At 36.6% G+C, this 72089-nt stretch overlaps 2 protein-coding genes across 2 annotated transcripts; one reads left to right on the forward strand and one right to left on the reverse strand.

Moving 5' to 3' along the window:
* The first annotated feature begins 4840 nt into the window (after positions 1–4840).
* Positions 4841–7087, forward strand: LOC121316576 (POU domain, class 3, transcription factor 2). Its single transcript, XM_041251618.1, has one exon. It carries the CDS (start codon positions 4941–4943, stop codon positions 6072–6074), a length of 1134 nt encoding a protein of 377 aa, XP_041107552.1. The 5' UTR covers positions 4841–4940; the 3' UTR covers positions 6075–7087.
* A 21644-nt stretch (positions 7088–28731) lies between these two features.
* LOC121317370 (F-box/LRR-repeat protein 4-like) lies at positions 28732–60577 on the reverse strand. Its single transcript, XM_041253227.1, has 8 exons — positions 60502–60577; positions 57509–58081; positions 56003–56348; positions 45040–45284; positions 39571–39784; positions 33865–33936; positions 31348–31660; positions 28732–30671 (listed from the first exon to the last, which is right to left on the reverse strand). Exons 2-8 carry the CDS (start codon positions 58009–58011, stop codon positions 30508–30510), a joined length of 1857 nt encoding a protein of 618 aa, XP_041109161.1. The 5' UTR covers positions 58012–58081; positions 60502–60577; the 3' UTR covers positions 28732–30507.
* Positions 60578–72089: the final 11512 nt, after the last annotated feature.

Consider the following 72089-nt stretch of genomic DNA (forward strand, 5'->3'; position numbering starts at 1 on the left):
CAAACATTAATAACAACGACATCAAAAACAACAACACATTATTGTATTTGGCGATTTCGAGGGTGTAAGTCTTAGAATCAAAATGACCACATCCCCAATGTCTACATATTTAGGCAGTCAGAAAGAAAGGTAATGTGTAATTGGTAAAATAAACCGAGAAGCCATACGCGAACAAAGTTACAAATCTCCACGTTTTAAAAGTGTTTAAATGTTTGATTATTCGTGGTTTAAACCGTGCTATGTCTTCATAAAATGCAATTAATTGGTTTTTTGCATAACCGTGTACTTGTATGGAAATCTAGAAGGGAGAAATGGCTTGATGTATGTGGAGACAGTTATCTAATTAGGGCATAAGAAATTGAATCTTTACAGCATGCAGGTCATATAATTACTGTTAATTTACCGCTTAGATTCTGTCATTAATTTTTATTCTTTTAAATGTAGTTTGGCAGGGGGATTGTGAACCATATCAATAGATCGTACAGTATGAGAACACATAGGTCTATGGAATGAATTACAGCAGCCCTAAATAACAAGATTCGCATCATGTATGCATTATTAAACCATGTAATTGAAGGACCCCTAGTTTGCATATTAGACTATTAAAATAATGTGTTTTGCTTTTCTTTCAACACGTAGTGTTAAATTATTTGCTGCTATTTAGTAATTCTGTTCATTATAACCTAATTACTACAGATGTTCTCTTAATTTGGGAGATTTTTACAACCAGTTATCATTATTATGCAACTAACTATGTTGAAAAGTTTTCTTCATTCAAGTTGTATGGGTTTTGGAGAGAAAATATAATTAAAACAATTACGTAATTAATTACTATCAGGCTCATTCAGTTATAAGTGTTTTCTAGAAAGAATGAAAGCAAACAATTACGATTTTAGCAATTGTATTGTCCTTTTAAAGAACAAAAAAAAAAAAAAAAAAAAAAATTATATGTGTGATTGTCTCTGTGACTGCAAATTCAGGCCCCATTCAATAAAAACCAACATAACTCAGTAATGCCTAACAACCTCTGTACAGTATCAGTTAATTTGTTTTATTATTGTGGTCATACATTCCAAAGCAGTATTTAAAAACTTTTAAACTTTATAGTATATGGGTAGTTTATCATTTCATACTGAGAATTTGGGGGGTTACATTATATGAAATAACCTCCGTGGTAAATAACCATAAGCGGTGCTTCATATTTTGAACCTATTTGTTTTATATTGAACCCAGTAGAATACCATGCTTTTCAGTATTCTGGGAAGGAATGTATCTGTATATAACCTAAATAAAATAAGCGTTCTAGAGAACGATATTTTTAAGATGGTATATTCCCTTACAATATATTGTGCAATAATAATTACATTTTTAGTTTTATTAGTTTTCAATAATGACGACCACTTTAATTCGCAATAGCGTCGTGTAAAGTATATTTCGACTGAATTTCAGCTAGCTGTAGTATTTGTTTATCCGTAACCCTGCTTTCCTACAATGCCCCTGCTTTTGCCGATGCTTTGTCCGTATTAGCAAGGCGTTTTAAAAGAGCCTTTCGATATATAAGAAGAGCAAAGAGAGCGCTGACGTGGTCCTGTTGTTTCCCTTCAGCTCCTCACTATAGCAACCAGCAGCAGCTTTGAAAAAATGCACCTTCTTAGGATAACGTCACATCCTTCTCAGTGCCAGAAACGCGGCAGCTGTTGCGTTTTATAGTCACATATCCCCAGATAAGCAGCTATACTATTTCATCGTTAGGTACAATTTGACCGTTTAATTGTATTTTAATAATAATAATAATAATAATAATAATAATAATAAGAAATAAGATATTATAATAGGGTGTACATAATATCCGAGGAGATGGTAAGTCGGGTGTACTTTAACTATTAATCCATACAGAATGCCTCGATCTTATTAAATAAATAAATAAATAAAAATTAAAATAGGTTTGAAAACGTCAAAGTAGAGCTCAGGTAGCTAAAATGTACTCAGCGGAGTAAGGCGGAGATCAACTCTTCCATATTGACTCTCTTTTAATTTGGCATTTTGGAAACCGTAAGGCACCCTTGTGGGAAAGTAAACCAGAGTTACCACTACATACCGAGGTTCCACTAAACTATAAAGTCCCACGAATTGCAAAAAGGTAGACTACATTACATGTATTTGTCACTGTAGCCTGTCAGTAAAAATATCTTAAACATGCATCCCAGTTGTTTGAATGCCCAACCACTCTTAAGAAAGCTCATTCCTGTGAAAGCCAACGATAGTTACTGAGCTGTGTTAGAGTCGTTACTACTCAGTTGCTTGAATGCCATTCTACTCTTCACTCCAGTCTGTAAAACCCTATTTCCAAATATCAGCACATTACAACGGCGTATGTCTCAGTAGGCAACAACTTATGACATGTAGACTGTTGTGAACTGTACCTACTTTCATTTTAGTAGAGATGTTTTCATATATATTATTATTATTATTATTATTATTATTATTATTATTATTATTATTATTATTATTATTATTATTATTAGGTTAGTTTCAATAATACGCAATTCCTCAACCTTAATGGTAGTTACATTAGTTAAACATTTAAACATGTTTGGTTTATATATATATATATATATATATATATATATATATATATATATATATATATATATAATATATAATATATATATATATATATATATATATAGGGATATATTTCAGGGAATATAACTGTATGGTCTATCATTGCAGAATCTCAAGCTGACAAAAGAATTAAAAAAAAAAAGAAATCCTTCCGGTTCAATAGAGTAATTGCAGAAGTGATGTCAGGCATAATGACCAGAATTATAAACAGGAATGTTTGACATTTATCAATACATTCCCATTTACAGATGATATGCTATCCATACTCATTTATGTCATTCTAATGCCTAAAAATGCTTAATCTGAGAGCTACTTGAAAAACAGACAACAATTATGATTACCTGTAGTTTTATGTTTTTGTAGGCTATTGTTGTAACTTAGATAACCTACATTAAAAAAAAAAATCACAAATTAACTTTACAACATTTTACAAGATCGCACACAAAATTGATTTCTGCATTGCTTTCTGTGCATTCAAACACAGCTGTAGGCCTATGCCTAGTGCATACTTTAACTTAATGTATTATTTCCAGTAAAGGTGTGCTATATAAATGGGTGCTTTATTCATTAGATTTAAAAGCAGTATTCTCCCAAAAGTTTAATTTCAAAATTAAAACCAATAAATGTGAAATATTAAACAAAACGAAATAACATGTATGAAAAACAACACGAAAAAATGCACAATTAATAGTAAGAAAATAGTGTTTAGAAACTACAAAACTATATTGAATTTGGAAATGGAGAAAAATATTAACATTATCAAACCCACGTAGTCTACTGCGTTGTTCACTTTTATGAATCAATTTTTATTTATTTATTTATTTATTTATTTATTATTTTTAAGTTTTCAGTATAGTACAACAGTACATGAGATACAATGTTACATTACCCTCGACACAACATTTACGCTAAAGAAAAAGTCTGCAGACATGAAGATTAAACACATAAGCAAATGTGCCTTTGTACCCCAATTGCAATTAACTGATAATATTTCTGGATGTGCCTAAGCAGGTGCCTACCAGAACCCTTTCACCTTTTCAGCGCATCTGATCTCTTTCATGATGGCTATGGTTATGTAACTAGTCTCTCAAATAAACAAGTGATCTGGGTTTTAAAATAGGCAGGAACAGTATTGCAATCTGATGGTGTAAAACAAATGCATTGCCTAATACCTGTTCGGAAAGTTCTACCGCTTTCAGTTGTATTCGGTCAGAGGTTGTGAGGCACAATTTGAATCTAAATTGCGTGTTGAACATGAACAACATTTCGCTACTTAGGTAATGAAATAAGTATATTAGTGTCATCTTAAAACGATAAATCATGACACGATCAAAGAAACAACGTATATTAGCATCCATATAACTTCCGAATCACTGATGAAATAAACACGTGCTCAGCTGTACATTTATTTAACATCAGACATTTAAATGTCGAATTACGTAAACGTCCAGAGTAGTCGGACAGGTAGCCGAAGGAATGTATTTTTTGGACCACGTTATAAAGCATACGCTGATCTCACTCACATTGGGTGCCTCTGCGTAAAGGTCGTAAAATCTTTTGCGTAAAGTGACCTTTACCTCTTGCCCAGTAGCCTAACTTTCGTTAACGTTTCTTTTTAAACTCTACACAGACACGTCGTTCTTTGTGTTGTTTTCTTGTATTATTATTATTATTATTATTATTATTATTATTATTATTATTATTATTATTATTATTATTAATATTATCATCGGCGAGCAATACACAGCTCAATTCGGCTCCGTATATTTGTGCTATCACGGAGGGAACACCAAGCATCCCACCGACATTTATTGTCGTCTGTGTGCAACTTCAATACAAGGAAATCAATGTTATTCCGTCGTCTTCTTAAGTGGTTCAGTGTAAAATATTAAACATAAAATAAAATAAAAAAATAGCTCTTTTTAAAATTAGTTTCCAATTGACCATACTTGTCTTTAAAGTTTTACATTCCCTGAAAAAAAAAAACCCTGCTTTGATTCTCTTGTTAAGCCCTTAAACTCGAGCTTCTCGACTTGTGTTTCTGAGATTCTGCAGCACTTGCTCTTCTGTGAGAGTGAATGGAGAAGATTTGTAAAGAATTCTCGGCAGCCAATCGACGGAGGTGGTGGCTTTGGTTGATAGGGGCAACCACGTCTATTAAACAGCTTTGAGCCAATAGAAGGCAAGATGGGGAGGAGCTCAGGTGCGCGCCGTTGCGTCCAGTTGGGCAAGAGCCTGGGAGACGCCTGTGGCAAAAAGTAACTGTCAAATGCACGGCTCCTTTAACAAGAGCGATCAGTCCGGCTCTGAGAGTCATGGCGACCACAGCGTCTAATCATTACAATATTCTCACCTCCAGCTCCTCGATCGTGCACTCGGAGCCCGGGAGCATGCAGCAAGGGACGGTATACAGAGATGCACAGACACTATTGCAAAGCGATTACACCCTGCAGAGCAATGGGCATCCTCTCAGCCACGCTCACCAGTGGATAACAGCTCTGTCACACGGCGATGGGGCTCCCTGGTCCACCAGCCCCCTGAGCCAGCAGGATATCAAACCCACAGTGCAAACCGTCAGGGACGAGCTGCACAATTCAGGCGGTTTACAGCATCAGGCAAGACCGCCTCATCTGGTGCACCAGCCGCATGGAAACCATCATGATGCAAGAGCATGGAGGACTACCACAGCAGCTCACATCCCTAGCATGGCAACATCTAACGGACAGAGCTTAATCTACTCACAACCCGGGTTCAGTGTTAATGATATGATTCCGGGCACAGGTCAAGGAATGCACCACCACGGTCTAAGAGATTCCCACGAAGAACATCACAGCCCGCATCTCAGTGACCACGGGCACCCACAGCAGCATCAACACCAACAGCATCAGAGCCACCACGACCATTCGGATGAGGACACCCCAACCTCGGACGACTTAGAACAGTTCGCCAAGCAGTTCAAGCAGAGGAGAATCAAGCTGGGGTTTACCCAGGCGGACGTTGGACTAGCCTTAGGTACGCTTTATGGTAATGTATTTTCACAGACCACGATCTGCAGGTTCGAGGCCCTGCAGCTCAGCTTCAAAAACATGTGTAAACTCAAGCCTCTGTTGAACAAGTGGTTGGAGGAAGCCGATTCCACTTCTGGGAGCCCCACCAGCCTAGATAAGATAGCAGCGCAGGGGAGAAAGAGAAAAAAGCGGACCTCTATCGAGGTAAGCGTGAAGGGGGCTTTGGAGAGCCATTTCTTAAAGTGCCCAAAGCCCGCAGCCCCGGAAATCACTTCACTAGCGGACAGTCTTCAGCTGGAGAAGGAGGTCGTCAGGGTTTGGTTTTGTAACAGAAGACAGAAGGAGAAAAGGATGACTCCTCCCGGGGGATCTCTCCCCGGAACCGAGGATGTTTATGGGGACACCCCGCCACACCATGGGGTTCAAACTCCTGTACAATGAACAAACAAGAACCCCTCTTAAACTTTTTTTTTTTTTTCATTATTATTGTGTCTGTTTATTTCTCTTATAATAACAAACAGCTAAGCACTGGACTATCCAAAGCGGTAGCAGGTGTTATGATATGTTTTTGACCTGTACAAGGGGAGCACCCAGGCAATGCAGTGAGTATAAAAAAATAAATGAATAAATATCAGGCGCTGAGATAAATGGTTTGTTTCAGAAAAGAGAGACAATAATAATAATATATAATAATAATAATAATAATAATAATAATAATAATAATAATACGTCCTGTAAAGATATGCCCAGCACTGTGACATGACAATGTTTAATGTGCAGCCCCATTGTGGAAAGAACCCCGTAAAACAGTTCTGTACCGCAGGGCAAACTAAGGTTTACATTTCTTAATTTTGTACACTAGAATTCATTGTAATGCTTTGTGCAGGGTATTTAAATCCACGTTCTATGTGCAGAGAATATTGTCAGACAGACTGTGTATGAACAAATAAAACGCCATGTTTACTACACCAACTGGAGCGAATGGAGTTAAATAGCATCAAATCGTCTAAGTATGTATTGACTTTACTTGGCTGGCTAACGTTTTTTTGTCTCGAGTGACTCCTCTCTTTACTAGTATGCTAATCGGAGATGTGTTCAAATGGAATACATATAGTCTTAATACTGTATGCAGGTACAAGTGCAATTGTAATAGCCTATGCATGTCATTACAGATATATGGCATAGCCATGGGCAAGACCTTAAATATTCAAAATACTGTTTTTACACATTGCTTACAACATGTTCGCTACTTACACCTTAAAATAAGTATAAAAATAAATAAATAAATAAAACACATATTTTAAACTGCACCCACCCGAAAGAATAAGCTCACTTATCGGGTATACTTAGGTCATTGGCACTTTTCATGTTTGGTGAAATATTTAAGTCATAGCTCAATTTCTTTGCACACTGGGGCACTTTTATTTTAAATGATTTTTTAGGACTAAACAGGGTTAGCTATTCATTTTTTAATTTTTTTTTTTTTTTTTTTTTTTTTTTTTTTATCTGAAATGATTTGACATCATTTTCTATTAGGTTTTAATAAATTCCATTTCAAGTTGTTTGTATCCCGAATAGTGGTTGTTTTTGTAGGATGCCATATGTAGCCAATCAGCTACAGTCCCTTTCTGGAGCATCTCATTTCTGTTTCTTGAGAAATAATATTGAAAGTAGTGTCTTTTCTAGATATGGTTCTGTCAGTTCAGTAAAATGCTGCATGGGCATTATCTTTGCAGATTTAAATCTAAAGTTTACAGCAAACAGTGAAACAATATTGATACTGTACGCAGAAAGGGTTAAAACATAAAAACAGAAAAAGGGCACCGTACAATAATATATTTTTGCTATTATTATTTAAATATGTATATGCCTATGTTTTGAATTAATTTCTTAACAGATAGTGAAGAGGTATTTAAATATCATTTTATTTAGGTCCGAAAGTTAAAAGTCATCAGGTTTTTTTGTTTGTATATTGAAATCCAGGCTTGCATATGTTATTATTATTGTAAATTATGAGTTCGGTTATGAGTACATACATAGTAGTTTTATAAATGTATTGTACATATCCAATTATTATTATTATTATTATTATTATTATTATTATTATTATTATTATTATTATTATTATTATTATTAAGTTTTGTTTTCTGCAGCCGTGTTATTCTTTTTAATGTGAGGTTCTATGATCGTCAGTCATGCATTACTGAGAAGGTAATAAGCACTAAGCTGTACTGTGTTATAATGATTGTAATTTATTGGAAAATAGCTTTTAGTGTTAAAATCAGGGCCGTAATATTATTAAGGGAATGAACCCTAGAATATGATGTTGGTATAGGGATAGAAAAAAATAATATGATACGTGTTATTCTAATGCTTAATTTATAAACTTTAATTAGCGAGATTACCATTCACACCACTATTGTATATATGTGTATATTTGTCTTTTAAATTCGGAACGGAGTATGAATGGGTTGTTCTTTGTACATTTTTTTTTTAAATTAATAAGCTGCCCAGGGAAATATTTTCATATAATTTTAAAGTGACCTGCCTCAATGTAATTTATTTATTTGGTAACAAAACAAACAAACAAAAAAAAAGTTGTGGGAACAATTCTTCCCTCTGTAGCTTTAAAAGATTAAAACAGAATCAATGTGGGATGTGGTATTTTCTTTTTTATGTTTATTTTTTGTTTGTTTAAATTCTCTTTCAAAACTTTGTTTTGGTACATTTGGATGTGCTTGTGGGAAAATAAAACAGCGCAGAGTTCATTCTATATTTATGTTAAAATATTTTTTATTGCTTACATAAAAAATGAATTGCACAAAATTGAAAACGCCGGTCTGTTCTTGTCATTGGAATCCATTTCGCTTTTTATTATCACGAAGAATCTGGGTAAAAATATAAAACTGTTATTCTGCTCACCTATGAATGGTATATGGAGTTTATTTGCAATTATTTTCAAATCTCACTTTGTTTAAATGTACTTTTTTTTCTATGGTTTCAATAGTTTAGTTCAAATATAGAGCCACAAAAATCATACGAGTTCACAACAACACAGAGCCCGTACTAAATCCACAATAGCTATTGCCTATATTTTTTTATTGATATATGCTTACTCGTCTTTGCTTTCAAATTTGGACATGTGGTTATACAATTTGGGCACATTGTATGCCTCCCCTGGTGCATTTTTGCAGTATTAATCATTGATGCAACCCCATTTTATGCTCTTCGTTTGAGTAATTTCATGTGGACGGTTTATTATTCCGTGCTTGTTTTTGTGTAAAATTAATTTCGATTTTTTTTTTTTTTTTTTTTTTTTTTTTTTTTTTTCTATCTCTATATTCTCACTCGATTTGAGCTCGCTAATTCCGTACTTGTAGGGTGTGTATCTAATTACATTGAAACAGTTTAAACCTGTAAAATAATTAATGCGCTGCTTCCTTTGTTTTCTTAAATTCCCTTCAGATATATTACATTGAATTACTTTGTGTAGTCTCAAAACATTGTTATGTTTTTTTTGTTTTTTTTGTTTTGTTTTTTTATCAGATGTATTCATAATTTGTTATTCTAATAATTTTTACGTTTAGTCGACATTACAAGCGTCCCAAACAGATTCAGTTAAATTGTCTTATCAGTAATCTGAAAGTGACAGAAAGAAGAATAGTTTTGTGTCCGTAGACAGGCTGATGGGTCATGTTTAAGTAAGGTATAGATCTGAAAGTGATGGTCGTTAAGCTCAAGCCCTCCATTTAAAACAGGAAGCATCTGCCCTCTGCTGGCCATTACTGGCCATTACTCTGGACCTCGTGCTGGCTTTAGTTTGGTAGACACAATTTATCATCAAACATTCGGGTAAATCAATCGTTTTCCAGTAAATACTCCCAGACATTTTCAAGGCAAACAAACTGCATCGGATCCTAAGCCAAGATTTGAATAAATTCAAGACCTAGAAGGGCAATATATATATATATATATATATATATATATATATATATATATATATATATATATATATATATATATATATATATATATATATATATATATGCATGCACTAGTTAATAGCTTATTAAGGGCACACGACTGCGTTTTGAACTATAGTGATAGTGATAATAAACATATTGACATATGTTGCCACTTTGGCGTTTATATTGAGCACATTTTATTCACTTTTATGAAAGATGGATATTTAAAGTTTTCCAGATGTCTCATAGACTCTAACATATGTAGATGGTTGTACTAAGTGTAGCAATTGTAATTAATACGAATATTAAAACTTTGTATATGGTTTATTACAGACCATATTCTCAAATGATCTCGATCTAGGCCTATTTATTCTGAAAAAAATTAAAATAAAATAAAAAAATAAATCTTTACACTAGTTCAGAATTAAAATGTTACATTATTGACGTAAGGAAACTTTTAAAAACATATCCCAAAGTCTATGGTTTAATCTGGCATTCAACTCAATTTTAGAATTCTTTTTTTTTTTTTTTTTTTCTCAACTAACTTTTTTTAAATGAAATTATCAATGGTTTAATTAACAACCAAGAACTCAACAAACACACATTATACATTGTAATTACTACAATGTAAGGGTGCATCTTTGCTCTTCACAACTTCTAAATAGCTGAGAATACACCTCTGAATTTGAAAACAAATTCATGTGATAATTATAGAATAAAGCGAAACTGCGCTGCACAGGTTAATCCACACATTGTATACAAGGATATGCTTTAAAATTTAAAAGTGTCCTGTGATTCTTTAAGACATTCTTATGAGCGTTAATCGTTTTCATGGGCTTTAAATACAAAATGGCATACTTCTTTAAGATGTCAACGAATTACATTTCTACATTAGTATCTTTAATCCATATACACTTGGTATATACAGTGTCTGACGGTTAGAAATACATGGAAGTTGTGACAAACGCTTCAACTTCCTGTTCTCGTTCAGCAAGTTTAGGATGCACTGGTATTGAGGGTCAGGAGCCGTGTACAGTATAGACGAGATTTAACAAAGACTTGCTCAAACTTGGCTCGCGCTGCTTTGGCTCGCAAAGCTGTTTTGTCATTAAAATAATTTGTAATTGATTGATAAGGTGGAAATAGCTTAGTTTTACCACTCCCTGCATTTAACCACGCACGCATCACCGATTAACATTGCAATAAAGTTGTTTGTACACACTTTCGTACCGCAGCAACACATATTATTGTAATTACCACTTAGTACATTTGGAATGAATGTGTTATCTATCTATCTATCTATCTATCTAGAGAGAGAGAGAGAGAGAGAGAGAGAGAGAGAGAGCATGATGTTGTTATAAATGGTCTTACATAAAATAAAATAAAACCAATGATAAACGTCTTACATCTTTAAAACATGTCCCAACTATAAATGATAAAACGTATGACTTCTAATCACAGCAATATTCACATATAATAATATACAAATATTCATAACGCAAATTGCATTGTGAGGGAGATGTTACGCACATTTCTGTATCCCCATATAATTCTGTATCCCCTTAGATTTGACGCTTGCGTAGATCAAGATCTCTATAGGCGAACGTTGGATGTTTCTGAACTGTATTTACATGTAATAAAATTAAAATGTGTTTTAAAAGAAAAATACATTTTTATAAGGTTACTGTTAATCAAGTGTTTTGTGTATTGGGCAACGCAGGAGGCTGGGCGTACTGTAGAAAATCAGCGGCGTTAGATGTGCTTACAGAATTAGTTTGGTTGTTTTCAATACTTGTTACATACTGCTGCGGAACTCAATGGCAGTGCTTGAGAACACAGAGAGGACTCGGGCACAGTAATATCACACGTCCGCGTCCAGCTTTGAAAAACTGCATCTGCACAGGCATGGAATCACGCGGGGATACAGAATGGTATGGGGATAAAGAAATCTGCGTAATCTTTGCACAGGTTTATTATTGGTTACATTTTGTTACAAGCGGTGGGCCTATAATATTTATCACAATGCGTTTTATATTAATTCAAATTTTTTGTTTGAGGAATCTGTTTAACTGGCATCCACATGGTTGTCGCTTGTGCATGCAGATATTGAAATACTAAGCTGTAGGCTTCCTTTTCCAGTCGGCTAAATTAGGAGGCCACGTATTATTATTATTATTATTATTATTATTATTATTATTATTATTATTATTATATACTGGTTTTGAATAAACATATCCCAGTTTTTTAGAATTCAGAAGAAGAGCTTTGCATTTGTATCCGATCTATTTTTAATGCATGCCTATGAACACACATGTAAGACACTGCGACCTACGCATAACGTTTGTTTGTAATCAAATATAGTATTAACCTATAAATATGTTGCTACACTGTGGTATTAGAAGATACTCCTCCATTTACTATCTCAAATTTAGATATTTACTCCAAGAATAACAAACGACCTCGCCAAGCTTGATTCTCGTGTACTACTGCCTATTAATGCCTCATGTTTGTTTAGGGGGCTGTTGCACAGTGCAGTATGTGCAACAGGTATTTTGAACGGGCAACACAAATCTGTGGTGTCTAAGATAGTACTCTGGTGCCCTCTAGAGTAGCATTAATGAAATGCATGGGTGGTACTGTAGGTACTGTATGTCCCGTTATTTACTTGAGGTACATCTTATATATTTATATATATATATATATATATATATATATATATATATATATATATATATATAATATAGTATATATATATATATTAGATAATTGACCATCGTTAAGAATTTAACATGAGATAACGTTGACTACAGTCCCGAGTTCACACTTAATTTAAATACTGTAAGAGATATGTGGAAAGTTCTCTAAGGTTAGAAAGTATTAGGAAGCATTCTTTTAAAACTCTATATTAATGAATATACAGACTTTTTTTTTAGCCAAAACAGGCTTTTAAAGTAAAGCATGGCAAGTCTTGCAATAGGACCTCACTCTTTAACAGCCACCGTATCTTTTAAATGCAAAATGCTCTGATTTATGTTGAAATTATGACCACGTGCACAATGCTTTTGCGACACTTAGTTTTCAATAACTAATATGTAAACGTCTTAATTTGAAAACAAGAAGAGAAATAAATACGCCCTATGACAAAATTAAGAAAAATTAACATTGCAACATTACAAAATTATACAGATTTTAAAAACAAATTGTTATAGGCGTAATATTTGATGTATTGGTTAATGTTATTGTTTAGAACTTAAAACGTTATTTATTTATTATTATTATTATTATTATTATTATTATTATTATTATTATTGTTATTAAGACGTGAGTAATAGTTTACTTTTTCATATTGATATTTTATTTAAAAATGATTTTTTAAAGACTCATCCAAGCTTACTTGAAATAGTAATCGGCCTTTCTTAATTGTCAATAATTAATACCAAATCCCTTCGCGTTAAAAAGACAGGTGGCACGACTGCACAGGTTGTGAATCCAACATTATAAATACATGTACATATATTTCAAGAAATTCATGCATTTAGAAAATCATTAAAAAAAATATTACTCCCTTTAATATGAGAAGGAAAGCAAAACTTTCGACAGAAAGTGCTCTAGTTATTCATCTTCACACTGTTGGAATAGACTCAAAATGCCCAACAGTACAGACCTAATAGCAGTTTAGTATTGATTTGATGACTTTATATGGTTTGGGGCGTTTTTAATTACTGTAAATATCAAGAATCATCAATTAAAAAAAAGATCAATACCATATACTTGCAAAAAGATTTGATGCTAAAAATGTATACTCTGAAAGCCTTTGTTCGATTTAACACAGCTATAAGAGTTGTGTCTTGAGAGAGGTCCGGGACTGAATGACGCCGGTCACCTGTTGCACCTGACTGCAACGTGTTAAGTTGCTGAATACAAGCGAATGCGCACACAATTTCCTATTTGAAATGTATGAAACTGAAAAATTGTAAAGGATTCTGTTGTTAAAGTTCACCGATTTTTTACATTGACATTTGTATTTATTTATTTGAACTTTTACTTTATTTAGGCAGCAATTCAAATGAGCTGCAGTGATCTGTGAGTGTACAGATTACATTTCATTCAAGTTCAGATTTCATGAACTTAAAACAGCTTCTAGTCGTTATAAATAATGACATAGCGGGGCTGTGTAATAAGTAAATACTGAGCACTGCAGACAGAAAATTAATTAATTACCATGTCTGTATTACTTAAGGCTATTTAAAACTAGTTATTTTACTATTAATTTGAGTGTGATATGTATTATTATTATTATTATTATTATTATTAAAAGAGTTCTATTTAAACATAGAAAATCTATGTAAATGAGCCAAAATTAAACAGGACAATCTAATTTTATGACACTGTTTTATTTGTTCCTCACAATGTCCCTTCATTATCTTTCTCTGTTAAAAAAACCTCCCATTCCAGATGCCAATTTGTGATTTGTGCCTGTGTCCTTTCTCTAAAAACAATAAAGACTTTTTAATGAAAGAAACACAAAACATACATATTAAAACCTGTAAGAAACTAATCAAGTTTGTGTCACAATCACCTTACATCACACAGTAAAGATGGTTCATGTAAGCAGGGTAAACTGTACCAGAATAGACTAGTCCTGTGTAAATAAAGTAAATAGAAAAACACATTTCTGATAACACAAGTCCTAATAGTGCATTTCTCCTTGATCTCAAATGAAACCCTTTGAAGTGTCTTTTCAGTGGAACAGGCCCCATTTCTGATTGTTTCAGGTGAGGAGGATTACAGAAGGCTTTACAAGTCTTTCTTCCTTCTCAATTGTCCCTGAATTCCATGGGAAAATCCAAAGGGTGAAATTAAACAAGATGAAAATGTGTATTCCTTTGGGAATAACTGAAGTCGGGTTTAGTTGCAGAATGATCTGAAGTGTTCTGAAATGCTTCCATATTGATTAAAAAAAGGAATATATTTGGGAGATGGATGACTATTATTATTATTATTATTATTATTATTATTATTATTATTATTATTATTATTATTATTATTAATAATAATAATAATAATACTAATAATAATATGTATACAATCAAAAATATGGCAGAAGTTAAGAATTTGTGACTACACTGGTAAATATTACAATATTAATCGACAAAATAAACAATACAAAGTACATTCAATGCAGGTTATTAGATGCAAAATGATTAGTCTCTCCTCACTGCAGGAGGATTGAAGAACAAATTAAGCAAAGCAACGAAAAGCGTGATCAAAACACATTCTAATTTGACAATCAATATTTTGTGTATTAAACCTGTTGAAAGTTATTTCGTGTAAAGTATGTTGAAATAACTAAACATCTGGAACTATTTGTAGATACCTGTTTTCAATTATAGGTAAAGCTGTCTTTACATAAACATATATTGTTTGGAGTAAGGTAGAATTCTGTCATGCTTTGACAGATCCTGCTGATTTCTATTCTATACGCTCCTGTGACAGCATCAATCCTTTACTGCAAGTCAGTTCAGTCTGGCTATACAGCAGATGTATGAATTGTTTCCTTTGTATATCCTTCCTCAAACAGACATTCATTTTACAGGAGCCAGTAGATCCAAACAGTCACACATTTCAAATGTTTGTGGGCATGTGTTTCAATTTTCCTTTCTCTTAAACTGATCAATGCAGTAATTATTTCAACTTCCTTAAGGAACGTTAACCAATGTTTCAAATACATTTTTTTTCTATAAATTTAGTCATTGTCAATTTTTTTTTTTTTTTTTTACCCCGGTTTTTCTCCCAATTTGGTGTGGCCAATTATGATCTGTATCCTCAACTCACCGCTCACAACCCCCCCGCCGACTCGGGGAATGAAGGCTGGAGCACGCGTCCTCCAAAACATGCTCCTGTCAATCCGTCATTTTACACACTGCGGATCCACAGTGAGGCCACCAGACCTATAGTGCCAGAGGACAACACAGATCTGGAGGCTCCACTGCAGAGCCACAGGCGCCCTATCGGCCACAGGGGTCGCTGATGCCTGGTGCGCCGTGGATTCCTGTGCCGACCTAAGCCCTCTCTACCTGGGCAGCACTCAGCCAATTGTGCGCTGCCCCCTAGGAACTCCCAGTCACGGTCAGCTGTGACATAGCCTGGACTCGAACCTGCGATCCCCAGGCTATAGGGCACATCCGCATGGAGCGCCTTTGCTGGATGCGCCACTCAGGTAGCATTATCATTAGTAGCATTATCACTTTGTTTTTTTTTATCATTTAATTTGTGATTTTTCATGTGAATCTAAAAAAAAAAGCTTTCTTCCTGGTATCTAATGACTTCTAGTGCTGGAGATCACATGGTCTGCTTGCAGGTAGACTACTGGAGTAAAACTGAACAACAGCACAGGAAGTGGTTCGGTACCAGGAAGCAGCAGCAACATATATTTGTAGTGTTCTCTTTGGGGCAGCTACTTAGCATTACAATTTCAAGTATAATATACAAACATTTGAATATCTTCTGAACAGAAGAGCAGGGGGGGACAAGTTAGTAAACGTTCCCTTAATGACTCAAATACTAGGGTTTAAACGCTACAAACATCAGGCATATTTCAATTAAATAATAACAGAAGTATAAGTCAGTGATGGGAACTTTAACTCAGCCAGAAGTCAATCCAATTGTGATGCAACTGGAAATGTCTTCACAGGGGGCTTTGTCGTTATCTCTATAAAAAAAAAAAAAAAAGTTACATCCATCCAATAGTTTTAGAGCAGTGCAGGAGCTCAGATCAGATAACACGGTTATAAATTAAGTGGGGACAGAGGGTACAAAATAGGTTCATCAATCTTGTTTGAACCCAAAACTAATTGATGATGCAATTGAGCAGAAACAAGCAGCATGGGTTGAGAAGGGGTTACCAGTAGTTAGCAATTGCAATGTCTGAAATATCTGTCCTTGTGTTTCTTTTGTATTTGATGTTTTAAGCAGTAATACCTGACTAAAGTCTGATTCGGAAGGGACTAAAACGAACATAAAACAGCCTCATCACTGACAACACGAGAACAAGTCATGCTGGTTTATCCCATTCAGAGGTCAGTTTATGTGGGGAGTTTTAGTCTGGGCTGAAGGAGGAGTTACCATTTTGGACAGGCTTCACTCAGCATGTATCCAAGACATTTACATACAGTAACTTGTCTAAGTTTGATAATACCTAGTGCATATGGCATTATTGTGCAAGTATGTTAATGTAGATGATAAAGGTCGATTTTAAGTTTGCCAATTCAACCTTAATTTGTATGCATGTCTGTATTTGTTCTACCAGGGGAAAAACAGTTCCGTGCTAATCTACAATTTCAAAAGAAATGTTAATTTTAGCAATAATGGTTTTCCAGCGTCTTACATGGTCACGGTGTGTGTAATGGAGAGTTTGTGGTATCATCAAGAGCTTGCAGGTTCAAATCCCAGTTGCATCAAGTTGCCAGTCACAGGCTACGGAGAGAAAGACGACTGGGGTTGGTCATCTCACCACACCACAGTGACCCCTACTGGTCAGATGAAGATTTGTCAAACTGAGCCTTCACATCCAGGGCTCAGTACCATGGCAACATCAACTGCTTAGGTATTACTTGAGAAGAGGCAGTTGGCTCGACAGTGGAACACTGGATGCCTATAATCTTCAGCCCTCCTAGATTTCAATCTGGGATGGGTATGGGTAAATACGAGTAGCAGCTGGTGAATTCTGAGACGTGGGGATTTAATACAAAAATATATATGATGAAGGACGGGTTTTGGCAAAGTACCTTTTTTCACAGTTATGTGCAAACAGCAACTATGATGATGTTTCTCTCTTTCACACACACACACTATATATATATATATATATATATATATATATATATATATATAATATATATATATATATATATATATATATATATATATATATATATCACAATTAACATTTTACAATCATTAATTTTAACACAGCACAATATGTAACTGACAAGTCTGTATGAGCATCATCTTATATCTTAAATGAAACTTTACTCACCTGCTTGGGCCATTTACCGCAGAGCTCAGGAATCAGTACTACATGTGTGCTACAGGGCCAGCAGGGAAACCGTCCGAGGTCCTTACTGCACATGCTCGTGCTCATTTGCGGTGGTAGCAGTATTTAATTACAGTAATGATTTTTGTAATGATGTTACTAGCGGCCAGGTATAAAATAGCAAATTATTATTGAATTCAAATGGGTTGGGGCAGTGCCCCAGCGTCCCTTATACACCTGCCATGCCTGGTAAACTTACTTGGGCACTCTCAATAATAAATTACTAAACTAATAGCTGATAGGCACAGGCCTAGATTTTCAAAGCATTTACTCCAAATCACACAATAAAACAAAAAATGAAAGTAGAACCACTCGGACATTAAATGATAAGTAGAGGGGTTCAGAAAAACATACCCATCCCCACGTGTTGCTACAGCTGTTTAAATGGTGTATATGTCATTGTTCTTTTCATTGTTAACATCCTGACAACTTATTGTACTTTAGAGTCTGTTTCATAACTCTTTTCAAAATGTCTGCTCTAGTGCACTGATACTGTAAGGATTATTGCCCAGATTGTTAAACAGGTAACACAGCAATAATGATCCAAGATACAGCACTTGCTTATTATGGTTGTTTTTTTGTTTTTTTGTTTTTTTAAAGGACAGATCGCAAACTGCAGTGCACTAAAGTGGACATTTTGAAAAGAGCTTTGAAACCGACTTTAAAGTGTGAATGTTAACAATGAAAACAAATTACAGGTACGCTATTTAAACAGTTGTAGCAGCACGTGGGGGCGTTTAACGCTCCATTTTTCTGAACCCCGCTGCTTACTCTTCAACTTAAGGGTTTGTTAGTAGTACTGAATTGCTTTTATTGTTTGTTTTCAAATATATAGGGGGTAGGGATGGGCAACCAATGCACTTCGCACTAAAAAATAATACTGTTCCACTAATAGTTACTGATTAGCCGGAAAATGAAACTAGGTATTTTATCAGCAAACTTGCTGCTACCCCTAAAAAAAAAACAGACTTGCTTTGCAGCCAGTGACATGCTTTTGACACTGAAGACACTGCTGGTGAGAAATGTGATTTTATTTTTATTTTTTTTTATTTGATGGAATTGAATGTTTAAAAGTTCCTCTCACAGTTTTTTATTTCTCCATCAGCTCCCCCTAGATAGAATTTTACAAGACTTTTGTTTTTCTGTGTTAATTTTTTTTTTCAGACTTGAGAACGGTAACATTGGGCTGTAGTTCAAAATCCAGCACTACTGTCCCTCAATTAGAGTCAGTGCTTGGGTATAGAAGTACTGCAGAGCATCTATTTACACTGCCACAATAAATCCCATCACCTCAAAACAATAGATTTAAATGAATGACTGTATTAATGTATTTGACTGTTCATTACCTGACTATATTTGTTTTTCTTGTTTAACATTAAAAATTACAGTTTTTTTTTTATTATTCTCAGTCAGTTGCAGCCAAATTAATTGCATAGTAGTGAACACTGAAGCACGCACAATTCCGTGATCAGTCGTTGGAAAAGGAGTTATTGTTAATTGTCAGTCAGATGAAATGTGTTTTCTTTTCAGTGTAATTGTTATTGCTAATTGTACACTTAAGTTCCGCTGAACACTCCTGGAGCTCTTTGTTAGTCAAAGATGTATTAGAACAGTGTCCTTGCTCTTTATTTTCACATTCCAATTTTAAGATGTTGTTTGCAATCAGTATTTCTGGGTTTGTAGCTCCCATATTGAGTTACTGTATTTTTTTCTCACAACCTGTTTTTAAGTGGCCTTTGGTGTGTCTGGAGAATCCGAAGTGGTGGAACTTCCTCATTCTATTTTCAACTGTGCTAGCCTCAGTGTCTCTCTCTCTCTCTCTCACACTCAATGCCGTAGTCCCTGGCTAAGAGAAAACCCCTTGGGGAAACAAGTATTCTCTTAGCCGAAGTGTTCTTTAAGACAGAGTTGACAACCGGACACGATATGCCAAGGCCAATCACCATATGAATCAATAAATACAAATGTATGTATTATCATTACTCATGTTGATCAACATTTGAAATTAACTGAATAAGAGAAAAGCAATAGGCAAGCATGTGTTAATAAACTGTAATAATAGACTGACAAACCAACGTTAATAAACTAACTGAAAAACTAAATTAACAAAGCATCCCTAGATATGGTGAAAATGCAGCAGCGGCTCTAACAGTAATTATAAATGCAAGAATTAATTTCAACACAAAGGCTATTAACAAGGCACCACCCTACACACGCTATACATGCAGCAACATACCTTCATTACTCTCGCGATGATAAGTCAGTTTTGAAAAGATTGAATAATACATTTGAATTTGATGACGTTAGCATGATGATGAGTTAGCAGGTTACAAAACAGGGCTGTATCTGTTTTGAATCTGTGCCAAAAAGGGGTTCTTTTAAGCGAACTGTTCGCTCTGCCACCCGATTAGCATAAAGGGGTGGAGCTACGTTATAAAAGGGCACTGTGCCGCCGATTTGTGTGCTTGGGGTTTGCAGAGTGAATCTGTAACTGTGCTTGTTCCTGCTGCTGAGCTGCTGAGCTGCTGAGCTGCTGAATCCTGCGTGGTTGATTGAGCGTTGGAGCTTGGTGCTGGGAGAAGCGTCCAGGTTGCTGCAACAGAGTCGTGACTTTGGTTTTGGTGCTCGTGAGAGCGTCCAGCAGCGGGTGTCTGGAGCGTGTCTGCTAGGCTGCGTGTGTCTGGAGCGGGTGCTTGCGAGAGTGTGTGTGTGTGTGTGTGTGTGTGTGTGTGTGTGTGTGTGTGTGTGTGTGTACCAGGACACGCAGTGATGCAGGTAGAGTAGTGGACTAACTGAGTAACTGAGGCAGAAGTGTTAAAGGGACTAGGAGCTCTTAAAATAAACAAATCCCCTGGGCCGGATGAGATCCTCCCAGTAGTACTCAAAGAAATGAAAGAAGTAATTTACAAACCGTTAATCTCTTGACATAGGGGTGGTACCGACAGACTGGAAAATTGCAAACGTAATACCGATCCACAAAAAGGGAAACAAAACTGAACCAGGTAACTACAGACCAGTAAGCCTGACTTCTATTATATGCAAACTTATGGAAACTATAATAAGATCCAAAATGGAAAATTACCTATATGGTAACAGGGTCCTGGGAGACAGTCAACATGGTTTTAGAAAAGGGAGATCATGTCTAACTAACTTGCTTGATTTTTTTGAGGATGCAACATCGATAATGGATAATTGCAAAGCATATGACATGGTTTATTTAGATTTCCAGAAAGCTTTTGACAAAGTCCCGCACAAAAGATTAATTCTCAAACTGAACGCAGTTGGGATTCAAGGAAACACATGTACATGGATTAGGGAGTGGTTAACATGTAGAAAACAGAAAGTACTGACTAGAGGAAAAACCTCAGAATGGAGTGTGGTAACCAGTGGTGTACCACAGGGATCAGTATTAGGTCCTCTGCTATTCCTAATCTACATTAATGATTTAGATTCTGGTATAGTAAGCAAACTTGTTAAATTTGCAGATGACACAAAAGTAGGAGGAGTGACAAACACTGTTGTAGCAGCAAAGGTCATTCAAAATGATCTAGACAAGATTCAGAACTGGGCAGACACATGGCAAATGACATTTAATAGAGAAAAGTGTAAGGTACTGCACGCAGGAAATAAAAATGTACATTATAAATATCATATGGAAGATACTGAAATTGGAGAAGGAATCTATGAAAAAGACCTAGGAGTTTTTGTTGACTCAGAAATGTCTTCATCTAGACAATGTGGGGAAGCTATAAAAAAGGCTAACAAGATGCTCGGATACATTGTAAAAAGTGTTGAATTTAAATCAAGGAAAGTAATGTTAAAACTGTACAATGCACTAGTAAGACCTCATCTTGAATATTGTGTGCAGTTCTGGTCACCTTGCTATAAAAAAGATATTGCTGCTCTAGAAAGAGTGCAAAGAAGAGTGACCAGAATTATTCTGGGCTTAAAAGGCATGTCATATGCAGACATGCTAAAAGAATTGAATCTGTTCAGTCTTGAACAAAGAAGACTACGTGGCGACCTAATTCAAGCATTCAAAAGTCTAAAAGGTATTGGCAGTGTCGACCCAAGGGACTTTTTCAGCCTGAAAAAAGAAACAAGGACCAGGGGTCACAAATGGAGATTAGACAAAGGGGCATTCAGAACAGAAAATAGGAGGCACTTTTTTACACAGATAATTGTGAGGGTCTGGAATCAACTCCCCAGTAATGTTGTTGAAGCTGACACCCTGGGATCCTTCAAGAAGCTGCTTGATGAGATTTTGGGATCAATAAGCTACTAACAACCAAACGAGCAAGATGGGCCGAATGGTCTCCTCTCGTTTGTAAACTTTCTTATGTTCTTATGTTCTTACACGGTGCTGACAAACAGTGGCTTAAAAAAAGGAAGAGTTTCAACTGCAAAACAGCATGTCGTCTCCTGTTCTTCTGCCTTCTGCATGAAATGCTACAGTATATATACAGTAGATGCCGGTTATTAGCACCCTGATAAAGACAGCATTCGGTTATTAACAGCATTTCCCAGGAACAAATCCAATCCCATAGACTTTAATGTTAATGGAATTCTGATATTAGCAGCTGCACACCGCTTATTGACGACTTTTTTACTAGTTGCCAGGGCTACAGAGCGCACTTGCATGATTTATGCACATACTTCATACACTGACTTCACAACTGCGTATTTCTGGCAAACTGAGGCAGAATCGTGGCTTTGAAAATGGCTATGAAGCTGCATGCAAAATTGAAATGGATTTACAGTAGGAGGTGGTACATTGTAAAAAGCAGACAACATTGGACAATTTCTTATTTTACAAGTGTGTTCTTTAAAATTGATTGTAAGTACAACACATATATTTTTATGTTTGCTTTACTCATTGTAATTCATCGTTGTGTAGTACTGGTTAAGCCTACCCCCTTTTTTTTGTTTTGCACACGTGTGAAGTAAACAGTTCTATGTTTGGGTATATCGTATTTCACATGTTCATTTTTTAACACTGTAGCACATGTATTTCAGTGCCATATTTGTACAACTACAGTATATATCGTTTTTCCGTATAAATGGACTTGAAAACTTTTCAATACTTTGCTGGGAACTGAGAGGTTGTTATTAGGCGATATCTACAGTGTGTGTGTGAATCAGTCCTTGGTAATTCTGGCAAAAATGGATTGAACTATTGCCCTAACATCCTTACACCACCGTGCAATAGTCTCCTTCTGACATGTGATTGGTTCACATCATTGTCAGTCCTACCCCTTTCCAAATGAACACCCTTCATCTCCACTCATGAAAACAAGAGAAAATGGCTGAATGCAAAAAAATCTACTGAACAGCAATTCTGTGACTGTTACTGTTTTCTGTCTTTCTAAAATTCAAAGAAATTAGATGACTTAAACAAATATGACAGCCAGGATTTAAACTGTATTATGCAGCAGTCAGCAAGCTGTATGACCTTCAAAAACATTTTATTTATTAATTCTGTATCAGCTATATTTAAACAAAATATATGCATTCATATTTACTATCCAACCTTGCCTCACTTATTTTCTTGACTGATTCATATATTAAATTTGTACTGCAGACTCATCTCATAGTGGCACCTCCAGGGTGAAATAACCTCAGCCTGCAGCTTCGGGTAACAATAATCTTCCCTCATGGCAATAATCTTCCACTATGGCCCTCCTCTCCAGTCAATATTCACATATATATAAAGTATTTGCTCCAAAGTGTGCTCCAAATGACACCAAAGTTTGGTGCTTCTTTCATTTGTTTGGTGTGCAGGGTAGTGAAAAAGTTATTGCCCCGTCCCCCCCCCCCCTAGTTTAACTCAACCCAATTAAAGGGATAATTAGGGTCAGCTGTTTGAATACTTTGGGTAACAATCAGGCCTGATTCAGGCCAGCCCTGCCCAATATAAATCTAACTAACTTTGGCCCTTACTATCAGAGTGAAGTTGGCAGCACACAGGGCCAAGAGGCATCATCATGCCACGATCAAAAGGAATTCCTGAAGACCTCTGGAAAAAAGTTGTTGATGCCTACCAGTCTGGAAAGGGTTACAAAGCCATTTCTAATGCTCTGGGGCTCCACTAAACCGGTCAGAGCCATATTGTCCAATTATAGAAAGTTTGAGACAGAAGTGAATCTTCCTAGGAGTGGCCGTCCTGCCAAAATCTCTCCAAGAGCAAGGCGTAAAATCGTCCAGGAAGTCACAAAGAACCCTAGAACAACATCCAGGGATCTGCAGGCCACTCTCACCTCGGCTAAGGTCAGTGTTCATGACTCCACCATCAGAAAGACACTGGGCAAAAATGGTATTCATGGCAGAGTAGCAAGGCGGAAACCACTGCTCACTAAGAAGAACATGAATGCTCGTCTCAAGTTTGCCAAAAAGCACCTGGATGATCCTCAAGAGTTCCGGATAAATGTTCTATGGACAGATGAGTCAAAAGTAGAACTTTTTGGCCAACATGGACCCTGTTATGTCTGGCGAAACCAAACACTGCATTCCACAGTAAGAACCTCATACCAACGGTCAAGCATAGTGGTGGTAGTGTCGTGATTTGGGGATGCTTTGCTGCATCAGGACCTGGACGACTTGCCATCATTGAAGGAACCATGAATTCTGCTCTTTATCAGAGAATTCTACAGGAGAATGCCAGGTCATGCAGCAAGACAACGATCCAAAACACAGAAGCACGTCTCATCAGAATGGTTGAAGAACAAGAAATTTAAAGTTTTGGAATGGCCTAGTCAAAGTCCAGACCTAAACCCCATTGAGATGTTGTGGCATGTCCTGAAATGAGCAGTTATGCTTGAAAACCCATAAATGTCACTGAGTTGAAGCATGGGCCAAAATTCCTCCAGGGCGCTGTAAGAGACTGATCAATAACTACAGGAATTGTTTGGTTGTAGTTATTGCTGCTAAAGGTGGCGTAAACAGTTATTCAGTCTAAGGGGACGATTACTTTTTCACACGGGGGCATTGGTTGTTGCATACCTTTCTTTAATAAATTAAGTAAGTATCAAAATTTTGTGTTATTTGTTCACTCAGGGTCCCTTTTATCTAATATTAGATTTTGGTTGAAAATCTGATAACATGCAGTGTCAAAAATATGCAAAAATGCAGGAAATCAGACAGGGGGCAAATACATACATAAATACACATTATATATATATATATATATATATATAAAAACTCCCATAGTTGTAGTTCCCGCACACATGGGAATGTTCTATTTGTCAAACTTTGTTCCAGTGTTAAATGTAAACAAAACTGTAACATATTTCATATACACTGAATAGTTTTCAAAAATGCCCCTGGTTTTGGCATGCTTACCTGATGGTTTGTCAGATTATTTGAACTTTATGCCAGGATAAAATATGTAAAGTAAGAGGAGACAAAGCATGGAAGTGAGTTCCAAAATGTCACTTATACTTAAATAAAGCCCTAATTATATCCTTAGAAGTATCATGTAATTTGTTATCCATTTTCATAATTATATTTTCATGAGGTTTTTCTAATCATAAATTTCATGAGGTTTTACATTTGTTTCAACTTGTTACACAGCTAACCTATGTAATTTCAAACTTTATGAAAATTACTAAACAGTCTATATCAATGGGGTTTTACAATTAATGCCCATATATATATATATATATATATATATATATATATATATATATATATATATATATATATATATATATATATGGAAAAAATTAAGAGACCACTGCAAATTTTTCTTAAATCAGCATCTCTACATGTATGGCAGCCATTCCATTCCAGTGTCTGTTGAATTCCAACACAGGCACACCTCATTCTACTGAATGAGGTACTGATTAGGGGATCACCTGAACCAAATCTTATTTAACGAGGAAAAGTATAAAAACCACTCCTGTGGTCATCACTATCCTCTTGCAATAGGACCAGCTGGATGGCAAAACAGTGCTAGTAGTACCTCAAAAGTAATTGGAATAAAAAAATAACTATTGACCATGTCCAAAGAGTTGAAAAGGAAAGTTTTGAGTGAGGAAAAAAAGGGTTCAATTCTGGCTTTACTGGCAGAGGGATACAGTGAGCGTCGGGTTGCTTCCATCCTTAAAATTTCAAAGACGGCGGTTCATAAGGACAAGGTCAAGCAGCACACATTGGGGACAACAAAGCTACAGACCGGCAGAGGGCGAAAACGACTCTCCACTGACCGGGATGACCGCCAACTCATTCGAATGTCACTCAGCAACCGTAGGATGACATCAAGTGACCTACAAAAAGAATGGCAAACGGCAGCTGGGGTGAAGTGCACGGCGAGGACGGTTCGAAACAGGCTCCTAGGGGCAGGGCTGAAGTCATGCAAAGCTTGACTACAAGCCACAGTGTCTCGCACCCACTGTGAAATGTGGTGGAGGATCGGTGATGATCTGGGGGTGTTTCAGCAAAGCTGAAATCGGGCAGATTTGTCTTTGTGAAGGATGCATGAATCAAGCCAAGTACAAGGTTGTCCTGGAAGAAAACTTGCTTCCTTCTGCTCTGACAATGTTCCCCAACTCTGAGGATTGTTTTTTCCAGCAGGACAATGCTCCATGCCACACAGCCAGGTCAATCAAGGTGTGGATGGAGGACCACCAGATCAAGACCCTGTCATGACCAGCCCAATCTCCAGACCTGAACCCCATTGAAAACCTCTGGAATGTGATCAAGAGGAAGATGGATGGTCACAAGCCATCAAACAAAGCCGAGCTGCTTGAATTTTTGCGCCAGGAGTGGAATAAAGTCACCCGACATCAATGTGAAAGACTGGTGGCGAGCATGCCAAGACGCATGAAAGCTGTGATTGGAAATCAGGGTTATTTCACCAAATATTGATTTCTGAACTCTTCCTAAGTTAAAACATTAGTATTGTGTTGTTTAAAAATGAATATGAACTTATTTTCTTTGCATTATTTGAGGTCTGACAACACTGCATCTTTTTTGTTATTTTGACCAGTTGTCATTTTCTGCAAATAAATGCTCTAAATGACAATATTTTTATTTGGAATTTGGGAGAAATGTTGTCAGTAGTTTATAGAATAAAACAAAAATGTTCATTTTACCCAAACACATACCTATAAATAGTAAAACCAGAGAAACTGATAATTTTGCAGTGGCCTCAATTTTTCCAGATATATATATATATATATATATATATATATATATATGATATTTTTTTTCCCAGCCTTTGTTATTCCTACTTCTAATGCCAATATATATGAACACATTACCTTGTCTATCCAACTGTTGTGAACAGCAGTAGATCTAAATACTGTCACTGTTTAGGTTCTTAAAAAAAAAAAAAGGATCCTTTAGACACAAATCACCCTACAAGCACCCTATTTTAATTATTTAAATGAAAGTGTATTGATCCATCTTATTAGCTGGAACTGAGGCATAAGTATTACAATTATTTAAAAAAAAAAATACAAATTGCACAAATCATTATGCATAACCCAACACATTTTTTTTTAATTGATGAAACATGACATACCACGTGACCACATAATTTACAAACATTGAAGGCTAGAGGATTCTATCATTTGACTTCCATGCTCTCATTTTTCTCCTATATGATACAGCATAAGCAAAAGAAACAAAAGTATTTGAGATATAGCTTAAATTGCACTTCAAGCACATCTTCAATATACTGACATCTATTTCACTGGCTTTAGTGACTCAGCTTTCCAAATCAATATGCCCCATAAAATTACACATAAAACAATTAATTAAAATCCAATACAATCCACAATACCATGTCAGTGTCCCTTCAAATATGTTTGGTTATAAAATGGCCAATTAAATCTATTAAATTGTTCTACCTCACTAATTAACTCAGCTAATGAGTTCCCCAGGACTGAAGATTAGATTGTGTCATCAGAAGAACAGAGATTAAACATGTGAAATAAAGCAAACTGAAGGTGCAAACAGATCATGAAGGTAATGGAAGTTCATGGGGAAATCAGGACCCTGCATGTTTCTGAGTATGCTAATAGAAGGACCATGGGATTCCTACTTTTTTTAGTGGAATTTCAAATGAGCCAATTGCCTGTCTTTTGGAAAACTGTGGCAGAGGAAGAAATGTTGTGGCAGATTGACTAGCCACCTGGAAGTCACATTAGTCATCTTGCATAGCTACCAGATTGTCAAACATCTTTTTAGCTTCATCAGTTAAGATACAATACCCAGTGGGAATCGATATTAACCTTGACTTTGCTATTGTCTACACACTTGAGGCTTTAAATAAATTAATCTGGTAGGCAAGAACAACTGTAACTAGATATGTAAAAATAGAAGTGTGACACCCACATAGACAGACGGATGGACAGGTTCCTCATGTTTAAATATCTTATAATTCTGACACTTACTAACTGATGCTAAATAGTGTCCTTAACTAGTTTAATCTACGCTGCTTCCCTAAACATGTAAAATTGTAAGTACACAATGTATACACGATGGTACTGCAATGGAAGCCTTTGTGCTACCATTGCCGCTCAGTACAGAATTATTTTTTTGCTTTTGTACTTCCACTGCTCCATTGAAGACATGGTAAGCGACTTTCTACTTGAGAAGACAGAGAGAGGACACATGTTTAATGGTGTTGCTGGCTCTGCGTTTATTCTTAAATGTGCTACAAAAATCTTCTTCATCGTACATATAACACATTTAATAATTTGTAATGACCTTCACCTTTTTGTCTAGCGATAAAACAAAATATAGAAAAGCCAGCAACATAACTGAAAGCTCTTTTTTTTTTTTTTAAATCAAACAATAAGACAAAAAAAATTACTTATCAAATGCGGAGGCACACATCTTTTATATGTTTTTAAATAAGAAGTTATCAGTGCAACAAAATGCTTAAGCACCGTCACTGGAGTTTACAAGTTCTTCATATTTATAAATATTGTAATCCAAATATCCTTGCTTGTTTGTTTCATGGCACAAATAAAACACACACTGTATACAAAGAACACAACATAATTAGAAATAAAAAAATTATATTTTTTCTTCTGATTAAAAAGTAAAATAAAATAAAAACTGAAAGAGATAAAACTTAATTAATCCCAATATGTATCCAATTGTCATTGCAGGGTTGTCAAAATTATTTCAATTACATTTAGATTTCTCATAAATAAATCATTGCCCCAAAAATAAAAAGTAGCACAAGCAACATTTCAAAATTAACTACTCTGGTAAATCCAAGATCAAGTTTCTACATTATTGTATGCTTGCAGAAATTACAATTCCATCTTATCTTGACATGACATAGCACTTTCAGAATGTAGGGTTCCCCTGTACTTGTTAAAAAATCCATATCTAAAAGAAATATACAGTGACCTGTCACAAGAAAATCAAATGAGAAGTCTTTTTACCTAAGACAAGTCTTTGTACAATTCATAGGGGCAACCCAAAAAATGACCTCATTATTATAAGGCACAAAGAATGTGAAATATGTCTCTGTTATGGTAAGTCAGAATATTGGCAAATCTCAAGATTTACTGGTAAATGTCCAAAATAAACATGATAACGTTTTACTGTAGACAACCATCGGTACATTTCAAGAATAACCAAGCGCCTTTATCAATAAGCTTTGGTAAATCATAAGATTAATCGGTAAATGTCCAAAAAGCAATATATTTATTCATAGTTCCGTGCATTTACCAGCTTGCTTGGTAAATGTTGACAGTTACCGGCAAAACTTAAGATTTACCAGATTCAAACTTGTACCATAACATATCCATCATACAGAATCACAGAAAAAAAAAAAAAAAAAAAAAAAGAATAGACTCTTTGGTTTTCCACTGTGATATATTTTGAATCTATGAAAAATATTTTTTAGTTTTCAATGTTAATAATGTTGCTGCTTTCTGATCTGATGACTATTGTAAAGTATTTTGCTTTTAAAGAGCTAAAGGTATATAGGCTTTAATAATGTGTAGTGCAAATGTCAGATTTAATGTTATCTTCTGCAGTCATGCTTATTGAGTTAAAAAATAAAATATGTGTTACACAAAAACATATTTTATAAAACCAAGCAAAGATGAAAAAAAAGGAAACCCTGAGTTCCACCTTAACCTAATTTTCTATTATCTGTTTAACAGATTTAGGCAAACGAAATACTCATCCTACATCAATATCTTTATGGTCTGCTTTTAGGTATTTAAGAATGAAAATCAAACCTGTTTGATAGAAAACATCAGTATTGCACAGATTTTTAATATACTACTTCCAGGAACCAGGATCCTATATATGAGAACTCCTTTATCAGGGGCAAATTAAACATACTGGATATTCGTCTAGTAGAGCTTATGGGACACATTCTAAGCTTCATACGATGAACTATTTAAAGAATGATTTTATACATAAAATATAGCTTGAAATTCATGAACTCTTCTAAACTGCTGTTGACGTCTAACTCTTTCAACAATGCAGACCTTTAATCATGTATGAAAGATAACCCCACTCAAAATTGCAGATCATTATAGTAGTACAGGGTGGATAACTTCACTTAAATCATTCATATCAGTAAACTTACTGATTATACTAACTTGGATCCATTTGATTGGTTACCATGGGGGTAGTGTTAATGTAGAGTTACTTTGTGCTGAAAGAGTTTTGATATACAATAACATTACAAAAATAACTCCAAGTTTTGTGACTAGGGCCCTCTAGTACACATGAGTACATGAGCTACACATTAAACATTTGCATGTTGATCTCAGCGCACCCATATGAAACGGTACTTTGCTCCATCCCCTGAGATGTCAATACAGGGTCAGGGAGGTCACTGGGTAAAGCTTTTTTTGATGGACACTTTGGGGAACTGGACAGTCAGCTCCTGCACCACCCGGGTATCAATCTGGGAACAGAAGGACACATCAAGCAGGAGGAGATTCTTGCATGACTGAAGCAGCTTTCTCAACGATGCTGGGCTCACCATTCTAGTTCCTGCAAGACAAAAAAACCCAAAAAACTGCACTACAAACTGATGCGCGCGTGTTTTCGGCTGTAGGTTGAAATTGCTGTACAGACTTTCATTATGTGTGTGTGTGAGTGTATATGTATATACAGTGTGTATATATATATATATATATATATATATATATATATATATATATATATATATATATATATATATATTATACAATATTTTTTTTTAACATGTACTATTTGACAAAAGTTGTAATGCTGATAAAAAGCTTAAACTAAAAAGTTTTACTTTGTATTAAACACAACAAATAGGCTTTATTGCCAGTAAGAACCCTCTCGCTTTCATATTAATTGTCAGTCTTTTAGAAGAACTGAAGACACAACCAACTTAAAGCAGTACTAGCTAACTCATCTGGTAAAGTGTGCCTTTCCCTTTCCTAAACAAGGGAAACAGATCTTACTGCAGCCTTCTACTCATTCAACAATATCTATGCAAAGCAGAGTAGCTCCTTTAAGCATTTTTGTAAAGAGGGTAATGTGAGAATGAATGCAGGGATTTGTCTGGAAGCAACCAGAATAAGATTTCTCGAATTGCATTTAACTTCCTCAAGCAGGCAAGGCTTATCCAAAGAAAAACAGTACGATTATTATTTATTTATTTATTTTTAAACAGGGGAGGTTTCCTCCTCCTTACCCAGAAGGTCTAGATGTTGCAGGTTTGGGCAGTTGGCTGCCAGCTCCTCCACATCTGTGTCGCACACAGTTCTGTTTGCAGTGACAAAGAACTTGCGCAACTTTGGAAGGTGTCGAGCCAGATGCACGAAGCAGCCAGTGCTACTCTGCAGTGTGGAGCACCAGCCGAGGTCCAGCTCTTCAAGCAACCGGCACCCTGATACCAGCTCACTGATTCCTTTCTCTGTAATGTTTTTACACCTCCAGATATCCAAGGATTTTAGATTTTTGCTCTTTGCACTTAGCATGCTTGCAATTACATCATAATCCTCAATCTGAAAAAAGAAGAAAAAATGTCTAACACTCATTCATTTACAGATTGAAGGCAGTAAAACAAAATAAATAAAAACACAATTAGGTTAACTGTAAGAATCGGAATTAAAAAAAAAAGGCACTGAACACCAGAAGGGCTGAGTTAAGAGAGAGCTGGTCCTAATAAAGGAAGATCAAATGGGGTTGACAGAGGGGTCTTCATGATGATCTTGTCTTTATAGCTAGCTGATCTAATTTTTCAAGATTAAATTTTAAAAGTACATTCATGATACTCCCAAGTTATAGTTAATGAAAAATCAACACCAAACCAACACTTTCAAATGATCTGCACTGTACTATACAAAAGTATTGGCATCCTATGCTTACTATACCATACATCGAGGTAACAGATTAAGGACAAGCATTTAGTAAACTTTAACCACTTTTTAATAAATCTAAAAAAAAACAAAACACAAACAAACAAACACTTATTTCAATTAAAAGTATTTGTTCAAGACAAATGTATTGGCACATCTGCTTTAGTATTTCATGTGTCCTCCTTTTGCTTTTTTTTTTTTTTTTTACAGCTTTCAGGTGTTTACGATAATTCAGTATGTTACATCTTGTTGGTGAAATCTGTCTTGCATATTTCCTCCAGCTCAGACAGACTGGATACATAATGCTTGGCTACAGATTTATTTTAGAACAGTCCAAAGCATTTCTATTGGATTGAGATCTGGCGATTGCGAAGGCCATTCCAGAACTTTTATCTTCGTTTTCTTCAAGAATTCCAGCGTTGAGTTAGCCATATGCTTGGGGTCATTGTTGTGCTGGAAGATAAACCATCTGCCAATCAACCTACAAGCAGATGGTATCATTGTACTTTATAGAATGTTTTGATATATGGCTGCATTCATTTGATCTTCAATCACATCAATGTTTCCAGTCCCTGACCTGTTAAAACACCCCCATATCACAATCAAACAACCTCCATGTTTAACTGTAGTAATACAAGATTTTCTTTATTGAAGGCTTTCCCTTCTTTTTCTCCAAACATACTGTGGTCCATTTTTGTGGAAAAGTTCTATTTTAATCTCATTGGACCAGATAATTTTGTTGAAGAATGCTTCAGATTCCTGTTCATATTTGCGACGGTTTGTTTTTATGAGTTTTCTTTAAAAGAAGTTTGCAGTGACATCTACGTGCACACAACTCTTGTACGACTCTTGTATACAACTGTGTTCAGGTGCCTTTGTACAGTTCTTTTGCACACTATTATGCCTGGATGCTTCTAAATCTTTCTTTAATCCCTTTGCTGTTAATCTTGGATTTTTTTTTTTTTTACCTACTGCACCCGTAATCTTCTTTGGATGTCCATTTCTATCAAGAGTTTCAGTTGAATTTATTCTGTGGTAATTCTTGATTATTATTTTGAATGTCAATTTGGGTATTCCATATTTTTTAAATTCTGTTCTGTGGCCATTTCCTTTTTTTTAGTTTGCTATCAGTGCTTTTCTCAATATGAATCCAACTTCTTTGTCTTGACAATCATCTGCTGTGCTGAAAAACTTTCTTCAACAGATGCTGGAAACAAATACCTCTTTTTCTGGCTACTGACTATAATGCAGCTTAGTTACTGTGTAATGGTTTTCAATCAATCAATTTATATATATATATATATATATATATATATATATATATATATATATATATATATATATATATATATATTATATAATTAGTTTTATTCAATTTTACAGTCTTTTTAGTTAAAGGTACCAATACTTTTGTCATGAACAAATATTTGAAATTGCCAGTTTTATTTCTAAATTTTGTTTGTTAAACAACCAGAAATTGTGTATTTTGGTCTTTATCATATTCATTAGTGGCTAATGTTCACCAAATTCCTGTGTTTAACATGCTTTCTTGAATGATCTTATATTAAGTGTAGGGTGCCAATACCTTTGTCTGTGACTGTATTGATTGAGATTTGATGGATTATGTAAATGATCACATGTGGATCTTCAGATCTTCTCAGCATGCACTTAAATGGTAAGATTTGTTGAGCCTTTTAAAGAAGATCAGACTATGCGGGTACCAGATTATTGGAAGTCTATAACAAACAAAAAAATCTTAAAACTATGCAAGTGAAATACTAATCACCCAAACACTTTCTGGAGGAAATTAGAGGATGATATATTGAAAAAAAAAAACTCCAAGTCCCTACCATGACACAGCTGCCAAGGTTAAGGTGCCGAAGGTCAGTGCAAAAAGTCAGAATGCTGAGCAGAGCCGTTTGCTGACACCAGGAACCACATCAGAAGCAGGCGTGTAAAGTGAAACAAAGAGAAAAAGAGGTCAATTAGGCATTAGAGGCTGTCAGTAGGTTCTATAAAATAACGCTCCAGGCTTAGCGTACAGATACCACAAATGGTATTTAATGAGTCCCCAGACTCCCAGCCCATTGATTACCTTGCAGTCAAGGAAATCATTACAAAACCCAAAGTAGCTGCCCAAGATATGAAAATGCATGAACTGCAGCCACCATGGTCCCTTGGCTGCTTAGTACTCTTCCCTGAGGAAGACCTTTGGAAAATGTGGGAACCCTAAGTAACAGTGAAGACACATAAATCAGCAGGAAAGATCACTGCCTTCCCAGAAGAGCAGTGGCAACTCTGACATTCACCGATCAGCTAGGCTGACAAGACTGTCAATAGTGGAGACACACACAGGGGCACACTGAATGAATACGACCTTAACCTGTCATGGGGGTTCTAGTGACTTGCAGTAGTGTTTACTGAGAAGAGTCCAATAAACAAACGCATAATAACACCTTTTCAGGGTCAGACTCTCACAGCTTTCTTAGTCTTTAGCCATATTACAGTGTCTTTCTGGGACAAGGTAAAACATTACAATAACCATCAGATATTTTAGATGCATGTTTAACAAAACATGTGTGGGTTGTTACATGACTTATGATCTTTGATTTAAGTATCACTATAACACAATTTTGTAGGACTAAAGGATTGCAGGGTTTAAATAACAATGTTATTACACTGTAACAACTGGGTAATGTTCTATGTTCCAGCATGGTAAGTACAGTATAATTACATATTCATGGTCTTGTGAACTACATATTCTTACTAGCTGTAAATACATGTTAACAGGAATAGCACTGACTCAGTAGCATTCCAGTTAATTGTTAAACAGCTTAGCTTTTACTTGAAAAGATGTGGTCTTTTTTTTTATATACTTGCATGGCAGAAACGCTGTGCAAAACCTCCCCCCCCCCCCCCCCCCCAAAAAAAAAAAAAAACAAAAAAAAAAAAAAAAAAAACGGCAGAGTATAAAATGCACCTGCCCGGATTCAACTTCCTGCAAAAATGAATACTCCTTGTCTGACCTTTGCATTGTAAATTGCCTTGATGGAGTCAGTGTCAACATTTTTAAATAATAAGTTTTTCATCTCTATTTAGAAAAGGAGACTGCATAGGAAAAAAGCAAGTAAGCTTCAATTAAGTTGTTGTTTTAAATGACAATATAATAACCAACCTCCCGTAAGATCGCTAATAAGAAGGTATAAGCCATGGAGGGCTGTGCGGTTCCCATGATATATACCATGTATATCATCTGAACCACATGGCACAAAGTGGCTTATACCGCTTATGACATGGCTACCTGTCATTTGGGGGGAATTAATATAATTAAAACACATTTTAAATTAAGACAAAACCAGAGACTTATATTGTGTACACATCCACAGTGTAATACAGCCCCACATAAATTTAATTTAATTTATTGTTCACTTATTAAAAATAAATTGTCTCTGTTTATTTGTGAATTTATACATCGAAAGAGGCATCGTGAAACTAGAGGACCGAGCACAAGCTAATGATGTCGATGGTCTGGGAGGAGTTTCGAATAACATTGAGGAAGGTGAAGGATGCTGAAGCCTGATCTTGAGGTGAGTTTATGATCTCGTTTTAGGTGAGGCACACATACTCAAGTTCGTTTTTATCCTTTCGGATCTCAAACAATATTTTTGTTAGTTGTCAAACACCCTTGTGTCCACGTCGTGCCAAATTAAGTTTAAGATCGAACCAGACTTTACGTACCAATCCGACCACGGTGTCAGGGGACAGTGCATCATTTTCCCAGACCCTTCAAATCCAGGCAGAGAAGTCTTTAAGTAACTTAACAGCCCATGCTGTTTTTTTGTGTGTGTTTTTTCAATCTTAGTTTTCTTCATCTTAAAGTAATTTTTTTTTGCATGACTACAGAATTACCTATTGTTCACTGTTTTGTTTTTTAATGCAGAGGTATGCCAGGAGTTTCAAATATACACCCTGTACAAACACATTTAATAATGATACTACTGTAACTTAACCATGCACAGACACTTAATATCAAAACCACCACTGAAAGTTACCCAGCTGCAGTAATGGTGGTCCTAAACTACTTATGTTGTTGTTAACTTGCACAAGAAGTAATGTATTGTCCTTTTTGTTTGCTAAGAACACTCAAATGGTATTTATTACCTTAAGCATTCAAGTTATAAAACTAGCAAGGAATTTCTCTGAACAATAATTGGCCTTGTCCTGGGTGCAGTTCCTTACTAATTTTATACCATTAGATATACAGTGCCTATAGAAAGTCTACACCCCCTTTCAAAATGTTCACCTTTTGTTGCCTTATAGCCTGGTATTAAAATGCATTAATTTTTTTTTTTTTTTTCATTTATCTATACAATCTACCCCACAACTTCCAAGTGAAAAAAATTCTAGAAATTTGTAAAAAATGAATTAAAAACAAAAAAATGAAATAGCTTGGTTGGATAAGTGCCCACCACCCTTGTAATAGCAATACTAAATCAGCTCAGGCGTAACCAATCACCTTCAAAATCACACACCAAGTTAAGTTGCCTCCACCTGTGTTAAATGGTAGTGATTCACACAATTTCAGGATAAATTCAACAGTTCCTGTAGGTTCCCTCTGCTGGGTAGTGCATTTCAAACCAAAGACTCAACCATGAGCACCAAGGCGCTTTCAAAAGAACTCCGGGACAAAGTTGTTGAAAGGGACAGATCAGGGGATGGGTATAAAAAAATATCAAAGGCCTTGAATAACCCTTGGAGCACAGGCAAGACAATTATTAAGAAGTGGAAGGTGTATGACACCATCAAGACCCTGTCTAGATCAGGCTGTCCCTCCAAGCTGGATGACCGAGCAAGAATGATCAGAGAGGCTACCAGAGGCAAATGGCAACTTTGCAAGAGCTACAGGTTTTTATGGCCAAGACTGGTCAAAATGTGCATGTGACAACAATATCCCAAGCACTCCACAAATATGGCTTGTACGGTAGGGTGGCAAGAAAGAAACCATTACCCAAGAAAGCCCACCTTGAATCCCGTTTGAAGTATGCAAAAAAACATTCAGGAGATTCTGTAGCCATGTGGCGCAAATCCAACACAGCGCATCAGCCAAAGAACACCACCCCTACTGTGAAGCATGGTGTGGAGCATCATGTTATAGGGGTGTTTCTCATTGGCAGGGACTGGGGCACTTGTCAGGATAGAAGGAAAAATGAATGGAGCAAAGTACAGAGAAGTCCTTTAGAAAAATATGCTGCTCTCTGCAGGAAAGCTGAAACTGGGATGGAAATTCACCTTTCAGCATGACAACGACCCAAAGCACACAGCCAAAGCTACACTCAAGTGGCTAAGGAACAAAAAGGTAAATGTTCTTGAGTGGCTCAGTCAGAGCCCTGACCTAAATCCAACCGAAAATGTGTGGCATGACTTGAAGATTGCTGTCCATCAACGCTCCCAAAGGGACCTGACAGAGCTTGAACAGTTTTGTAAAGAAGAATGGTCAAATATTGCTAAGTTTAGGTGTTGGTAAGGTCTAAGTTGGTAGAGACCTATTCCAACAGACTCATAGCTGTAATTGCTGCCAAACGTGCTTCCATCAAGTATGGTGGAGACTTATACAATTCTGATATTTCAGTTTTGCATTTTTAATATATAATTTTTTTCCCCTCAACAGTGTGGAGTATAGTGTGTAGATAAGTCGAAAAAATCCTCACTTAAACGCATGAAACTCTGAGGCACTGACATTTTTTTTTCTTTTTTTTTTTTTTTTTTTCTCAACAAAATGTGAAAAAAGTTCAAGGGGATGTACTTTCTATAATGTATATATTTTACTGTAAATTGTGTGTGTATGTATATATATATATATATATATATATATATATATATATATATATATATATATATATATATATAGACACACACACACTCAGACTCGAGTCACAGACGCAAAAGACTCGGACTCGACCTTGTGTGACTCGGACATTTGGGCTCTGTGACTCTGAGATATTAATGACGAGTCATTTTTTTATTTTCTATTACACAAATAACATTACAGTTACTAGGAAAACTGTCTACAATAAAAACTCACCCAACAAAACATCCAATCACTGGTTAGCCCTATTGTCTTTGCAGCCAATCATAGTAAGAACAAGAAATTGGAAGCGAGGTAGTTTGCAGTGTTAATATTATTTATATATATATTTTAATATATATATATTTTAATCTTATTGATAGCCACGCCAGGCTGGACAGTGCTTCTACCACTGAAGTTGGCCCCCTGAACCCCACCCCCTCACCTGGCCACTAGCCGCCCCTGGGAAATACATAAACACAAAAGATAAAAAAATACATGATCTGAAATGAACTGAAGCACAATCTTGTAATGCAACATTTTATTACAGACTGAATAAAAGTGCAAATGCAATGCAAGTGAAACATAACGTTTCTGTTTTGCAAAACAAATAGTACAAATAATAATAATACATTTACTATTTAAGAACACAGTATATATACACTTCTGGCAATGTCTAAATCAGATTAGCAGATTTTACCCGAATTGAAGTCAAAGTAGATGCTGTAGTCAAAGGTGAAGGTAACTTTAATTTCTTACCTGTGTAGCATGCCTAAAGAACTTCCACTAAGAAAGCAGGGAAGCCCCCATTCAGATATGACATATTATGCTGTGTTCGGTCATTTACATATTTTTAAACTGAATTTACCGTATTTTCCAGTCTTTTACTTGTAGCCACTGATATTTATAATTATGCTTCTCTCCCTCTCTCTCTCGTTCTAGACTCCCGAACACACAACCCCGAGTGGGTGAAAACATGCTGCTTTTATGCACCTGTACTGACAGTCGATTGCTAATCAATCATTCAATTGGAGTCGCGGTACAACTACACGTGAATTAATAAAGTGCAATTCCCGTGCTCACATATTATTACACTTTATTTGCACGTGAAGTGCTGTGCAATCCTCGTGCCTAAATACAAATATACACTTTAAACAATACATGTTACACAGACCCGTTTATATCCCATGTACCAATGACTATACACCAACATTAACACACAACATACAACACAAAATACACACATGGGCGAGGCACTTTGCCACAAGGTGTTATCAACTTTAACAAGCAGTTAACCAATTGACTATTATACATAATTCGTTAAGGAAAAGCAAATCTTGGTTTTAACTGAGAAATCACTGAGGGTAGCATTATCTGTTCCAACACTTTCGAGTGCTTTACCATGGGTAACATTAGCTGTTCCAACACTTTCGAGTGCTTTACCATGGGTAACATTAGCTGTTCCAACACTTTCGAGTGCTTTACCATGGGTAACATTAGCTGTTCCAAGATTAGTGCTAATTGGTGTCTTAAAACAAGTCAATGTCATAAATGAGCTGGGGAATACATTCCTCTGCTTTTATACAAGACAGGGAGGATTTCTATGAGCAACATAGTGTATCTGGATGAGGCTCCGTCTAAGAACAATGTTAATTTTCTGTTCACACAATACCCCCACAATATGCCACAAGGTTAAATTGATTCATCCTACCTCAATTTTTGTGCGATATAGTATGAGACGTCTCAAGCCCACCAGTTTGGAAATGTGGCTGAAAGCCTGAGGATGTAGTCTATCACAGGATGAGAGGTTCAGTTCCTGAAGGTTCGGGCACATCTGAGCAATAACTTCCAGACAGGCCTCGTTCAGGAAATGACAGCATGCCAACTCAAGGCACACCAACTGGGAACCGCACACTTTCAAAAACCTGCCCCAAATAAGAAGAAAAACAAAATAAACCCAGACAAATAGAAAAAAAAAACAAACAAACAAAAAAAAAAAACATGTTTGTAATAAACACAGACTCCCATTCATAGAGCAATTTGTGAAACACACACCTATTATTTAACAATGAGTTGTCTGGCATGTACGTATTATAATCCCACAAATTATTTTAAATGGCACTGCAGTGGTTTTGACCTTAGGGAGCTGTGGTTGGAGGGAAGATGTAAATGTATAAGTCAGTGGTTGTGGCAGGAAATGGCGTTGTGGTGACATCAGACCAGAAGAAAGCACACACAGGTCAGGGAGCTGCAGTTCCAACAAAAAGACGCGGCGTGCGACGTTTTTATTTTAAATACAAAAATAAATAAAATATTTAAACAAAAACACACACTTGCTCACACAGCACAGAAAATAAATAATTAAACAAAAATAATTACGAACACAAATAATAACTGTTAAGGTCCGGCTGGGCAGTAGCCTTCACGGATCCTTTAAGCATTTTTAGTTTCATTTTCTCTTCTCTCTCCACTCTCGTTCCACCTCTCGAACACCCCACCCGGAGTGCAGAGAGCTGCTGGCATTTATACAGGTGACCATCTCCCGATCAGCAACTAATTGATCACTTAATTAATTCGGGAGATGGCCACCTTCTGCACAGGTTTTTAATGTGGATGGGGCTTCCCATCCACGCTGAAAAACAATAACAAAAACTAATCCGGCTACGCAGTCACTGAAAAAACACACATTTCCAAAACCATAAGAAAACACACGGCGCTTCGCCGTCACATATAAATAAACATACAATAAATAAATAAATAAGCAAATACAAAATAACATGGGCGGAGGGGGAAACTGTTCTAAAAATAAACAACTAAATGTACAGAGCTTCTCGCCCTGTTACAGTGATTCTTAAACTTTTTTGTTCCTGGACCACCCGAATTTCTTTTTTTTATCTTGGCAGACCACACAATAAACAGTATAAACTTACTTTTCTTTGTTTTAATGTGATGGGTGACCCTGTTTCTGTGAGCAAAGTTCTGTAATGTTGGGTGTAATGTTAGTTTTGGCCTCAGGTCAGGTTCAGCATTCTATATTTGGACTTCAGTGCTGCAACTGGTGAAAATCACGTCTCACACAGGTACACAGTAGCAAATGGCATCAGAAAACACACTTCTTTGTATGCAAGTTCTGGGTACTCCGAATGCAGAATTCTAGTGAATGTCTTTTAAACTCTGTTCTTAATGTTTCGTCACAAGAAATCTCCAATAAGTGCTCTTCTCCTTTAGTAGAGAAACCAAGGGGAAGCTCAAAGATTTCCATACTGAATGGATCACAAATCAAGTTTTTAGTTTCGGCTTCTACTGGAAAGTCTTCTTCAAACTGTTGTTTGAGTGCAAGAAGGTGTTCTTTGATGTCATTTTTTAAATTATTTTTCAAGAACCAGTACATGTTCTAAAACTGTCCAGGGTTGGTAATGCTTTGAAATCTCCTTTCTTTACTCGACTTTCTAACAAATCAAGTTCCTTGATCATTGCACTGATTTTGTCACGCACCTCCAACAGTGACTGAAACTCCCTGCACCCGCAAGTTCAGCGAACATATCTGATAGGTACGCCAATTGTGACAGCCAGGATAAATCTTCAAAAACAGCTTGAGAGTTGGAATGGATGATCGACTAGAAATGCCTATATTTCTAAACAGAGCTCAAACAAGCAGGTAAGTACTCTCCCTCTTGACATCCACCGTACTTTTCTATGAAAAAGAAGTTGGTCATGGGTACTACTCATTTCATTGCACTGCACAGTGAAAATCCAAAAATTCATCAGTCGTGCTTTTATGAATTTAACAGTCTTCACAGTGGTGACCAAAGCTGTTTTTATTTGCAGTGGCATTTTTTTTTGACAGCTAGTGCTTCTCGATGAATGCTACAATGCACTAGGTCGCATTAGGTACTACTTCCTGGATACGAGCCATCACCCCACTATGTTTTCCCGTCAGTGCATACACCTGCACAACGTTGCCAATCAATATTGTGCCCCTTCACAAACTCATCTAATAACTGGAAAATATATTACGTTCTGCACTTCTTGTTGGAGACGAACAACAAAGTAAAATATCTTCCAGTCCTTTACCTTCCCATTCATACCCAATATATACAATTGGATTTGTAAGGTCAGCAACATCAGTTGACTCATACAGCTGCAGTGCAAAATATCTACTGATTTTCAGACATTTCACAAGAATGTCTGTCTGCCATGTCTTTAATTTACACTGTTATTTGAAAGAGGCACACAATCCAACTGTTCTGCAGTCTTCTCTCCGCACAATATAGACACAATTTCTTTAGCTGTAGGCAGAATAAGTTATTCTCCAATTGTTTGTGTTTTCTCTGCTGGGGTAATTCAAACACTGGCACAATATGAAGCTTCCAGGGCGTTTTAAATTTACAGTTGTTGCAGAATGCAAACTTACTGTGCCTTGTTTCAACTTCTTGAGCATACACTGATAGAATTCGGAAGGCTTATCTTTGAACGATGCATGTTTTGTCTCCAGATGACGCTGAAGATAGACAGGCTTCAAACTTTCATTAGCCAGAACTTCACAAGACAACACACATTGCTACCGTGGTTAATCTTAATGCCCATGTTAATATAACTTGCATTGTACTTTTGTACCATCTTACTTTGCTTCACTGTATTCTCACTGGTAGGCCTACTTGCAGAACACATACCTACACACAAATCTTCTGCAGATGTTGGTCCACTTGCAGTCTCATGATCTGTATTTTCATTCATAAATTAATTTTGATGCGTTAACGTGTAGATTTGTACAAATGTGAACAGATGGCCCGTCAATTGTTTCTATCATAAATCAAATTCAAGGTTAATATTTGCCAATACTGAACAGAAATATCACAAGACTTTAACACACTGGATTCTGGTTCAGCAATAAATGTGATGAAAACAGAAGCAGTCACACAAACCCAGAAAGAGTTCTGTCACCAGTATAGCTATGTTTAATAAAGTGAATATCTATGAAGACAGTCCTGTTCCAGATTTTTGAGAGTTTGTGTGGCAAATTTAAAGTATGTAATTTGTTTAATATCTATAGCTAAATAAAGCAAGCACTTTTTTATATTCTACTTTTGATGTAAAATGGGGTTTTATTATTTAAGTTTTAAAGAATGTTTCCAAAAGCAGGCTAATCATTTTGTCATAAAATGGCAAGTACAGAATGACATGCAACCAGAGTTGTAATGACTCGAGTCGAGTCATTGACTCAGTCGCAATTTTTCATGACTCAACCCGAGTCATTGCCATCAAATGACCCGACTTGACTTGAGTCCCTGCAAGCAAAGACTCGACTCCCTGCTCAAAAGACGTGACTTGACTCACGCAAAAATGTCTCTGACTTGAGTCATTGTCTTTATGATAAAATCAATAACAAACTTATTTAATTTTCAGTACATGCAGCCCCTCTTGAACACATGCAGTCATCTTGTCATTTTGCACATAAACAGGTTCCTGCCATTGTTGTTAAGACCATTGCTAAGGAAATAGAAAACACCTTTCTAGCCTACAGCACCGTTCTGTGATCATAACGTCACAAGCAGCAGGGAGCCCCGGACTCAAAATGTGTCGGCGGGAAGCAAAGACCGATTTCTGATCACTGATCACAGAAAATCCTGAGTAAAAGAGTGATTTTTGAGTTTTGTCACAGACACGAAAAAAACATAACAACAAAATGGAGAGAACGCTAAAAGAACCTGCAGTGGTGGAGTTCACTTTTAATAATGATACAGACAGGTTGACCGGGAGAGAAACAAGCAGGCTGCATCCTGCCAGCACTGTAAAGCGACAGTATGAATAAACTGCATTCAAAACATAGCACAGCTAACTGCCACTAATTTATACCGGTAGGTTTTTAGTTTGTTTCAGCGGCTAAAATGAGAATCTGAATTAATTAAAAACTCAGGCACAATGAAACAGCTGTATTTTTCCAAAATGAGTAGGTAGTCGACATTGAAATTTTTTAAAAATAAATAAAAATAATGCCAGGGCAAATTAAACAACATGGCAGAAAAAGCACTGATTATTTATTTTTCAGGTTTAAAAAGGTAATGAATGTACCTAAGTAAGTAAAATTGTGCCTAGTGAAAGCTTGAATAATTTGGGAGGTATTTGGTGCTCACTATTATCTTTATTTAATGTATGTATGTATGGTTGTATGTATTTTATCTATTTATCTATGGACACCATATCTCTTAAGGCAGTTGGTGCTTTGTAGCTATTTTTAAATTTCCCTTTAAATTCAGTTCTAAAAAAAAAACATTGTTTACAGTACACATTTGTTAGGTTAATGCAAACTAATAAAAACTACAAACATTTGGAGGTTTACCTAAACTAACATTAGGTAGTCCAAGGTCAGTGCTAATCAGGGTCTGTGAAACTAGAGGTTTATGTTTAAAGTCTTAGTTAAGACTGTAAGGCTTCAAACATTTTTCTTTTCTTTCTCTCCGGTCACAACTTAAACTTTATGATGTATAAAGTATGCATGTATGTATATTAAAGTATAAGACGTGACTGAAGAGAAACCTTAAAAGATGAATTTGTTTTTTTTTAACTTTTTTCAGTACAGTATTATGTTGTGTTATGCCATTAGGACTCCAACAGACACCATTTTATTATGTTTTAGTAACTGTAAAATATCCGTATAAAATCACAGTTGTAGAGGGGGCAGAAATTACAGCTTCACACCCCATACGGTCATTTCTAAAAAAAAAAAAAAAAAAAAAAAGAAAAAAGAAAAAACCTTCCTTCAGAAAGCAGCTGTCTTAGCTGAAATAGTCATTAAGCCTGGTAAATAATTAACTATTTAGAAATAGCAATACAGAATTATACAGCCCACACACAATAGGAGTTTAAACAGGTAAGGAATTAAATATTCAGAAAATGTAGATGGCATAACATTTAGCTTTAAGTTAAAAAGCAGCAGCATTTAGATTAGACCATGTTCAGAGTTTTAAAATAGACCCTTTATACCGGTTTTATTTAGTGAAATATGCAAATTTTATTTATCAAGAATGTTAGTTTTAAAAATGATTTATATAAAAAAATAAATATCATTTACTGTATGCCAGTTGATTTTCCATGCACAACATGGGAAAAATCTGGTGGGACAGAATGTTTACAAAGGGAATCCTTGTGACTGTCTCTGATATATTATATTAGCACTGACCTGCAGAACCCGGGTACAGAGATTGCTCCCCTGTTTCCACTCCATGACAGATTGAGTCTCTGAATCAGGGTGCAGCGTGACTGCAAGTGGTCGAGAGCGGCGTCATTCACTCGTGCCCAGTATGGCTGTAAACTCAGCTGGATGTATTGCAGGGGGTCGCAGCAGTGCTGGTACAGCAGCTTACAGGTCTGTGCCAACCTGCACAGGTCTGGGATAGTGAGATGATCTAAAAGCAGCTGAATCAACTATAAAGAAAGGAAGAAATGGAAATTATATATTTCTGTATTGATTGCATCTTCAGTACCTGCTTCCAGTACTTTGCAATGTTCTGTATATCTTTAAGCATGCAATTAAGCACATATTCCAATTAAATCATTAAAACGCAGACCGATTACCTTTTGACATATTGCTGTGGCAGCAAAATTACCTCAGGCCTTAACACTGGAACCAATTAGCACACTCCTTTCAATGTCAAGCAGTGTGTCTGTGGACTTAAACTTTGTAATAAATCCCAGAGGGAAAATAAATGGCTTGCTTTTGGGGAGATGGGTTTAACTCGTTTTAAGACACTTTCTAATGTATTCAGAGTAGAACCACCTGGAGATACAATAATACACATTGGATATTTAGAAGTTTTGCTTAAGAAATCATCACATCAGACACTGTAAACATTCATTTTCATGCAAAATCTGTAGTGTAGACATTCTGGCAGAAATATTACAGACTGGACTTAACTCTGTATAGGACACGACATGATCATATACAGTGGCATAATAGAGGATTTTCTACATTTTATTTACATTCAGTATTTTCTGAATTCACATTGGTTGCTGTCAAAATTAACAACTTGAGCTGGGATCAAAGTTAAGGGACGATGCTGCTATGCTGATAGCACCTTAAAGTAATAACAAAAGAAAAAACCCCAAAACAACCTTTCATTTGTTTATTTTCTTTGGTACTTCCTTTGAAGGGCATGGAATGGCAATATCGCACAGTTTTCTTAACTCATTTATTATTATTCTCGTTTAAATTTAGTTTATCTATCATTTTATATTTCAGTCATCCCAGTGACTTTAAAACTCAGAAATTGGCCTCAAAAGGGATCTCAAACATACCTCCTCCGTGACTGCAGCTGGTACGCCAGAGTGTAACTGTTTGCCTGTCACCTGTGTAACACTCTCTCCCCAGTGGATGTAAAAAAAGACCATATGTTGTGGGGGGGACAGGTAAATAGTTACACAAGCTGAAATTAGAGAGAAGATATATTTGAGGCCACAGGTGTGCTATAAACTTCTAATGTGAGGACACAGGAAACAGTAAACGATATACAAAGTACATCTAAATAATGCATAGTTACATAACTGTGACATTTCAGACCCGTACCAAGCTTAAGGCATACAGTGGCACTGTAATTCAAATCTTATCCCTGCCTTGATGACATCCTTATGAACAGCTGTATACAGTACTTCTGTACACAGTGTCTTCAAGGTTTTGAATGATATAATCTCAGATACTCATGTGTTTATCTGAATACCAAACATCAGAATCTGCTGTTTCTGAGCATTCTTAAAAGTGCTCGATTTCAATGGACCCAGCTATTGTCATCCCTGATGATAACTCATGAAACATTGAAAGAGAAATCCAATTGGATGCTGGGATGCATTTTATTGGGTCTACATTGGCAGCCTTCAGACCCTTAGCAATCCTGCAATAATCCTCTACAAAACAAACAAGGAGACTGGAAACATATGGCTAGCATGCATATGTTATTATTTGTTTTCTTTATTTTAATTAACTAGATGATGGGTTTTCAGGCCTTCAGGGCAAATCTCATTAATCATAGCTGGTCAGGAGTATATATGGTGACTGTCATAAAACTGCTTTGTCTATGTGTAATCAGGCCCATTACTGAGCTGTCATAACAATTTAGGATTTTAAAACCTGCTAGAAACTGACAGGATTAGTTTCTGCCTTGTGTTATTTTTCTTAACAGAAAGCATAATTTGCACTGTGTAGAACACGGCAACAATAAAATATTACGCTTATTCTGTTGAGCAACACACGTGCCTAGGCAGAAGTGAAAGCTTTTTAGATCACAGCATACATTAGGACAGCTTTGTCGTTGCTATTGCGGTTTGAAAGAGGGGAGTGTCATAAAAAACAACTTTTGGAGCTAAAAATCTAAAATCTCTTCTGCCTAGTCAAGCTTATTGGCTTGCAAAAACACAGTTTTGGAACCATATTCTTTGTTTCTAAAGCCAATCTGTATGAACTGCACATAATGCTGGGACGAACACATGCTTTTCATGTTTGAATATTATTTGTTGAAATTAAAAAAAATAATATATATTTATAATATATAACTGATATATATATAATATATACATATATATATATCTATATATATATAATATATACATACATATGTGGTGTATGTATATGTATGATAGATATATATAGATATAGATAATATATAGATATATATATATATATTGAATACTTATAATAATTATAACTTATATATATATGGCATAAGATTATATTGAAAATATATATACCGTATTCCTTCGATTTTAACAATTTTTTGCTTCTCAAATAGAGCCTGCGTCTTAATTTTGAGTACAGTTTAGTGATGCACGTATTAAAAATCGCCAACAAAAGACGTGACTGCCTGAGTACACAAACAGCAATGTGACTGACTGCCGAGAAAAGACAACAAAGGCGTCTGCCCGAATACACAAGCAGCAATGTGACACTGTTGAGAAAACACAATCCAGGCTTCCTGAGGAAATCCAAGAAAAACGTTTGTGCGCAACGCCATAAACAAGCTCTGTGGTTAATCTACAACAACACTGTTTCATGTCAGTTTTGTATGATACAACAGCGTAATTGAGGTTGTATTTTTGTAAATGCATATTTATTGATTTTGGGTGGTAAATTTGGGCTGCATCTTACATTCGAAGGAATACATACATACATACATATTATATATATATATATATATATATATATATATATATATATATATATATATATATATATATATACACACACACACACACACACACACACACACAAACATTCTTTCATTTAGAAAATGCTCAAAAAAGTATAATTTGTACCATATTACACTAAAAAGAAAGGGCACCTTTTGATTAAATAAAGGACATAAATACTCTTTAGTAAAGCACAATGAGTGCCATTTATTTTTAAACATAACTTATGCATTGGGTTCCTTTGCATGATATCTTTTTGATTAATTTCTAAATGTTATATAAACGAATAAGAACTTGGACATTTTTGCAACAGAATACACTTGAAGCAGCATTTGTTCGAATATTTACATATTTGATCCATTACTAAGAATACAGTACATGCCAGATGATCTGTGAAGGGCGAACTGCACATGATATAAAGCTTGGGGTTATATAAAACAAACGCTTATGCTACTGGAAGTCAAAAAGTAACTTATTTCCAAATAACATAATCATAATTTGAGTTATTTTTGTAATATAACCCAACACAGAGATAGTGGTAATTTTAGAAATGCTATATATGTTTCTAAAGCCAATCTGTATGTGTGTGTGTGTGTGTGTGTGTGTATATATATATATATATATATATATATATATATATATATATATATATATATATATATATATATATATATATTAAATTCATGAACACTTGACAAACTGCTTTTTATAATTAAATGTTTTCTAACATTTCATAGTATTTTTTTATGCACTGGATTTCTTTATCCATTGTTCTCCACAGCACACTTTAGATAGAAATAAATACACCACTCTAAAACAATCAGTTTCCAACTAGAAATATTCAGTACTTAAATGTATAAACATAGAAACAATGAAAGTTGTTTAATCACTGTACCAATCAGTCAAAAGAGGAGACTACAGTTTGCTTTCAATACACCGTACATCTGTTTCTTATAATTTTTGCATCTTTTTTTGATACAACTATAAAAAGACAGCTTCTGTATGAAATTTTACTTAAACCAAAAAAAAAACTTAAATGAAATCATAGGAGAACTTTACTTACTATTGCGGCAAAGAGAGAACAAACTTATAAGATTTGCATTTAACATTCCAATAAACTTTTCAAAGTAATAATTTCTTATCTCATCGTCGCAAAATGTAAGAAGCCAAGATGTTGGAAGCCCTGCAAGGCAAACTAAATTAATATTGTTGAAAAATAAGATGTACAGCTGTAAGAATTGGATGCTAATAATAATTTTGAAGCAGCTTGTTCCTACAGGTGAGCTGTTGCCAAGCTACAGGACTGTAACAGTGTGCAGCTGCACCATCTATACTACCAACTGTTTGAAGAGGAAGTTATACGAAGTTGTATCCAAAACACAACATGTTGAAGCTCTTCAGTAAACCACACAGGTCTGGTTTGAAGAAAATATTTTGTATTATTTTTACTTCATAAAACTAATGAAAAACAAAACGAGAATGTGGCTACCTTCATTTAAGATATTTCATACTAACTAAAGGTCACATTCCGCACTGCATCGGAATTGTATCATGTCCTTGACACCTGTGGAAATGTTGGTCTAATTTTTCTTTAGTACACCTGGAAGCACCTCAGACAGTCGAACCACCCACATCTTTGGTCAACATTCCTGTGAACACCTGGTCAATCATTCTGAATGGGGTACAATAATACAGGCCTATGAACAGCAAACCTTGGATGCAAGTCGGCAGCATTTCTGGTTTGCTCAATACCTGATTCTGCGGACGCCTTGCTTTCGTGGTTTAAAAATGCCCGTGAACAGAATGGGCCATGCAGGTTTCATTTGTAATGTATACTTCTTAAAAGTGCACCTACAATTGTATTTTCAATACAATACACAGTACTTGTAAATGTATAATACTTTTCATTGTTCTGTAACTGAAATGAGATTCCAGTATTATTGTAACTTCAATAAAAACTGACTGAATGCACTCGTATTTATTTATTTATTTTTAAATATATATATTGTAAGCAGGGAGACGGTGAATTACAAGAAAAACACATGCAAATGCATGTTTGTTTAATAATTGTGTTATTGTTAAGTATCACCCACACCTGGTTCTCACTGTAAATTAGAACCAGGTGCAGGGTTTAAAAGAAAGACAGCCAGTCTGTACATGGCTACTGTGTGTGAAGAAGCCTGCCTGTGCATGTGTACAGCTGTATGAAATGTAGTGTAAAAAGTGTATATTTCAAGTTCTGTAAAGGCGTGTGTGTGTGTTTTGTTTGTCCGGTAAACAGCTTAGCTGTCTGGCTGTAGTTAGGTTCCAGTGTGTGTGTCAGTTAGTGCTGCTAGGGTTTTGCTTTGTTTTGTTTTGTTTATTATTAAAAAATAGCGCTTTCAACCCTCAACCACTGTATCTGGATCAGTATTTTAAAAGGGCAACATGAACCCAAGGCGCAAGGCTTGTTTACATTATATACAGTGAAACTCTGATACAACGTACTGCCTTGGGACCGTAAAAACAGTATGTTATAACAGAGATATGTAATAACCAGGAACATGCACATACCTGCCAAATCAGCACAAAAATCAAAACCTAGTACATTACTAACAAACATATTTAAAAAAATACAGTACAGTAATAACACATTTTAGAAATAATAAAACTGATAATAATAAAAATAATATACAAGTGTCACAGAGACGGCCGAAGTGAGCAGCATCAGAACCAGGAAGGAGTGAAATACATAAAGACAGAACAGATGAATGTGAAATGATGATGGCGCTTATTTGCGCCAGTTTATTGAAAATAAAAGGGTTTAAACAAACAGAAAACAACAGGACACGGCACTCTATGCCAAAATAAAAAGACAAGCAAAAACGGACTAATACTAAACAAAAATACGGTGAGCAGATACTTTACGTTATATATTATTATTATTATTATTATTATTATTATTATTATTATTATTATTATTATTATTATTATTATTACTATTATTATTTCCACCGTCTCCAATCCCGTTCTCCACTCACCGAACACCCAACCCCAAGTGGGTGAAAACATGCTGTTTTTATGCAGCTGTGCCAAGACTCGATTGCTAATCAATCTTTCAATTGGAGTCGCGGTACAACTGCATGTGAATTAATAAAGTGCAATTCCCCGTGCTCACATATTACTTTTTACTTGCACGTTAAGTGCTGTGCAATCCTCGTGCCTAAATACAAATATACATTTTAAATACTCGTGTTACACAGACCCGTTTATATCCCGTGTACCAATGACTATATACCAACATTAACAGACACATATAACAGAAAATATACACAGGGGCGGGCACTTCGTTACATATACCCCCCCCCCTCCCCCCCGTGCAAATTACACATGGCCTCAATGGTCACCTCCCCCCTTAAAAGCCCAAAAGTCCAGCACAAAGTCCTGGGCCAGGACCGGAAGCTTCAAGGGGCAAATAGGTCGTAAGGCTGTCAGCAGCAATGCTGACAGCGGGGTGGCATACTCCTGCCAGGGTAGTCCTGGCAGCAGAAAGGCTGCTTGGGGGGTGGACTCCTGACCTCCCCCCTTCTTTGGAGCCGGCAGCTCCCCTTGGTGGGGCTCCAACCACAGTACTTCCGGCAGCGAAGAATCTGCAGTGGGAGCAGGTCTCCGGACCTCCCCCACGGTCTCCGGCAGTGAAACTGCTGCAGTGGGAGCAGGTCTCCGGACCTCCCCCACGATATCCGGCAGTGAAACTGCTGCAGTGGGAGCAGGTCTCCGGACCTCCCCCACGATCTCCGGCAGCGAAACTGCTGCAGTGGGAGCAGGTCTCCGGACCTCCCCCACGGTCTCCGGCAGCGAAACTGCTGCAGTGGGAGCAGGTCTCCGGATCTCCCCCACGATCTCCGGCAGTGAAACTGCTGCAGTGGGAGCAGGTCTCCGGACCTCCCCCACGATATCCGGCAGTGAAACTGCTGCAGTGGGAGCAGGTCTCCGGACCTCCCCCACGATCTCCGGCAGCGAAAATGCTGCTGGGGTTGGTGGTCCCCAGACCTCCTCTCCCTTCTTCGTGGCCGGCAGCTCCCCTTGGTGGGGTTCCGGCCACAGTACTTCCTGCTGCGATGCGGAGCAACAGGCACCCCCAGGCGATGCGGAGCGGCTGGCAACCCCAGGCGATGCGGAGCGGCTGGCAACTCCAGGCGAAGCAGTCCCAGTGACCCCAGGCGACGCGGAGCGACAGGCAACCACAGGCGATGCGGAGCGACAGGCAACCCCAGGCGATGCCAGGCAGGCATCCTGGGGCGAAGCGTGGCAGGCATCCTTGGGCAAAGCGTGGCAGGCATCCTTGGGCGAAGCGTGGCAGGCATCCTTGGGCGAAGCGTGGCAGGCATCCTTGGGCGAAGCGAGGCAGGCATCTTTGGGCGAAGCGAGGCAGGCATCCTTGGGCGAAGCGAGGCAGGGAGTCCAGACAAGCTGGGGTGCGGGCGTTGGCCCTCTTCTTGGCCACTGCGGCCGGGCGGTTCTTCCCCGTGCTTCCCTCAGCAGCCTAAGCAAGGGCTGCAGAGGAAAGCCAGCATCTATTCCTGGTCCTTCAGGTGCAGGGAGAGGCAGCTCCTGTTCCTGTCCTCTGCTGGTGGGGGAAGTGATACCAGCAGGCATTCATCCTCTGCTGGTGGAAAGGGACCCAGCAGGCATTCACCCTCTGCTGGTGGACGGGGGCCCCGCAGGCATTCACCCTCTGCTGGTGGAGGTGGCAGAAGCAGAGGCAGCTCCTGCTGCTCTGCCCCTGGAGGTGGAGGTGGCGAAGGCAGAGGCAGCTCCTGCTGCTCTGCTGCTGCCGGTGGAGGTGGCGGAGGCGTGTAGTCTCCTGGCAGCGGAGGTGGGAGCAGCATGTAGTCTACCCTTGTTACAGTGGACTGGTGCGGCTCTCCTTCCTGCTCTGGAGACAGCGGTGGGACCTCTCCCTCTGGCGCTGGAGACAGCAGCAACAGCTCCTCTCCTCTGGCGCTGGAGACGGCTCCTCTCCCTCTGGCTCTGGAGGCAAAACCAGCAGGCATTCTTCCTCTGCTGGTGGAGACTTGGGCGGTGGACGATCTGACTTCCTCTTCCTCTTTCCCCTTCTCTGCCTCCTCCTCACCTTCCTCTCCTGGGCCAGTTCCTCCTTTCCCTCTTGGTAGGGGCAGCACACCACCGGGTGCCTGAACTCCCCACAGGCAAGGAACCAACCTTGGTCCTCTAGACCACCGAGGAGGTCTTCCAAATCCTGGCAGCCATCTCTCCAGCTCCAGCCTTCCATTTCTTTTTTTTTTTTTTTTTTTTTTTTTGTGTTTTGTTGTTTTTATGAATGTTTGCGGTTCCTGCTCTGGTCTGCGTCTAGGGGGCGCTGGTAATCCCGGTTCTCACACCACGTGTCACAAAGACAGCCGGAGTGGGTGACGTCAGACCAGAGCCAGGAAATAAATAACAACAGAGGTGGAGTTCGGTGGAGCTGAGCGAATGGCTTCGCTCAGCATTTAATGAATGAACAGACAGTCAGAAAATAAACGGTTGTAACAAACACAAAAACACAGGACACGGCACATTAGCCAAAACAAGAGATAAACCAAACGGACTAACACTACACAAAACACGGTGAGTAGATATTTTAAATACGATTATTCTTATCACAATTATTTACCTCCGTCTCCAACCCCATTCTCCACTCACCGAACACACAACCCTGAGTGGGTGAAAACATGCTGCTTTTATGCAGCTGTACCGAGACTCGACTGCTAATCAATCATTCAATTGGAGTCGCGGTACAACTGCACGTGAATTAATAAAGTGCAATTTCCCATGCTCACATATTATTACTTTTTACTTGCATGTGAAGTGCTGTGCAATCCTCGTGCCTAAATACAAATATACATTTTAAACACTTGTGTTACACAGACCCGTTTATATCCTGTGTACCGATGACTAAACACCAACATTAAAACACAACACATAACACAAAATATACATAGGGGAGGGCACTTTGCCACAGGCCTGCAGAGTTTTTATTGAGAGCTACTTCAACATTTTTCCTGCTTTGGCAAAACTTGCAGCAGTTGCAATTACGATACCTGTATCTTGCGTACTAGCAGAACAGGGTTTTAGCTGAGCGTCAGAACAGAGTGCAGACCAGCAAACACTCTCATTAACATGAAGATCCTCTAAAACATGAGAATTGCAATGGAAGCTCCTGAGAATTATTAAGACTTTGATTTGACATGAGTCATTTTTTGACCTGGGTGCTAAAAAGAAAATGCAAAGAACTTTTAAACAGCAAAACTGTAAATAGTTATGATGTTGACAGCTACCCGCAGAGACACTGGTACATGTTCTACAACACTGAATTTTACATTGTGAATGGAAGATTTTCAAAAGAAAACATTTCATGGTAACCTTGTCCTTATGTCTATTTCTACTACCATTATGTATACTGTGTACTTTGTTAATCTGAAATGGTATACTGAAAAATAATATACCTATGTTGATGCAATATGCAGATGTTATGGTTGAAAACGCAGATTTTTAGATGGTATGCTTTTAATAAATGCAAACTTTTAAAGGCTAACATGACCTCTGCCACATTTGATTTATTTATTTTACTTTTTATTTTTAATTTCTTGCTATTGTTGTTTCTTCACAGTAAACAGTAGCCATAGACGCATTTTCATAAGGTAAAAACATGAGGTTTACTTGTGCTGTAGCTGAACGAGAAACCAAACAAAAACTGAAATTTAATTTTAAAAACTTCTAAAAAAACAAAACAGGGAAACGGCATTATACATCAGCTGTTCAGAGGAAATTGCGTGAAGCTGGCCTAACTGGAAGAATTGCTGCAAAGAAACCATTGTTAAGAGTGCAGAATAAGAGGAAGAGACTTGTCTATTATAGCCAGCGCTAAAAAACACAGAAACTGGACGTTTGAGGCGTGGAAGTCGGTCTTATGGACTGATGAGCCAAAATTTGAAATATTTGGGTCCAACTGCCAAGTATCTGTAAGAAGAAGAGAGGGTGAGCGCATGAGTTCTGCATGTGTGGTTCCCACTGTCAAGCATGGAGCATGGTCTGGGGTTGCTTTGCTGGTGACAGAGTTGGTGATCTTTACCAAGTCCATGGCAAGATCAACCAGCATGGCTATCATAGCATACTTCAGAGGCATGTCATTCCATCAGGATTACGGCTAGTTGGGCAGTCCTTCATTCTTCGGCAAGCTAATGAACGGAAACACACCTCAAAGTTGTGCAAGAACTATCTGGTGAAGAAGGAAAGTGAAGGACAACTCAATCTAATGACCTGGCCTGCCCAGTCTCCAGACCTCAATCCCATAGAACTTGTATGGGACAAACTGGACAGAAGTGTCAAAGTAAAGCTACCCACAAGTGCCCTACATCTCTGGGAATTGCTGCAGAAGAGCTGGGAAGACATGTTGGGTGATTTCCTGCTGAAACTTGTTAACCGAATATCTGGTGTTTGTGAGGCTGTTATTAAGGCAAAGGGTGGCTATTTTTTAGGAATCCAAGATTTAGAGACAATTTTAAATTTTCTTCAACACTGCTTTGATACTCCTTATGTTTTGTTTTGTATATTGTAACACGTGTTTTTATTTTCAAGTATTTACAGAAACGTATACGACGTAAAACATTGTCAATTATGAAAAATACCTAGTTTCAAGCAGGTGTACTCAAACTTTTGACTGGTACTGTATGTGTGTGTGTGTGTGTATTATATTATATATATATATACTATATATATCTATATATATATATATATATATATATATAGTATATACATATATATATATATTTTACTTGTACATTAAGATTCTCATATGAGTACAGATAATTCAAAAACAGCAAACAGCTCTGTATCCAAGGAGAACCGTTGTAACTAATTATTAAAATAGTGAGTTTCCAGTTTATAAATTACTTTCCTATAAATGCGTATTTTAAAAACTGTACCTCGTAGGGAAGTTTATCAAAGTATCCATTATTGGTGTGTTCATTAATGTCTGTGTCTCCAAACTGCTTACGTAGTCTTTCTGCTTCATGAGCATCCTTTTCTTCGTCGCTGTCACTAAAATCGTTGATATCTATCACTGGCATCTTGTACAGGGACAGTAAAGGCCTCTCCTTCACTCCACGTAGAACAACAGCATCCAGCTCAGTGTAATACTCCAGCAGCGAGCTGTTCACTTCTAAACGTATTAGGTTGGTAGGGAAGTTTATTTGCTTGATGCACGGTGAGAACTGACGAGCCTGATGTGTGACCATTTTTGACGGCTCTCCCAACCACAGTACCTCCCATCTGAAAAAATAAAATAATTTAAATACATTGTATTTCAGGAGCTTTCAAATATTTTAAATTTTAAGATTAAACATCCAAGAAGTTCTCCAACAAGAGTGTAGTAATAACTTAACACTGTGCAGTTACTACTGACTGTATAAGGTAAGTACTCTGCTTCTTACACAGCTTGATTGACAGTGGCTTTGATCAGCATTGCAGCTGTCACTGTCTCACAGACCCACATATACAGTCAATATAAAGTACATGACAAACACAGATAGAATGTAATGTAGGAGGCGTTATGAATTCATGTTCTTCTAAATCCGTACTGTGGACAGACACAATGTAATAATCAAATTTAGAAAGCAGTATGTGCATATATTTTTTATTCCGTATCTAGATCAGTATTATAATAACTATGTAAATGTGTTTGCTGAATGATTAGGAAGTTGGGGGGACATGTTATATATATATATATATATATATATATATATATATATATATATATATATATATATATATATATATATATATATAACATCACATGCCTGACCATTTTTTTTTTTTTTTTTTAGTTAAGATTACTTTGATACAGAGTGTTAAGACTGCTTTTGGTGTGTAAACCTAAACATTTAAGACATTTGCTATCAAACCTTGTACTGTGTGGGAAGTTTTTTTTGACTAATCTTCGCTCTGCATGACATCGTTAACACCTGCACAATGTGAGCTGATTTCTTTTGGCTGCTGTAGGACTTAATAGGCCTACTTAGTCCTCCTAGGTTATTAAAACAATTTACAAGGTACACATTTAACACCCAAACTCAAATAAACAAGTTTCATGTTGTCGCTGTGTTCTAACAATGCTACTTAATTTAAAATAACTGTAGCAGGCTCTTTTATTAATGAACATCCCTTACTTTAACAATTAAAGACTGTTATTTTAATAAGATTACGTGTTGCTGTAAAATTGATTGTAAAATGGGACTGTACAATCATTTTTAATAAAAGTCAATGGCTTTACTTATCTTACAGTGCAGTACTGAAATCATAACTTAAGACTGATTAATGTAACACAACTTTATGTACAGATGATAAAATACAAATTCTTAGCTTTATTTACGGAAGTGCTTCCAGCTAAATATGATTGATAAGGGGCATAAATGCGACCTAATAGAGTTTACCTTATTTCTGCTGGTAGATTCTGAGAGAATGGGTTGAGTGAGCAGGCAAGGATCCGAATAACAGCCCCAGGGTGGTAGGTTTCAAGAATATCAATGGACGTGGGGTAAACAGGCTCCTCAAAAGCCAGCTCTACATAGTCCTGACTCTGAAACTTTTCCGGTGTTCTTCGAAAGGGCTGGGGCGCACTGGCACACTGCTCCCACCATTTACCGTACATCCTAAAAACTGCTGTCTGTGTGAAATCGCCAGAACTAGGGTAGACATTGGGCATGCCAGCCAAGTTCCACATGGTGTAAGACATGCTGTTCTCGCTGCCATAGTGAGAACTAAAGTCGACAATTTCTTTGACATACTGTTCCACTTCGACAGCGAGAGGTAGTGTTCGCTGGTTGGACTCAATGGCTCGGCGACTGTTCATGATCTCTCCTCTTGTCCCTATCCTGGCCCGGCGCCGTAGGCAGATATAGTAAAACATGCTCAGAACTGTTAGCATAGGAAACATTGGTATTTAATTTGAGTATGTTCAAAGCAGCAGAGGCAGCCTTGGTTTCTCTTTACACCACATGCATGTCCTGCAAGGTTAACAAAAGAGAAGATAACATATAACAGCAGCAAGAAGAAATAACCTTTATTTGCAGAGCAGAAACTTGTGTTATTGCATAAAGCACCTATTTTTTATATAACCAAAGACAGGTGGCAAATGCATACCTTGGTTATTCCCCAGTTAAAATGCAGTAATAAAATCCAGCTGTGGCTTATCCCAGCTGGGTATAGGTTGATAAAATCAAGCCCTTTGCAAACCAGGAGAGTTGATTCCTGCTGATGCTGTTGTACTGTAACACTTTAAAACTCCTACCCATAGTAGTTTGATAATGTGCTGTGTCCAGAGCCTTTTCCTCAATAGACATGTAAAACACTGCTTGGTGAGCAAACACTGCAAGGGATGATGAAAATGGAGATAAACTGAACTCACTAATATAAACTAGGATGTGCCACTCAATTACTTCTTTTTTTGTAGGATGTAACTGTTATTTTGTATAGTAACTATTGATATTGTTTGTTCAATAATGCAGCATTTGTCATTTATTTTTACAAGGACTTATATTTAAAAACTTTTTTTTTTCTAATACTTGTGCTCGTGTTTATCAACTTGAGGAAAACCTTTTTTTTATAGCGAACTCTGAAATTGACAGAAATAAACTGCACAAAATCCGGGTAATGTGGTTGCAGATAACAAAAGACAGTAACAGTAGGCCATCTTTTTGACAAAGTCCCACATAAAAGATTAATTCCCAAACTGAATGCAGTAGGGATTCAAGGAAATGTATAAACATGGATTAGGGAGTGGTTAACATGGTTAACAGAAAGTACTGATTAGAGGAGAAATCTCAGAATTGAATAAGGTAACCAGTGGAGTACCACAGGGATCAGTATTAAGTCCTCTGCTATTCGTAATCTACATTAATGACTTGGAATCTGGTATAGTAAGAAAATTTGTTGAATTTGCAGACAACACAAAAGTAGGAGGAGTGGCAAACACTGTTGCAGCAGCAAAGGTCATTCAAAATGATCTAGACAAGATTCAGAACTGGGCAGACACATGGCAAATGGCATTTAATAGAGAAAAGTGTAAGGTACTACACACAGGAAATAAAAATGTACATTATAAGTATCATATGGGAGATACTGAAATTGGAGAAGGAATCTATGAAAAAGACCTAGGAGTTTTGGTTGACTCAGAAATGTCTTCATCTAGACAATGTGGGGAAGCTATAAAAAAGACCAACAAGATGCTTGGATATATAGTGAAAAGTGTTGAATTCAAAGCAACAGAAGTAATGTTAAAACTTTACAATGCATTAGTAAAACCTCATCTAGAATATTGTGTTCCGTTCTGGTCACCTCGCTACAAAAAGGATATTGCTGCTCTAGAAAGAGTGCAAAGAAGAATGCCCAGAATTACTCTGGGTTTAAAAGACATGTCATATGCAGACAGACTAAAATAATTTAATCTATTCAGTCTTGAACAAAGAAGACTAAGTGGCGATCTGATTCAAGCACTCCAAATTCTAAAAGGTATAGACAAAGTCGACCCAAGGGACTTTTTCGACCAGAAAAAAAATAAACAAGGACTAGGGGATCACAAATGGAGATTAGATAAAGGGACATTCAGAACATAAAATAGGAGGCACTTTTATACACAGAGAATTGTGAGGGTCTTGAACCAACTTCCTTGTAATGTTGTTTAAGCTGACACCCAGGGATCCTTAAGAAGCTGCTGATGAGATTATGTGATCAATAAGCTATTAACAACCAAACGATGGGTCGAATGGCCCCCTTTCGTTTGTAAACTTTCTTATGTTCTTATCTCCTTGCCCCTCAGTGCACTAGCGTACAAATCCAAGAGGACAACACCACTGTCAATAGACATTTCACACTGGCCCTGATTTACTGTACGAAGCGCTACGTGGGGAAAACTAACGTTTGGAATGGTATCGTTTCAATTTTAATGTATTACCAGTGTCTAGCAGCACTCAGTATAACATTTAAAAATATTTTAATACACTAAACATGACACAGTTATACCATTTTCAACACAGTTCCAGTTGAAATAGAAAATTAAGGGAAAAAACAAATAATGACAAAACTGTGTAGAGGCTGTATTTTCTAAATCCCTAACGTTTTACATTATTTTCAATGACACAGCAAATAATCTGTACTCAAATCATCAACGGTCACGACACTCGCTTTGGTGATCAAATCAAAACTATGCATCCGCGTGTAAACAATTGTATTGTCATTGGTAGAACAGTTACTGTAAAGAAAACAGCAGTACCAGAACCTCACGGTACCATGCCTTGCCTTAACCACACATTTATATTTCTTCCTTAGCTGGTGATTCTGAATGTAACTCATTCGTGTGGTACTATAGATCTACAAAGGAAATAATACTCACAACATCGCTAAATATGAATTCTGAAAAACAATTTACCATTTCTCGAACGCCTTGATCCCCTGTACTACCGCTACCAATGCTGTCATTAGCTGTTTCTATGTTTATCTCTAACATCAACATCCTTCTATATCCGGAAGCATGGGGTAACAGGGGATCTTTGGGTACTGTAGTCCTTATTTAGTCGGCCGGTTGTTAATTTTCAAGTCGAATCTTCTTAAAAGACTCTGCATTCCAGAATCCTGTAGCGCACGAGAGGCGGGTTTTAATGTTTTGTTGGCATTAAACGTGCTTCACATTGGTCCATCGATGTGCCTGTTATTTGTGTTAAACTAGCTGTACGTTAGTAAAAGCCTTAACACTCGGTAGAGATCATTCTTACAGTATTTTTGGGACAGACCAAGACTGCTGAGTCCTCTGCGTCTGCGCAGTTATCAGACAGTCAGTTACGTTTGTAGAATTGAGATTGTGTGTCCGCTCATTGACAGGTTGTTAATTCAAGTTGGAAATGATATAATTTTAAATTAACCAATGTTGTTGTTTTCTTTTATTGATTATAAATACAATTGTAATAATTTAGGTCATATTAATCATTGTCATTGGGTTTTATGAAGCTTTACAAACATTACTAGCTCAGGTGGAACACAGTTGTGAGTTATTACAACTCAAAAGGTAAAAAACAAACAAACAAACTCAAAACAGCTCAAAACAGCACTGTATATGACATTTGAGCTCGTAAAATGTCACATGATCATACTACCCCACAATTTTTTTTTTTTTTTTTTTTAACTATTTTTACCACATTGCCAGTAACGTACCTACCCTAGGATGTATTAGGCCCTAGTCTGTCCCAAACACTGAATGTTATCATACGTTGAGAGATACGTTGAGATTAGTGTAACGCATCAGGCATGTTATTGGATTAATAAAGCTGAATGTATTTGTGAGGTAGTCTCCCTAGCTTTAAATAGTAAACAGGAACATAGTGTTGATAGTAATTCACAAACTTTTCTGTACAATATTATTCTGAAGCAATACCGCTGTATACTGTTTGCACCCCATAGAAAATGAACTGTGTGATATCTATCTATCTATCTATCTATCTATCTATCTATCTATCTATCTATCTATCTGCATTTAACAATTTAAACTGTACTTTAACACAGTGCAGGTTGTTTTTCTTTAATAATGTTGAAATGAAAATGAATACAAAGAAATTGTTATAGAAAACATAACTAGCCAAATCAATCAATTAATCAATTCATTTTTATATAGTGTCTTTCATGGCAAGCCATCCCAAAGTCTTTACAAGACAAGCAAAAATTAAACTATGATATCAAACATTAATTACAACAATTAAAAATACTAACAATTGAAGTGACTTGAGTTCCTCCAGTGTCAAAGTTTCTGACAACTGGATGCATGGAATTAATTACAGTGGGAGGGAGCGCAAGAAGAAGAACTCTGACCTGCCAGAGTGACACACCTAAATAAGAGAACGGTCAGCAGCTTCAAATCTGAAGAGTGTAGCTGATGTCTAGGAAGATAGGGATGCAGCAATTCAGATAAATATATAGGTCCTGTTCCTCGAACAGCCTTATAATTCAACAGCAAAATTTTAAATGTAATACAAAACTTCAACGGGCAGCCAGAGCAAATTTTCCAAAACAGGTTTAATATGCTCAGTCCTTTTTCTACCAGTCAATATTCGTGCAGCTGCATTTTGGACCAGTTGTAACTGATTCACCTTGTGAGAAGGCAGCCCAATCAACAATGCATTACGGTAATCAATACACAATGTTACTAAAGCATGGATCAAAATCTCAGCATCCTTCTGTAAAAGGTAAGCGCAAACTAGCAATGTTTCGTAGGTGGTAGAAAAAAGACTTAACCACCAATGAAACATGAGTCTCAAATCTAAGACCAGAATCTAAGGATACTCCCAGAATCCTGGCGGAAGTGGACACTGCAATGACACGACAACAAAAAGTTAGGGAAAGTGATGTAGTTTGAAGTTGTTTCCTAGTGGCTACCAAAATAATTTCTATTTTATTAGAATTCAACTGTAGAAAGCTTTTAGTCATTCAGACAGTAATACTGTACAAACAAACAGATAACCTAGAATCAGCAATTGTAGTACCAGTAGAGAATTCAATAAACACTTCTGTGCCATCAGCATAAGAATGGAAATGTAATCCATGCTTTTAAATTACAAATGGTTATATAGAACACTCATTTGTGACTCTTTGGGTAGTCCATTGGGTAGTCCCAGATAACTGCTAAACTGCTAACTCTCTTAAGGCCAGCACAAATCCAGACAACACTGCACCATTGTTCCTAGATTCATAGTATATTCACCACATGCACGTTAGCACTCACTGTGGACTTGTGATCGTGTGTTGTGTGTGTTTAATAACTGTTTATTATTTCAGGACTGTAACCCGTAGTTTAAACATTCCTGGGATTATTATTTGCAGTCACAAACAACCAGGATTACAAAGCATCCCCCAAATAAAACATTGTTTGGATTGAAATCACTTGTTTGTCTTGACTTGTGCACCACATCACTTCCACCCAGTTTGCCACAGCCCCTCATTCATAAATTATGCACTTTACTAACTCTATTTCACAGGTGCCTATGAAGCCAGTTAGAGTGGTGACATATGCAGATTATATCTTTGTAAGTGTAATAAACAGCTTTGATATGCAGGTTTTAATTGATTTTCAAGAGAGTTTTATTAGCTAAAATGAACTGAACAAAGAGCAATGCATTCCTAATAAGATACTGGGAGGGAAGTGGGAAGAGGAGTGCTATATTGTCCAGAAGGGAAGAGTTGAGTTTTACAGGTGTTATCTGAAGAGGTGTGTCAAGTGGCGTTGGAAGATGGTCAGGGACTAGGCAGTCCCAACATCTGTAGGAAGGTCGTTCCACCACTGAGGGGCGAGGAAGGGGAAGGAGCGGGCTCTGGACGCAGGGGAGCATAGCAGAGAGGTCGGGTGGAGGTGAAATTCGGTCATTAGCCAAAGGCACTTGATTATTCTTGATATTTACCAGTAAATGTTCGAAGTAAAGTGCTATCATGTGTATTTCGGACATTTACCGTTTTGCTTGTTAAATGTCTACATTTACCAGTAAATCTTAAGATTGGCCTAGTCAGACTTTTACCGTAACATACTGTACATACACACACACATGTATATATTATTCTTATTTGTGTGACAAAAAACAGGTTTCTATTTCTGTGCTTTTCTTTATCTATAGGATTAATTTCCCAGAAACTGATCTTTTCAAAAAACTATTTTCCACACTCTGCAGTAACAAATACGCAGTGACATACTAGGGGCCACAGCTGTAAATTGGAGAAATCAGTAGCATGGAAAACTAGAATACCATGATCTACAAGCAGACACGGCATACACCAGACCTAGGGTTGATTTGAATTACAATTACAGTAAAAAGTAATATAAATAGCTCCACACATTAACATGCTTACTCTGTTTATTCCATCAAGCAGTAATCACAGGTACAAATACAGAAACAAACTATATAAAGCTTTTCCAAACAAATGGGGTCACTAAAAACTGGTTAAAAATTTGAGAATGTTCGCTCAATGTAAAACACAAAACTTGTACTAAAGAAACTTACTGAAGAATGTCTGGCATGTTTCATCATAACTGAAATGAACAAGCGGTTATATGTAAAAATGGTGGAGGGGGGCAATTTTTGTTTTACAACTACAATACTAAAATGCAATGATGACATGGATTAATAACTCTACTGTCAGCAAGTTACAGAAATTATCCTCTAGTTTTACGTAGTAAATGCTGTAACCTCAGGTACGTTCGCCTTTAAAATACATTCCTCTAGTCTCTCTGTCGTAACCCGCAGCAATTTCACATAACCATCCTAAGATAACCAGATCTTTCCTTGTACTATTGGACATCATAGTTTTACCTTTGACTTGAACTTTTCTGAGGAAGCTAACATAGAAGTCATCATCTATATCATGTTCAGAAGAAGATGCAGGTTCAGTTATTTCACCAACATTGTATGTGGGGTTTTATTTTCACCCGGCATAGCACAGACATTCACATCTCCTGTGGTTTGGCCAGAAGGTTCATTAGATGAAGCTCCTAAGTTCAAAGTCACCCCATACAAATTGAGATAGCATGTCAGGCCACTGACAGGTGTCAACATATCATCTGGTGGTGGTGGTGGTGGGGAACAGTATACAAAACACTATTGCAAGTGATACAACTATTGTTTACTAAAACAATTCTCTGTTATATCTCAACTCAGGTCTGTTCTACAATAAAGATAATTCCCCTTTGACATTAGCCAAGTGTACAGCATACTAGCCTAAACTACATTTCTTTCATTGCATTCAAAGAAAATGTCAATAACAAGTAGACAGAGAGATCTCTGGTTATATAACAATATAATTACATTTTCTTTAAACAAGCAGACCACAGTCTGCAAGGGCAATATGAAAGCAGACCAGGGATGTCTTCAGGGTACTGTATTGGAAGCAATGATTAGTTTTTTGGACAGCATACATCTAACTGAAAGAACTTGATGATTATGAAAGGAACAACAAATGCAACACCTGTCTTTTTCTTTGAAATAATAGAAGGGCAAAAATTGAAACATTGTAAAATATGGAATTGTTCAAAGTGAGGCAATGTAAGGCAGACATTGAAGCAATTGTAGCTGACAGGATTGGAATATAGGAGAGGGAGAGGTTGCCATGAAATATTATAATATTATGTTCCTATGGAAGTCATCCTCAAAGAGCTCCCATTCACCCTCAGAACCATACTGTACCTTGAAAAAAGATTACCTTGTGAAACAATACTTGTAGTAAAACAAGCTTCCTTCCTTACCTCCAATAGACATTTGCACAAAATTACTTGTAGCAGTAATAGGTTATAAATGACAAACTTCCTTTGCCATTGAAAATATATTTTGTAAACTGAATGAGTTGAAGATCTAAACTAAGCACACACACACACATCATTGTGAACAAATTCTATGGTATTTGCCACATTTAAATGTTTGAACAGCCTTAGATACACGCAGATAAACACGCTTTATGAATATAAGGGGAAAACCGACCGTGAAACATTAACACATAGCTAGACTATACAACCTACTTCTTAGTTTTGGTTGATAACATATTGTGGGGAATGCTTGTCTTGATTTACCTTACCTTTTTTATATTCACTATCTATAACTAATCAGAAATATTTGATCATCTAGTAACCTAACTCAAACAAATTGCTTGGCATTGTTGTCTTCACATACAGCAATACAATAATTGTAATACATTTTATAGATTTGCCCTTTATCATCATAACTAAATGGTGGGCAGTTGGAAGATCCCACTGTCCGTTTGGTTGTTAAAGTGCTTGTAAGTGAAGGCAGGGCTCTCAAGAGGGTAACAGAAAGAGACTGGAAGAGGAGAGCTCTCTTAATTGCTCCAGTAGAGCAGGGCAAAGAAACAGAGACAGGTCGACAGAAGAAAAGCAGGAGAAGAAAATAGTGGGTAAACAGAAGGAAGCATTGGGAATACAACTCATAGAATGATGCCATTTTTACTACTGTGTATTGGTTGGTTTTCTTTGCTGCCTTCTGCCTTACAGATTCTCTTTCACCACTCTTTGCTTTGCTAAGTAAAAATGTATACGTTTAATGTCATATACCCTGATTAGCACCTATCTTAGACTACCTTACTAAAGTATCATAAGGTAGTTCAAGATGAATGCTAATCAGGGTCTGTGAAACCAGCTGCAAATAAATTAGGGGGTTGATTTGATTAAGCTTTAGCCTAGATAAGTGGGATAAAATGGTTAATGCAATCCAGGGTGATTCCCCTGAGCTGTACAACAATTTTATGATTCTATACTTTTCTTAAAAAGACAAAATGCATTACTTGAAAGTTAAAGTTTTGATATAAACTACTACCATTATTATTATAAAACGGGAGGCAGAGATGCTGCTCTCCGATTGGTCAATCACACATCCACCCAATAAAATATTTTTCAACATCATGAAAACAGGAGCCATATCATAACAACATATTGACAGCTAAACATTAAGCTGCTGACACATAAACAAAAACAAAAAAGGAGGGGGGGAAATTGAAGATAACGGGGACTCCATGCTTCCCTGTCCTGTCAGGAAAATTAATGCGATAGAGAACAAAGCTTAGACCACAAATACTTTGTTATACATATTTTCATTACATCTTTGGCCTTTGGCCTTCCTCTTCGAGGTACTCTTGCCCATAATTTAGTTTGCTGGAGAGGCTGACTGTAGGGAAGCCATGAGCAGGGGGACCTTGACGAAAAATCTGTTATACATATTTTTTACAGACATCTACCACCCACCCCTCCTACCATTTTGACACTGCATGTGCCGCCAACTCTCCTACAAACAGCAGGGGTTCATTCTATCGAACGTAGGGAAACCCAAGATCACTAATGACCGGCACAACAAATGGTAGGTAAACCTACTTACTCTATGATCGGTAGAAACAATGAGCCCTATTAAATCAATTTGATTCCTAATACCTCGAGCCAAAACCGACTTGTAGTTAGAGGGTGCCTAATTTAGTGCTGGGAACCATTGCTTTGCTAAATTATGCATCTAAATTCAAATTAGTTCTTCATCCACACTTTTTTTTAAATCCAATGGCTGGATGGCAAAACAACAGTAAATAATAGCAACGGTAATGAAGCAATACAGTGGTGTGTATTGCTTATTTGTAATCTTTGGGTTGGCCCCGAAATAATAACACTGCCGTTTTTACTTCACCCACATGTAACATATACATAAACACAAACACAAACACCAGTCCATAGTGCATGCTCGAGTGCTCATGGCGAATACAGTTCTTTAGTGTTAAACAAAAGTGCAGTGTTCTTGATCCGGGTTTAATGCTGGCCTTTGGTGACAGCTCTGGATTGTGTTAGCCATCCAAATAATTACCTAACAACAAACAAAAACAAACAGGTCGGTTTTTAATATAACCATTCACAAAGGAACAGATCACATCACTACGTCCACTTTTTATAACGTGGCCCATGACCCCTTCATCAAAAAGCACATCTGCTCCTCCAATACACGGATGCCACTCTGTTTTCCATCCAGGTCATGTTTGTATACCGTAGCTTTGCCCCCTTTCTAGATGGCCGACTTCCATCTAACCCTGGGAATCAACTGTCCTGCCATTTAGTGCAGGGCATTCTATTATGCTTCTGCCTCGCAGGTCGGAAGGGAGATCTAACACCAAGAATCATTCGATCTCTGTCACAGTGCCTAATTAGTATGTTAGTATGTAATGATAATAAATATAATTTTATTATCTAATACATATTATATAGTACTCCATGATACTGAGATGTGGTAAAATATCACAAAGGTATTGGGTTAGGTGGGTCATGCCTCATAACACACACAGCTGTTGTGATATTTCAGCACAACACAACAAAATGTCGGTATGATAATTCTGAAATAACTAATTATATTTAGTGCTATAATTAGTTATTTAAATTCTTAATTCATATAAACTGCTAATTTTTTCCCCACTAAGTAAGAATTGATATCCCAAGAAAATAAATGAACTAGATTGATGGTCTCAGGGGTGTTTTTTACATGCAAAACTAAACATCAATTAATAAATAGATTACAAAAAAAAAAAAAAAATCACACTAAAACAGATGCAATGAAGGAAACCTAAGATCAAAAGATAAAGCTCCAAGTCTCTATATTAGGTGCAGCAGTAGTAAACACTGTGGATCTGAACATCAAATAAATTCTGGGTTTAACTCCTAACTCCCTCACGGAGTACTAACCTACTAATGGGCAGCTAATGATTTAAATATCCTTCGCATAGCTCTTCTCTCACTTGGTCTTTCCACCACACTCCTGGCCTTAGCCCATCATGACCATTAGCAGGTGGATTCAGGGTCTTGAAATGTAAAGTGTAGTTTTCTCCCTGCTCTTAAAGCTGAAGGACTACAATGTTTTACCCTGTGGTTATTGTTGGTATAGGCTCTGCACTATCCGAGCTCCTATATATCTCCCCTCTATAAATCTACTACACCAATATAACATATATATATATATATATATATATATATATATATATATATATATATATATATATATATATATATGGGCCAGAATTTATTAATACACAATAATATATCTCAAGCCATAATTACTTGCTCAAAACTGATCAGAGACACACTTTTCTGTAGTAATATATTTTGACCCATATTATTATTTGACATAGTCTCTGTTACTTAAATCTGGTTGCCTTTACCTTCTTACCGTCTTCCTGCATTCATTATGTCTGCACAGGTAACGGTCAACATTGCTAAAAATGCTTTGGAGAGAACTTGATTTAAAGTAATTCCCTTTTGTTTTTTGTTTTTTTTTTTACTGACAAGATGCAATTCGAAATGTGTTTGTCCAGGTCTTTTTCAGGTATCTGGTGAGATTCTCTCGTTTCTTCCACTGAAGACGAATAAGACATTGTGATGTTTGTGTCAGTTTTTATTCTTGTATCTTAATTTTTTTGATCTTTTAAAAACATTTGTTTAAATTCTTCTGTTACTGGTGTGAACCTTGTTTTTGTCGAATTGTTGATATTTTTGTTTTGAATGTAGTCTATTATTGTCTGCTTTACAGGGCTTGTTTAACTGATGATAAATATGGTAGTTGTTGACATTAAGTGGCACAGGCAGGCATTGCACACTGTTGACATAGGCAGGAGTAATATGAAACAAATATTAGTCATGTTCATACATATGAACGTAACTAATATCATGATTTATTTTTTTTTATACAATTTCCCCATAACATCCCCAAAACCTCATTGCTGTTAACTTTTTAATATCAATATCTTATTGTTTTCACAAAATAATTAAATTATCATTTCATCTGGTAACATACAATAAACAAATCACAAGTATCAGTTAATAACTGTGTTGTTGTTCTTTTGCAACACAGCTGGCCTAGTGTTGTGTTATTGTCACTCCTGGGAACAGCATGTTGTCAGGTGAGGGACCTTTTTTTTGCTTTGTTTGTTGCCATTGTAGAAGACGACTACATACTGTTCTTATGTGACAATGCCCCATGTATCAAACTATGGGGCTGGAAGAGGTGACTGAAGGCTGCAGTGCTTTAGGTAATGCTTTCCAGGTTTACCGACATGTCTTTTGCCTTGAGATACAGTATTACACCAAGTGAAGGAAAAAAATGGTTTGTACAAAAAAAATTTGGATCTAGCACAGCCATCATATCAGTGCTTACATCACTGTAAACAACAGAAGCAGACTGGATATACAGCCTAATTTACCCAAATTTGTCTTGGTTAATAGATAGGTGCATTGAAACACATAAAGCAAGCTGTACTTTGATGTAATTTTTGTCACCCACAACTCCACACCTGTTGGATTTGATAAACTAGACTTGATAAACTAGGAGCAAAGTGACCAAGAGGGTGTGCATGAGAATATATACAGGGGCATTGCCATGTATATCTTTAAAAGTGAGAAAGAAGATCTTGATTTATTACTTAAAAGTAAATCATGAGTTAACAATAATAAAAGTATGATATAGTTGATTCGCTTCACCAAGCAGAGTTCAGCCCTATCTTTGAGCTCGTAGGTTTCATTCAAAGTATCTCAATGCCTTTTTTAATACTGAAAGATCATATTATCTAACATAAATACTTTTACATAAAAAAAAAAAAAATGTTTAACATGCTGAATAAAACATTTGTCAATCAGAAATCTCAAAGAATGTGCTGATGTGACATTTATTCTTTCATAAATCAGCATATTCTCCTGTGGCTTGCCTTTTCCTTCTCTTCTGAAACACAGCTAGGGGCACAAATCACACTTTGGGGCATGTTGATGATTGCCAGTCACGATTCCTGCCTTGTTTACTATAATGAGGAGGGTAATAAATGCATTTGACCGTTCTTGGCTGGCATTTGCATAGATGAATGATTTGTCCAGTCATTTGCTCTCCAGTGATTTGAGCCCCTATTGTCAGCACAAAGAGCATTCAGTCTCCCTGGAATCCGCGACAGCCAATCTCTCATTAGCAAACATCCTGTGCCAAGAATGAGTCAGATAATTACCGCTGAATAGCTAAACTGTTTCAAAAAAGACATTTTATTTGACAGCACCAAACATCAAGGGTTTTTTTTTTTGAATTGCTGACATTCAAAAAAGTCAAAGAGCATTTTCTTAAAAAAAAAAAAAAAGAAGAACAAAAAGGCCCTCTGTAAAAAGTCTGATAGTTTTATCCCAAGGCTGACCTTTTAACTCCAGCCAATGGAAGAGCAAATATCACCTGACATTAAGGAAGGTTTAAATAAAGCTGTATATAAGTATTTGCAAGTTTAGTTGTGTTTAAATTCCAAGCTTTAGTTTTATATCAGATGGTACTTTATTGTTTACCGTTAATACACAGCTCTCTGTTTCAGTTTATACCTTCTTTTGTGACAGGACCAGGATGGGTATTATTATTATTATTATTATTATTATTATTATTATTATTATTATTATTATGAGTTAAAAATTAAAAGTTAAAGGAATAAATTAATGAATGGTCCTTACACAGTTACGTATAGTGCACATCTTTTACATATTTAACTATAAACATGGCCTAACCATGATAACCAGATTCGTGATCAAAATGTTAATAAACAAGGCAGTCAATGGTCAGACACACAAGAAGGAGTCACACACCAGAATTGTAAAACAATGTGGCGTATTTTTAGTTTAAAAATAAACAATATATGCAAATCAATAATTCAGCCCTTTTGCGGCTGGGTCTGGAGTCACAGCATACACCCAAGCTGAAAGCTATTGCATTGACCAGGACAGAGAGCACAGGTATCTACTTTCCCTGAGTCCCAGACTGAATTGAGGAGCAGTCTCCACACTTCTGCTTTATAAATGTGGCCAGACTAAATTGGAAACCAGTTATCCAATTTAGCCTGACCACAGGGTTTTGGCCAAGGGATTTTTAACCCTATCCCTGCCAAAAAAAAAAAAAACATTACAATATTTACATACAAATATAATCCATGTGGTTTAAAGAATCATTGCCCATTGTCTGTCACATGGGACAACAGTTTTCCACCGCAAATCATATTTGTATATTATATTGCAAGGCTCCCAGTTAGAAATAAATGAACTTAATTTGTCATTTGGAATTAACTTTGAACAACACAGTACATTCTTGCTAACCCCCATAGTCCAAATTGACCAATCACCCAAGCCATGCTATCAAAGAAATCCATGCTGGTAGCAGCTGTAATAAAATAAAATAAAATAAAATAAATGAATAAAACTCAGTATCATACTTTCTATTTTACATATGTGAAACATTTACAATGGTCTCTCTTTTTAGAAGATAAAAATATCCTCATTTGAGCAATACACTTTTTGAAAAGTAATTCTGGGTACTATATTGTACTTTAGAAAGTAAAACTGACAGCTGTCTTATGAGTCATTCTGTCACTTATCCTATTAGGAGACAACACTCATATATCACGCTAGCATGAAATGCTGTTGTCAGTACTACTTATTAATATAAATCA

The sequence above is a fragment of the Polyodon spathula genome, chromosome 6, assembly GCF_017654505.1.
Source record: "Polyodon spathula isolate WHYD16114869_AA chromosome 6, ASM1765450v1, whole genome shotgun sequence".
NCBI lineage: Eukaryota > Metazoa > Chordata > Actinopteri > Acipenseriformes > Polyodontidae > Polyodon > Polyodon spathula.

What these genes read in the sequence shown, in the direction of transcription:
- LOC121316576 (XM_041251618.1), top strand. Translation starts at nt 4,941, where the DNA reads ATGGCGACCACAGCGTCTAATCATTACAATATTCTCACCTCCAGCTCC.
- LOC121317370 (XM_041253227.1), bottom strand. Translation starts at nt 58,011, where the DNA reads ATGTTTCCTATGCTAACAGTTCTGAGCATGTTTTACTATATCTGCCTA. An exon ending in TATATCGCACAAAAATTGAG is followed by an intron (nt 33,937 to 39,570) that starts GTAGGATGAATC and finishes TCCTGGTGTCAG; the next exon opens with CAAACGGCTCTGCTCAGCAT. An exon ending in GCAACATCTAGACCTTCTGG is followed by an intron (nt 30,672 to 31,347) that starts GTAAGGAGGAGG and finishes TTTGTCTTGCAG; the next exon opens with GAACTAGAATGGTGAGCCCA.